This window comes from Apium graveolens, chromosome 7 (assembly GCF_009905375.1).
Source record: "Apium graveolens cultivar Ventura chromosome 7, ASM990537v1, whole genome shotgun sequence".
Lineage (NCBI taxonomy): Eukaryota > Viridiplantae > Streptophyta > Magnoliopsida > Apiales > Apiaceae > Apium > Apium graveolens.
The window spans coordinates 194,279,032-194,351,120 of record NC_133653.1 but is presented as its reverse complement, the minus strand read 5'-3'; the positions used below and the strand labels follow the sequence as shown (position 1 = coordinate 194,351,120).

At 33.3% G+C, this 72,089-nt stretch overlaps 3 protein-coding genes across 5 annotated transcripts; 2 read left to right on the top strand and 1 right to left on the bottom strand.

Moving 5' to 3' along the window:
• Window positions 1-19,150: 19,150 nt before the first annotated feature.
• Window positions 19,151-31,087, bottom strand: LOC141671263 (mannosylglycoprotein endo-beta-mannosidase-like). 3 transcript variants are annotated; one of them, XR_012555026.1, is made up of 13 exons: window positions 30,740-31,087; window positions 29,898-30,036; window positions 28,886-29,113; window positions 27,859-27,917; window positions 26,773-26,821; window positions 25,914-26,144; window positions 24,256-24,425; window positions 23,959-24,163; window positions 22,326-22,994; window positions 22,017-22,244; window positions 20,847-21,647; window positions 19,708-19,808; window positions 19,151-19,385 (listed from the first exon to the last, which is right to left on the bottom strand). XR_012555026.1 is itself a non-coding variant. In XM_074477437.1 (12 exons), exons 1-11 carry the CDS (start codon window positions 30,889-30,891, stop codon window positions 20,856-20,858), a joined length of 2,922 nt encoding a protein of 973 aa, XP_074333538.1. In that variant the 5' UTR covers window positions 30,892-31,081; the 3' UTR covers window positions 19,151-19,385; window positions 20,847-20,855. The 3 variants fall into 3 exon arrangements, 2 of the variants coding, with proteins under 2 accessions (XP_074333538.1, XP_074333539.1); XM_074477437.1 differs by lacking the exon at window positions 19,708-19,808 and having other exon boundaries at window positions 30,740-31,081; XM_074477438.1 differs by lacking the exons at window positions 19,708-19,808; window positions 29,898-30,036 and having other exon boundaries at window positions 30,740-30,904.
• Window positions 31,088-31,487: 400 nt separating this feature from the next.
• On the top strand, window positions 31,488-31,985 carry LOC141674299 (uncharacterized). The gene has a single exon (XM_074481025.1). The coding sequence runs from the start codon at window positions 31,488-31,490 to the stop codon at window positions 31,983-31,985; it is 498 nt and encodes a 165-aa protein (XP_074337126.1).
• A 676-nt stretch (window positions 31,986-32,661) lies between these two features.
• LOC141674298 (uncharacterized) lies at window positions 32,662-33,693 on the top strand. Its single transcript, XM_074481024.1, has one exon. The coding sequence runs from the start codon at window positions 32,662-32,664 to the stop codon at window positions 33,691-33,693; it is 1,032 nt and encodes a 343-aa protein (XP_074337125.1).
• The last annotated feature ends 38,396 nt before the right edge of the window (window positions 33,694-72,089 follow it).

The following is a 72,089-nucleotide window of genomic DNA, read 5'->3' as shown; positions in this document are numbered from 1 at the left end:
AATTTTGTTGACCTGAGTATTAAAAACATATATATCACGATACCTTTATGTCTCAATTATGATCCCCATTCTCCATTATATGTTGTTTTTACATATTTGATAAAGAGCTATAGCCTTTTCAAGCTACTGATCTTCTTAATTTTTTCAAGAAAAATAGTTAAATTTCAGAAAAATTTGACAATGTTAGTCTTATTTTTGAGCTCAAAATTACCGTGTTTTTCCTCATTTATTTTAATTTAACTAATTGGGAAATACTATACCTAATTCAAACATTAACCTTCATCAAATTTATTTAAAACAAAAACGTAGGAGGCACGTAAAAATTCATAAAACAAATGTGGGAGGCACGTAAAATTCTCCTTCTCAATTATACAAAGCAATTACAGTGATTTAAAATTGCAAAAATTTGCTCTTTATAAGTAGTTAATTAATTTAAAGATTGTGGGATTGAACTGATATATAGTTATTTGTATGAATGAAAACTTAATATAAAATGATTTCAAATGCAATGCAAAATATATTTTTTTGTAAAACAAACATTAACTGCAAATTACTTATTTCAAAATGACTAAATTTTGATAAACATTTTTTTCGTAGTTTTTAGTTCATATATTTATTATTAATTGATGGACAACATAATTTTATTTAAACCTTATATAGTCATATCGGGAAAAAAATCATAAATTTTTTAATTGCATTGTATAATCAAAGGATTTTATTTTAAATAATTTATTTTTTTATTTCCAAAGCACCAGTATACATTAAAGATTTTGAAAAAGAGTTAGATAAACATTCATTCACGTTATTAGTAAGTTAAGATACATTATTTGTAAATAATTTTAATTATTAATTTCTTAAGAATAATAATTAAAATTAAAAAAATTAAATCATTACAGAATTTGAAGTAGTGATTAGTGTATCACGATAATATATTTTGAGTATTTAAAATACCTTTTATTTAGAATCTCCATATTTTTACTTAAATTCCATCATTTGATATACATTTTGCGTCTTTTTTTAAATAAATTCATATTCTCGGGTACAAAAGTTGTACGTATAATATTTTTTCTCAAAACTAAATTTATTCATTTGTATAAATTAATTTAGATTGTTAAAAATTTAAGGTTTTCAACAAATCATTTTAAAAATAACTTTTACCTATATATATATAAATGAGTAGGCAAACTGTTATATGATATATTTTAAATTTGATACAATTTGATAACCTATCGATTATAGTGTTTTTTCTAAATTTTTGACTAATTTTCCTTTAGTTTTTAAACATATAAGTTAATTATTTTTATGGCTTCATTCAATTTTTTTAACTAATTCACAAATTGCAAAGTTATATAAAAACTGTTCAATCCGTACAAAATAAATTATATAGCATGAAAGCTTTTAAAGTAAGACCCAAGATTTTAGAGGCTAATATTGATTCTGCACTGCTTGAAAATATAGAAAAATAGTTGTTTAGAACAATCTTACTTCTACTCGGCCTACTGATTCAGATGGTTCTGTTAACCCCATTTTCAATGAAAAATTAAAAGTCGTAAGTTACTACTCTGCATTGTGTTTTTTTGTTCCAATTTTTGAAAGGTAAGAATGAAATGAATCTCTAAAGAAAAGTCTGCCTTGAATCCAAATGGCCCACTCTTTATTTCAGCTGCTCTTCGTCAAGTGAAGGGTTTCTCATCAGAATGGTGGCAATTGACGAAAACCTCGACATGGTTTTATAACTACTGGCTCAGCCAGCAACATGAGGACGATGATTTTTTTGTATATGATGAAGATGACTTGGAAGACATTGTCGACTTGCTGCCTGATGCCATTGGTCTTGGCATTGAGAAATAAATTTTTAACATGAAAACACAGTTTGAGCACTTTATACAATTATCTGAAGCAGAAGCAGGAAATAAGAAGTTATCTTCGTCTGCTTTGAAGGAAACTCCTGGAAACGGTATGTTCCTAAGTGACTTAATATGCCTTGACATAAATTTTGCTAGTCACGAGACTATCTGGGTCCAGTAATGATTGAGTATGATTCTGTTATACCTATGATTTCTAATCTGAAGAGTGCATTGCATATATGTACTGTACAATTTATTTAGCATAGAGGTATTTGTAAGTGGTAAGTCTTGAATGTATCAATTTGACAAATAAATGGTGTCTTCTAATACTAAAGTTCCACATTAATTGGTTAAGTTTCATTTGCACAAACCAGGACATGAAGTTGATTTAAAATAGATGCTTAAGTCTCAGCCTGTCAAATTCTTTCAAGGAACAAAGTCTCAGGTCCATATTACAATCAACAAAGTATTGGGAGAATCCAGCCAGGTGTGTGAGCCCAAAAATCTTGTAATTGTCGCATCCAACATCTGCGTTGAATGTTGGCTTCTTAAGATTGGCTCCCTCGATTCATATTTGATATGATAATTTGATATCATAAGATGTATGTACTCTTTCAATTATTTTATATTCAAAAATGAGATTGGGTGTTACAAAAAGTTATGACAGTATAAAATTTAACCAATTTTTTTAAGTTAATTATAATCATATAAATATATACATTAGATTCAAAAAATAAATTATTACATTTATAATCGGGTCGACAGTATAAAGGAACTTTTTCGTATATAAATATATTTTTCGTTATTTTTTATAAATATGTTTACATTGAGTTAAAAACATATATACATAAATTTACTTTTATTATGTTGTCTTAGTGTCTTAAATATATTTTTCTAACATATGTGAAAAAGTATATTCGCGTTAAAAGAGTAATGTTGTGTTAGTGTTCAACTGAAAAGTTACGTAAATATTTCTCTTTATATTATTTAATATATTTTAAAAAAATTAAATTTATTTATTATTTAGAACACGTAGCGCGGGCAAAAATCTCTAGTTAATTAAATAGCTATATACATGTACGAGTCATGCGTATCCTCTATTTTGGACATGTTCTATTTTGAAATATTTTAGAATTTGTATGCATACTTGTTAAATAGATATATAGTATGGCGTGATATGTGAAAAGTTAGTTTTGTTTGTGTAGTTACCTCAATTATAAGTATGAGTTTTTCCGATTTGTATGTTTCAATATTATGTGCGAAACTTAATTTTTTTCTAAATTCACGTGTGGACCGTGTTCATATTACATAAATGAAATATATGTTATGTTTTGAGATTATCTTTTTTCTAATTTTGGATTTAATAACATATATAATATTCGTAAAATATGTATTTTGAAGTGTTTTGAATTTTGGACTTCTACAATTGGTGCCAGCAAGTACGAACATTTATAATTATTTGAAAAGATCATATTAATTGATTAAGAAAATATTAGTTCATTTGCTTTAGTTGTCTTAATTTCTTATTTTGGGTTTGCAATATTCGCTATAGTGATTGATAATCTTTTTCACCACACATGTTGAGAATGTGAATGAATTTTACTTTTTTTAAAAAAATAACTAATGTATTTTATTAAAAGCGAGATAAGTGAGTTACATGATTGTTGATCTTGACGGAAGTATATGTTGTGAAACCGATGATCTCATGAACGGGAAGTATGTATCGTAATATTAATGATTTTCAAGTTTGTTCAAATATTTTTCTCATAGAAATAAAAGTTCTATATTTGTTATATCTAAATACGTTTGTAATTTTTTAACGGTACATCACATTTAACCTTAAAAAATTCAGTTTGATCTTCGTTTAAATTTAGTTTTCGCCATTTTATGATAATGATGCTTCATTATAATAGTTACCTGTATTATCATAATAAAATAAATATATATATATATATGTATATATATAATTGTATAATTATTAGTTTTATAATGAAATAGTAATAAATATACGTAATAATGAGTCATACTAATTAATAGATGCATATTAATTTTGATGTAATTAATAATTATTAACATACAATTATAAAGGGTAATTTAGTAATTGTAATATGAATAAAATGTCTCATCTAACCCCCCGTTGCTCTATTATATATAATAATAGATTTAGCTTCTTTTGAAAAATGTCAAAACTAACACTTTTTAAACACTTACAAATATTATGTATTTTAATAAAATAATTTTCTTATTTTCTTGTGCAAATATGCATTTTACAAAAATTTATAAAACAAATTTTTGGTTGAAATAACATATTGGGTATTCGATACCTAGTATGATAAAACGTATTTATAAATTCAGTTTCAAAATATGTATTTCAGCTTTAAAAAGATTAAAAAACAATATTAGTTGATAACCAGTACGAAATATGAGCCTGAAATTAAAAACATTAAATTAGAATCGTGAATAATTGAACCTCATAACTCGTGCGAAATACGGATCAAAATTATAATATTAATATGAAATATTAAATTGATATACTTATAAAAGAATGAATCACCTGAGAGTGTGTAATAAACAAATGCTATTAAATTATGTAGTTAAAAGGATCCAATCTATCATAGTAATGAAATTCCACCGTATTACTAATAGGATTATTTTGTGAAACGAATTATATAATTATTTTATGAACCAAACATCTTTGTTATTCTAAATAGTTTAATATTACTTGATAATTATCTTTTTAATATAGTTTATATAATATTATTTAATTATTGATAAAATTGTTTTAAATTAGAAGTTCATTTAACTTAATTTAATATTACATGATAAAATCTAAACACAACTCATAAATATATTGTTGTTAAAAAATATTTTTTTAGCTTTAATGTAAGGAAATTTGCCAAATATGACCCAAATTATGAGGTACTTTATCAATATTTCTCTTTTAATTCAATAATTATAGATATGTCTTATAAATAATTTTGAGAATTTACCAAAAATACCAATTTTTATTAAAGTATTTGCAAAAATACAGACGAGGTTGCATATATGGTACATATAAGGTTGAAACGGTTGTATATGTGATTGCATATGAGGTTGATCTGTATTTTTGCAAATATTTTTTTCAAATTGGGTATTTATGCAAAAATTTCAATAATTTTTAACTAATATACAACTCATGTATATATAATTAATTTATAAGTATAAACATTTATACTACCACGCCCCTAATACAATACAAAAAAGGGCTAATCTTTAATGTGTTATGCATAATTATCTGTCCATCCATTCTCATTTAAATTTAAAAAACAAATATGCCTAATGATTATTATTCTGGTGAACTTTCGTATCGTTTTAAATTTCGATTTGCTAATTAAAAGCATACAGAGAATGGGTGAATAACTAACTAATCCTAATATGATGAAAAATTTGTTTAACATAGTAGTAGTATTTCAAGAAGTTGGTGCTTGATCCGGATGTAATTATGATGAAGATGAATGGGTACATATATGAAAAAAAAATTGTACGTGCACACCCTCCATTGAAAACCTGCTTGTAAGTTGTAACATGCAACAGTCCATGCTATGCATTTTTACGATTCTTCATCCCAGTAACAAGCACGTGGCATTCTTTCTCTGAACATAATTTTAGGACTCTAAATGTAATGAAAGTTAGAATGCATACTTTATTATTGATATTATAAAGAGTACAAAATTGACAATAATTTGTAAGGTCATATACATCATTTACAAATGTGAGCTAGTTAAATTAATCATAGTTAGTTTAAAATCATTAATTTACTTGAAAATAGGATATATTCTTAAACATAATTGTTTGTGGAATATATTTATAAATCGTATATTAAAATGGGAGATATTAGTAAAAAAAATCTAAAAATTAGCTATCCCGACATATTTATAATTATTGAATTAGAAGGGATATATTGATAAAGTACCTCATTAATTTGGGACATATTATACAAATTTCTTTTTTCTATTAGACACTAGGGATTTTTGCATAAATACGTAAATTGCAGAAAATATTTGCAAAAATACGGTTGATGCAACCACATATACCACATATGCAACAGTTTCAACCTCATATGAAACAACATATGTAACCCCGTCCGTATTTTTGCAAATATTTTTGTAAAAAGTCATATTTTTGGTAAATTCCCTAAACTATAACATATGCAATGCACGGTTATTTCAAGTAATTATTATTTTATTATTTTTACTTTAATTAATATACACAATGAAGAAAACTCATAATTATAATTTGTTATAACCAAATCTAAGTAATTGTTTTTAGTTAGTTTTTAATTTTATTTTAGTCAGTGTTAAATATTATTTTATTTTAGTCTGAATATGTAGCATAAGTTAATTTACTTTTTCCCAACGACCAACGAATTATCATTGGATTTTAAATTTGTTTTGGTCAGGTTAAATAATATAATTGTTTAAGCGTGTCGGTAGTATTTATTATTTTAGTTTAGCCTAATACAACTAATCCAATTAATTATATTTAATTTTTTATCCCGTATCAATTATATAATTTTGTTTAAATCCGAATGGACAATGTATATAATTTTAATATTTTATTTTTATATCGGAGCAAATATACATCAACGAATTATTTTTTAATTTTAATTTTAATTTTATTTTTAGCCCGATTTAATAATATGACTTTTTTTTTGCTCGGGTGAATAGTGATTTATTTTTGTTTTAGACCGGTTTAATGATAAACTTTTTATGCCCGGGTGAATAGTATATAATGCTTTGGCCTAACGCCATTACACATCTAAATATGTCTGTATTTATATCTTTATATTATGAATATTTATTTAATAATCATAGTATTTAAAAATTTAGAGATTAACTAAAATATATATGACTCCACAACTATCAATACCACTTCTAATGTTTCGTCTTTAGTCAAATACAGCTAATCCAACTAATTAAAAATAATTTTTTTGCCCGTATTAATTATATAATTTTGTTTAAACCCAAATAGATAGTGTATATTATTTTAATGTTTTCTTTTATGCCGAGGCCAATATACATCAATAAATTATATTTTAATTTCAATTTTATTTTTAGACCGGTTCAATAGCATGACCTTTTTTTGTTCGGTTGAATCCTGATTTAATTTTGCTTGGATGAATAATATATAATATTTTATTTTGACCCGGGGTCATTATACAACTTTAAATCTATCTGTATTTATATCTTTATATTGTAAATATTGATATAATAATCATAATGTAGTACGACTGGTTAATTAACATAATATAATTATAAATTTAGAGAATAACTAAAATACAGATGACCCACAACTACCAATAATAATTCTAATATTTCGTCTCTAATATAAATACAGTTATAAAGTCAATCTTATTTTAAACCGGGCTCATCTATATATTAACTAGTTTACAAAACCGTGTTTCGCAGCTGCCTTTTAAAAAAATGTTCAATTTTTTCTTTCTTTCTTTTCTTATCTGATCTTTGTCATTATAAAATTATGAATAATAAATAAATATAATAAATCAAAAAATTTAAAAGGTCGTTCTCTCGTTAAACATGTTTACTTTGATGAGTCGCTCTCTCATTATTCATAAATATAATATTATAAAGTTATATTATTTATTGGTCAATAATCAATGTAGTATTTTTTCTATTTAATAATAAAAAATTGAGAAAATTACAACAATATATATGAGAGGCGTCAACGCTCGTGTTCTCCTATACTATAATATATATAATATACTTTTATAACAATTTTAAAAAGTATTGAGAAAACATATTTATATATACTTGTTTTTATATTTCAAAAGCTAAAAATTAAAAAAAATATATATCAGGAAAAAAATATGATAAGTTGATTTTAAGAAAATAGGAGAAATGATATTAAAAGAGAAATTTAGAAAAATATGAAGATGGTAAGTTGATTAAAATAAAAAGTAAAAGTTTTTGGAGAATATTATGATGACAAAGTTGATTTAAAAAATTTTAATGGAAGATTTTGTACAAACTTTAAGAAAATATTATAATGATGATAATATTTATAGATATCCGTATTAACAATAATTTAGAGATTAAAAAATAGAATATAGTAAGTTGATTTTAGGAGAAAGATGAGAACTAGTAGTAAAAATAAAATTTATGAGAATATCAAGATGATAAGTTGATTTAAATGGAAATTAGAAGTTTTAGGAGAATATAATGATAAGTTGATTTCAAAAATTTTAATGAAATATTTTACAGAAATTTTAGAAAAATATTATGAAGATGATAATATATTTAGGAAAATACAAGGTAATTGTAATTTTTTGATATTTATTAACTCAAAAAATTGAGAAAATTAGAAAAATAAAATGAGACGATTTGAGGGGAGTCATCTAAACGCTCTCGTCTTCTCCTTTATATTCAGGAAAAATGTAATATGATAAGCTGATTTTAAGAAAAATAGGAGAAATGATATTAAAAAAGAAATTAAGAAAAATATAAAGATGATAAGTTGATTAAAATATAAAGTAGAAATTTTAGGAGAATATTATGATGACAAAGTATGGAAAATGTTGTCCAAACATTTAGAGAATATTATGATGATGATAAATATTTATAGATATCAGTATTTGTAGTATTTCAGAAAATAAAATATAGTAAGTTGATTTTAGGAGAAAGTGGAGAAATTGTAGTAAAAACGAAATTTATGAGAATATCGAGATTGTAAGTTAATTTAAATAGAAAATAGAAGTTTTAGTAAAATATTAAATGATAAGTTGATTTCAAAAATCTTAATGAAATATTTTATCAAAATTTTAGGAGAATATTACGAACGATGATAATATATTTAGGAAAATGTAAGGTAGTTATAGTTTTTCATATTTATTAACTCAAAAAATTGAAAAAAAATAAAAAAAATAAAATAAAATAATCTGAGAAGCGTCACCTAAAGTCTCCCGTCTTCTACTTTATATAAATATACTGATGATGATGGATTTTATTTTCTTTCAACTATAGTCGAGAAGAAGCTGTGCAGTGCAGGAGTTGAGGCTTCGGGTAAGAATTGTAACATAAAATCAATTTCTACAATTAGAGCATGGTTTCAATTTCTACAATTTCTACATAGAATCAAGTTTGTTTTAAAATTAATTTATTTTAACTAAAATACATGACCCACAACTATCAATACTACTACTAATATTTTGTATTTGATAGGGTAATTGTCAATTTTTTTTTAAAATGATAACATGAATATCACTTTTGAAGTTTATGACCAAAAATACCCATCTAGCATGCATTTGTGAAATGGGTAAGCCTATAAATATTTGAGAAATGAGTATTACGTAAAAAAAAAGAAAAAAAATACAACACAAGACACGCATTTCTCCATAAAGCCAAAGGGTGATACGCATTTTTGAAATGCGTATCTCTATTATATAATTTTTAAATTGTTTTTAAACATTTTTTACACAAATAACCCGTTTGTTAAATGCGTATTAGTGATATCCAACTTAGAAATGCATATTACACAAATATTTTAGCCAACATTTTTAAAAGTGCTGTTTTTGTCACAAATTCTAAAAAATAGATATTTTTGTCATCTTTTCTATTTAATATAAATACGGTTATAAAGCTAATTTTATTTTAAATCGGACTCAACTATACATTAATTTTGTTTTATTTCAACTATGGTTAAGAAGAAGCTGTGCAGGAGTTGAGGCATCGTGTAAGAATTGTAACAAAATCAATTTCTAATTGTAGCACAAAGAGAGCATGGTTTTAATAGAACCAAACTAGGGATGGCAAGGGTCGGGTATTAAAACCTGAAAATTTTATTCATATCTGAACCCGACCCGAACCCGAAAAATACTCGAAAATGAATACTCGAACCCGATCCATCAGATTTCGGATCAGATTCGGGTATACCCGAAACCCAATTTTTTTTTTTGAATTGGATATTCATACCCGAAACCCGAAACCCGAACCCGAATCTGAAATCTGAAAATTTGTATAATTATTGATATTACAACTGTTTGGGATCGAACACGCGACTTAAAGAGAAAGACTTTTAACGTGTCATCTTCAAACACTCCACCTCATCATTAATTGTGTTATTAATATGTATAGCTAATATTTAAAAAAAATCAACTTAATTGATACCCAATTTTTTAAATTTATTACTAAAAGATGTTTTGTTAACCTTATAAATCTTATCACCCCTTTAAATGATTGAATAATTATATTTCATTAAACTTTATAATTAATTAATTTTTAACATAAATATAAAAATATATATTCCAAAAAATATATAATAATACGTATAATGTATGTTATAGAATATATATATATATATAATATTATAATGTGTAATATATAAAATTCTAATATTATATATTTAATATATATATATAATAATTCGGGTTTTTCGGATTTCGGGTTCGGATCGGGTTATGATAGAGTTTCAGATTTTGGATCGGGTTTCGGATCGGTATACCTAATATCCAAATCTAAAAAATTTCGGGTTTAAAAATTAAATCCATATCCAAATCCAAATCCAAAAAACCGGATTCGGTAAATCCAAAATTTCGGTCGGATCGGATATCCGTCAGATCAGATTATGATTATTTTGCCAATCTCCAAACCAAACTATCTATGCTATAGCTAGAAAGAGACGGAACTTCTCCGGCGTCATGTCTCGGGTGATAAGTTTGTTTAAAAATAAAATTTATCTTAAATTAGTAATTTTAAGAGAATTTTAGTAAAATTATTGTGTACCAAAAAAGGTATCAATCATGAAACTTTCAATATTTACTCTATTATATAATACTAGCCTATAACCCGTGCGATGCACGGACTGATTATAATATTTGTAATTTTATTATTTTATATCAAAATAATTTAAGCAAAATAATAATTAATGTATGTATTATTTAGATTAATAAAGTTAAAATATTTACATATTATTTTATATTTATTATATGATTGAAGGATCCAAAATTTAAATAGTTAAAATCTTAATAAGTCTTTCTCCTACGGCCTCCGCTTTACTGTACGGATGCAGTGCCTATATGAAAGTGATAGTCTTGAATAGTAGTGATGTATTTGAATGATTTGGTATTATTTTTTTTAATATTGATTTTTTTATTTTTTTCTTGATTTATTAATTATTTTGTTATATTATAATTTGAATTACTAAAATTAATCTTGAAAGTGTTTGGTTCCTATAAAGAGGTAAAATAAAAGTCGAGTGTGATTACAAATTAAGTTGGATAATAATTCATAAGAATATATAGTTATATTAGATACATGCTTTATTTTTTTAATTAAATTATAATTGTTTAAACTTTGTTTTGAAAGGTGTTAACTGATTTTTAGCAAGGTGTGAACCAACTAACCAAATTATCCCCTAGTTTGCTTATAATTTAAAAAGTTAAAATCTTAATAAGTCTTTCTACTACGGCCTCCGCTTTACTATGCGGATGCAGTGCCTATATGAAAGTGATAAATTTTTCTTGATTTATTAATTATTTCATTATATTATAATTTGAATTACTAAAATTAATTTTGAAAGTTTTTAGTTCCCTATGAAAGAGGTAAGTAGAAGTTGAGTGTGATTAGAAATTAAGTTGAATAATAATTCATAAGAGCATGTAGTTATATTAGATACATGGTTTATTTTTTAAATTAAATTATAATTGTTTAAACTTTATTTTGGAAGGTGTGAACAGACTTTTTAGGAAGGTGTGAACCAACCAACTAAATTATTCTATGTTTTGCTTATAATAGTATAATATAGATAGATAGATAAATTGAGATTAATGAAGTTAATATATTTACATATTATTTTATATGTATTATATGATTGAAGGATTCAAAATTTAAATAGTTAAAATCTTATTAAGTCTTTCTACTTCAGCCTCCGCTTTACTGTGCGGATGCAGTGCCTATATGAAAGTGGTAGTCTTGAATAGCAGTTGTGTATTTGAATGATTTGGTATTGTTTTTCTTAATATATTGAATTTGTTTTCTTGATTTATTAATTATTTTGTTATATTATAATTTGAATTACTAAAATTAATTTTGAAAGTGTTTGGTTCTTATAAAAGAGGTAAAATAGAAGTCGAGTGTGATTAAAAATTAAGTTGGATAATAATTCATAAGAATATATAGTTATATTAGATACATGGTTTATTTTTTTAATTAAATTATAATTGTTTAAACTTTGTTTTGGAAGTGTTAACTGACTTTTTAGGAAGATGTGAATCAACTAACCAAATTATCCCCTAGTTTGCTTATAAATTAAATAGTTAAAATCTTAATAAGTTCATCTACTACGGCCTCCGCTTTACTGTGCGGATACAGTGCCTATATAAAAGTGATAATTTTTTCTTGATTTATTAATTATTTTATTATATTATAATTTGAATTACTAAAATTAATTTTGAACGTTTTTGGTTCCCTATAAAAGAGGTAATATAGAAGTGAGTGTGATTAGAAATTAAGTTGAATAATAATTCATAAAAATATGTAGTTATAATAGATACATGATTTATTTTTTATTAAATTATAATTGTTTAAACTTTATTTTGGAAGGTGTGAAAGACTTTTTAGGAAGCGTGAACCAACCAAATTATATTATATTTTACTTATAATAGTATAATATAAATAGATAGATAATAAAGTATAAATAGATGTGTGTAAGCCGGTTCTATGAGCACACACCGGAAAAAAAAAGCTCCCAAAAGTTTAGCACACAGCTCCCAAAAGTTTAATGACTCCACTATTGTATAATGGGTTTGTGTAGTGTGTACTTTTGGGCATATGTTAAAGAAGTGTAATTGATGAGTTGTAAAAATTTTATTGGTGGAGATTTTTGTACACGCAGAAGAGTCCATTATTATTAATGAGTTCTTTATCAATTTTTTTTGTACACCTCATCAGTTACTAACTCTTAACACACACTAAAAAAATCCTTAAAATCCCTATATAATTTTTACAAAAGTTTAACCATTGCAATTTTAATTAGCATTTAATTGTCAGCCCTAAAGTGTGTTCAAAAGTTTTGGTGTTAAAACTATCCGCCAAAAATTATATCGATAAATGGTTAACAAACGATTGTCACTAAGCAAGACCTTATTCTGTAACTGCAGCCTCCTTAAGACCTTCACGGAGGGCTAGAGCAAAATATTAGAATTATACGAATGAATCAAACATGTTTTTTTCTTGTTCTTTCTTGGAGTCAAACTGTTCTCCAAACATGAATTTTAATCCATCAGAATGTGTATTTAGCACCAATATTTAAATAAATTTTTGTATCTTATGCTTATAATAAAATACTTGTTGAAATTAAGTACTTGCGTAAAAGTTTTGTCCAAAATTGCGCAATAGTCAGAAAAAGTGTTGCGTCTCTATTTATTGGCAGCATTATACTCCAATACTCACCGGAAGAGGATCTTTAATTGATCAACACACAAAATATCCACATTCTTGTTCGATTGATGTAAAAATTGAAAGATAATATTGGAGTGTGTAAAAACGATCGAGGTTAACTTCATGAGGTATGAGGATGCAGTGAACCACAGTTTGCCCAAAAATGCATCATGTTATCTACTTCTACTTAATCTACTTAATATATAAAGCCTGTAAGATTTTACCACGTACTTTTACCTTAAAATCCTTTATTACCCTTCTGTATTTTCAAAATTTGCGACTGTCTTATCCGGCTATTCACGTTTGTTTGTTGTTGTTTGTACAATTCCCATTCAATGCCCCTGACCAAAATACAAAGATATACATACACACTTACTCACATCCATTCCAATAATTATACGTTCTCCCGGTTTTACTTATTACGTGTCCATATTTCAATTCAAATTGCAATGTTAGAATACTGTTCCTCCCGGTGACTACTTCCGTTAGTAATTTTCTTGACACATTTTTTTTAAAGAATATTTTAATAGCCTAATAGGATTTGATCGAGGAGCAGGTATGTATTCAAATTTTAAATTTGAATATCTTTACTTTAAACCCCCTTTCAAAACAATTTATTTTGTCAGAACCCAATTTCAAAACTTAACAGAGTTGAGGTATGATTTCTTGATCTAACTTAAAGATAAGACTTATGTTTATGTTTTTTTGTTCCGTACACCGTCATATTTGAGATTTTTGGGTTGATTATATATCTTGAATTTTTTACACTATATTATTATTTGAAATTGTATGAGTACTTTGTATGCAATGTGTTTGATTAAAGTTCTGAAAGAGTTTACAATTATTTTTTTCATTAGTAGTTGATGTTTAAACTCTAATACCTTGATTCTTCTTAATTACAGGTTGTATGTGGATTGTTTCTGGGCAAAATGAGGTATGATAATACATTAATATTGTTGTTTGTAATTGCTTTGTATTTTTGTTCGTGTTTGAAGATGAAAGTAAGTATTTTGCATTACAATATTTGATAAAAGTTCTAACAGAGTTTTCAAATTATTTTGCAGATTTTTATCATTTCTTAATTGTATTTAGAGTACTAGATATTAAAATTTTACCTTAGTGTTGCAATTTTTTTATTTTTCATGCATTACAAAAATCTATACTTTGAACATAAAGTAGTTGAACCTTACAACTTTATTTGTTGTTTATGTAAGGTTATTAGTAACAATTTACATCCTCTCGGTCTCGAAAAATAATGTTATGATATGAATTTTATTTTTAATTTTCAAAATTATTGTCTTCGATAATTCTCCTTTTTTTCTTCTTACGTGTTGGATGTAAAATAATTTAAGCTATTTTCTTTAGTGTGCAATGTGTTTTCAACTTCAGTTTTACACGATCACTCTTTCGTTACTGTTATAAATCTCCAAATATATGCTTTTCAACTTTACAGAATTCTTACCATACGAATAACAACCTTCCTTTTTTACGAGTACTCATTCGCTCATGTAATTCTCTGTCTGACCTATTTTGTCCGATTTAAAATATATTAATTGGAGTTATGTACTTCAATTCATTATATATCAGTTCTCATCCAAGAAATCTAAATTATGTTTGTGTTTTTCCTTAACTTTCCTTAATAACAGCGTGCTGCACTTTTTTTATTATATATCTATTTATGTTTCAATATTTGATAAATAACTTATAACCTGTGTGCACGGAGAAAAAGAGTAAATATTCATAACCTAAAAGAAATATTCGGAGATACAGTTTTTTAGACTTGATGTCGGCAACGTAATTTGAAATTTTAATTTAAAAGTACAGCACACCATTTACTTCCTAATTTAGAAGTTGAAGTTAAATTCTACGTCTCTCTTCTCTCTTTCATATATTTAAAATTGGTAAATTTATTTTTTCAGGACAAATTGAGTTGCAACTTTTGGATTAAATGTTTGCATATTTAGGTGAGCTTTTTTTATTGTGAGATAGTTTTTCTTTTATAGTTAATGTTATGTTCTTCACAATATAAATTTTTAAAAGTGTGTCTGGTGTTCGTCTGTTCATGATGTATCAATAGAATAAAAATTGAGGTGTTTATATATAAGTATTTTATAAAAGTTGTGAGATAGTGCTAAACTGTTTGTTCATGTGTGTGCAGAGAAAAGGAGTAGACATTGACAACTCAAAAGTAATATTACTTTCAAATTGAGGTACATTACATTAGAATTTTAATTCAATTTATGACATTTTGGAATTCAAACTTATGGGATCCAAGTATCTCCATCTTCGTCTTTCTAATGTATACAGTTTCTATGAATGTATTTTAGTTCTTTCACTTTTGTCTTTCATGTAACTTTTAACTTATATATTCAACAACATCAAATCTTATTATACAGATTCTATGTGAATTTTTCAGGCAATATCATCTATTATGATGCAACTGAAGTTGTTGTTTGTATTTTTTAAGAATATTTTTTTTTTGCATTTTAACTGTTCAATAAAAGTTCCATGAGGGTTGTTAATTATTATTTTTGTTTTTAGTTCATTCTAAATTGCATTCGAAGTTGTATATGCTATTCCTAACCCTTTATACTACTAAATGATGTGATGTATTTGTATAGTTATTTACATTTGATTATTTTTTACGGGTATCTAATACATCATTTTTTTCTTTTTCCAGGTTGTGTAAAATTTTTCAGAAGAAAATAAGATATGATTATACAATTTAAGTTGTTTGTACTTACCTATTTTTGTTTGAAAATGATAATAAATTTTTGCATTTCAATCGTTTGATTAAAGTTCCATTAGAGTTTTACATAATTTGTAGGTTTTAATCCTTTGTGAATTGCATTTATAGTGGTTAAGACTATTTCTAACCTTTTTGATATAGATTTTTATGATACGTTTGTTTAAACAGGAGCTTGCAAGACAGAAATGTAATATTCTGAATTTAAATATTGAAAGGTATATACACACTTAACTTTCATACATTATAATAAACTATACTTGAACTACAAAGTAGTCGAAATTTATAATCGGTTCTTACATATTGCAGGGAGATATCAACAATATACACCTTCTTACATATGAAATTTAACGCAATGGTAAGAAATATTTTTTGATTTTTAAATCCACTACATATACATGTATGAAATAAGTTAAGCACACATTTTTTAGGTGGCATAAGATTTTAATTCTATAATATGTTTTGTGCATAGTTACTCTATTCACCTTCGTAGACAATTTTATCATAATGACTCATTGTGACTAGTGATATTATGTTATGTCTTTTTATACAAGAGAGATTAATTAAATAATATTATGAAGAATAACACTAATGGTGCATATTGTTGTACCATATTTAATATTGTGGACAATAATTGTTATCATCACAACACTAGAAGCTGTAGAAGTAACATCAAGAATTTAAAAAAATGAATAATGAAAATTATTTATAGAATAATAGTTCCAAGGTAGTTGAAGCAGCATCAAGCTTCATGTGAGATTGACAAATTTAAATTCTTGGTCGATTTTATAGGCTAATAAAAGGAAACTACTTGATGCAACTTAGTTTTGTGTGGACGATCTTTACACTCGAATATATACATTTTAAGGTCAAATATTTATTTATATTATATCACTTATGAGGCCTTGCAGAGTTGCAAAATTTGGGATTTTTTTTTGACCAGTATTATAGTTTGGTTAGTATTATAGGGGGTGGGATAGTGTGACTAAAAATTATAATATTTTGTGTTCAAATATGTATGATTTTTATAATTTTCATCAATAACAACATTTCTCTGTCTTTATGTTTTTTAATTCTTGCCTCTGAAGTTGCATATGGTAATTAAAGATTAAAGCAAGGTGTAGGAATATGGTATTTTCGCTTGAAATCATACCATGAATAAAGTATATAATTCACACGGGGTATTAAACTGGCTCATCACACAATTTTGTACGTCAGTTCATAATCTGTTTCGTGCAGTGATTTCCAATGATTTCCAAGGATACCTTCGGACAAATCCAATGAAGGCTTTGATAAATGAAGTCTTCCACGAGGATATTTCTCTTCAATTTTTAATGTCTTTTAACATTTTGCAAATTCATGTGGGTTTAATGGTCACGCAGAATTTTTTCGAGACGTTTAAGACAACGAGTGATTGCATAAATTGTTGTAAGTTAACTTCTTGCAATTTGAGTTTAAATTTGACAATTGCTTTAGATTTTTTTAATCTAATTATGACTAACGGCATAATCTTCTTTTACAGAATTAAATAGCGATCTCTTCAGTGATGAATGTACCATTGATGGGTAATATAACTTATTTTCAAGTTAAAAGTTCATAATTTTATGGTTATTGCAAGTTTTTACTTGGTCATCATTCAATGTTGAACTGGATTTTCTTTTGGTCGTCTTCAACTTCAGTGACTTTTCATGTTTTTCATGTTTAATATAAGCATGAGAAAAGGTGATCGGTTGACTCCACTTTGAATTATGAACAACTGAACTGTAGAATGTACTATGTATCACGGACAAAATTGTACAAGTCTTGACCCTTACTAGTGATATGCTTATATGCAGCAATTACGGTGATTGGTGAAGTTGCAGGACTTTAGTTATGTGTTTTATTCAAGTAGTGTGGCATGATAATATTATGTTTAATTTGTCTAGGTAATTTGAAGATCATGATTTGTACTCGAATTCAATTGTTATACAACTATGCTTATGAAATAAAGTTATTAGAAAGCTCGAAAAGTATCTACTTGGTCCATAATATTTGGTATATATTTCATGTAGTCTATGTCCATGTTGGGAAGAATTTTTGGCTATTGTAATTTCTGTTAATCAGGCTAATGAGTTAGTTAAGAGTCATATAACATTACAAAACTCTTCATACTTCAGATTTCCAGAGACAACTCTAAAGAGTCAAGTTTAAAATGACTGCATTTTTGAAGATACATGTCAAGTTGATTGTTCTACGACCCTTTATGATATCGCTATTAATAAATTTCACAAGATAAATGTATTAAAATCACATTAGTTGCATAATATATTATATGATTTATTCTAGCATTCCTGCCACCTTATATTATAGTTTTTTTGTTAAGTTACTGATATACATCCTTCACAATATTAGGAAATATAGATATGGATACTTTCGCTATGGTAGAAATCAAAGTTAATGAAGATCGACATGATTGATCTTCCAACTAAAGGACACGTCCTAATACAATTTTCAAATACTGCAGGGGTACGGAGTATACTGCATGGTTAAGAATTAAGATATTGTCTCAAATGATAATAAAATTAGAAGGATATTCATAAAACAGAATAAACTGCATTATTATGTATGCTTACAATATCATACATAATAATGCTGTTTTTTAACATTAGCAATTTGATTAAATAGTAATCAAATTAAATGCTAAAATTAAATAAAAATTGCAAAATAATTTTGATTCTATAGTTTATTTTAAAAAGCTAATTCCCAACACTGCTTGAAAATTGCTATTACCATAACTACATAAATGTAATTTTAATATCATAAAATAAATTAATTTCCAAAAAAAATGTTGCCTCATTATTTATTATAATCAAATTTAATATCTAACTACATTATATCAAAACACATAAAACAAAACATAACTTATAAGTCGTCACTAATTAAAAAGAAAAGTCATTACTTTCATATTTCTGTTTTAAAAAAACAAATAAATAAAATTTGACCTTTTTATTTAGAACAAAAATAAGTTCTCTATATCACATTTTTATCAACTGTTTTTAATTTTTTTTCAGAAAATTATGCCTCAACCATGGAAGCTGGGCATAACATTCTAGTTGCTATATATACTACATGCATTACCTCGGATGTTTTCATAGCTTTATCATGGATGGATGAAAAACTGAAATATCAAACGTCAGATGTGTATATTTACAGAGTGCACGTGGCCTAATCTCAGATTTATGAAAAACTGAACTATCAAACATTAGGTGCCGTTTTTAAAAACAAACTTGATAAGACAACAGTCTGACCTAATAAACAAAGAAAACTGACCACAGAATCAGCTTATGCTCTTCACCCCACAATAAAGCTTGCTCTCCTCGACTGCTTGGAAAAAAAAATATTTTGAATAATCAAAATTAAATCACCAAAAAACTATGAAGGTCAACATAAACAGCTACAAAATCGGGATACATAAAACAGAGTATCATATACCAACACAAGATTTTTGCAACTAGTTCTAACCTAGAAAATATTACTTGTAATTTGTTTCTAAGCTGTGTGATTGGACATATATAAGTATATTAGAGCAGAATGTAAAGGACCCTATATTTTAACATGTACAATTTGTCAAAAAACTGTAGAGAGGTTCTGTTTTAAAGCACTTATAACGTATATTCATCCAAAAAAAACTCAGGTATATTACTTTAACTGAACATTCAGAATTGGGCAACCGAACTGACTGTGTTTTTGATTTATGAAGCCTTTGTCATGACTCCGCTTCGTTTTCAATTGCTTATGTTTGCACTGAAAAAAAGAAATTAATAACAGGACCCAATTAAAAATGAAAGAAATAGGGAGAAAGGACGAATCAATGCTCGAAATCTTCAGCACCGAGAAAGAAGCTTATGATAGGTTTCCAACAAAAAATGGAAAATATATTGAGAAATGAGGAATTAAACCTCGAACTCTTTTATATCCAGTTTTTGACATTTCTGGAAAATACACACACACTCACGACCGCCACATTAATATATTGATAAGATTATCAACTCTTACCTACTTATCTCTAGTCCTACATGGTATGACAGGTAATTCAATTTGATCAGACGAAGGCTGATAATCTAAGATGGTATTTGAGGTAGGGCCACCTGATCTAGAGTAGGTTGGTTGATAATTTTCCAATCCAGGGTAATTAGGCTGATAAAGAGTTGCATGTAAGAGTTGCATGTGATAGCAGTCACATCCTTGGTCTAAACAATCACTAGTGCTTAAGTGTGTGACGGCAAGAACTTAATGGCATGGTTCCTAAATCCTAACCGAAAGCTAGACACAATCATTTAAAAGACCAAACAGAACTCGAATGCTCATCAGCATTACATCCTGTGGCAGCTAGAACACAATTGTATCTAATTTTCATGTTAGCCCTTTATAATTTTTGAACAGTATATGCAAATTATATAATTGTTCCTTTACATACCCTAATATAGTTTAGGCAAATACTTCAGGAAAAAATGAATTGTTGTGATTTACATAAAATGAATTCTTTGAGCCTTCTTGCACTACTAAAATGGAGGGGGAAGTAGTGATAATGTGGTTGTATTTAGGTATTTAGTCCAAAAGTCAAAGAAAGCCGAACACAGTAAAAAATTTGTTACATGTAGCAGACGATATTTCTTTTTATAGTTAAAAACTTGTCTAATTTCTACGCGTAACCTACTTTCACTGGAGCAAGTTACCAATAAAGCAAAGTTCAAAAAGCATAATATTGAAGATCTGCTTTAGATGCTTATCAAACTACTTCATTCATATGCAATTTTAAATGAGGTGAACATACTCGTTTACCTGACTTTATTATTGAACAGTATGAGTAGCATGGTAATTCCAACCTCGAAGTTCAACTCTTGGGGTGACACCTGAAGGGACCTCAAAGGAGAGAGTAATGGGCATTAGTTCACCAGGAATCAGAGAGAAATAATTGTCAGAATAATGGACTGGAAGAATTCTCGTGTCTTCCCCTTCTTTTGGATCCTTCTTTGAAGCATGAACAGAGAACTGGAGAAAGAAAGCAACACCAGTCTCAGATCCACTGATTTCCTCGGTGATCAAATCATCAGATTCCCCTGAGAATTTCTGGGACATCCTCTGAAGGAAATTGACTTGCTGCTCGTTGTGACTCTGTACAGTTTCGTTCGAGGACATACAAAAATCCTTATCACCAATACTGTCAACAAAATTATTCTTGTATAGCAGATTTCTGGTTTCTTGTTTCTTTGAAGTGTTTTCCACATGCATTCGTATATCATAACTAGACCCATTTATCATTGTCCGTGAAGTTATCTTCAGGGGTACCGTTTTCTTCCTGTATGGTTCCAGTAATTTATAATCACCACCAGGCAGGTGCAACCAATAAAAGTTCCTTGATAATATGCTGTAATCAGAAACATTATAGAGTTTCAGAAGCAGGAAGTAGACCGGCTTCGGATCCCTAGACTTTGGGTACTCCATCTCAATAACAGATATAGTTCTTTTACATGGAACAGAGAGCAATTCAGCTACTTTGTAGTATGGACAATCTCCATCCAAGTCCCAAATAGATACTTCTATAGCCACATTTGACAGTATATTGGGTGTAGTGTTGACCACCTGTTTTGAAAACGAGTGGAAATGCAATATAGTTTAATTCAAAGAGCTATGAAAATGCTATTGAGTGTATACACCAAAAATAGATAATATGACTGTCTATGTTCCATGCTGATATGATATATATATCAAATACTGCAAATCATCAAAATATAGTGGGTCAGTTTTCCGAGAACTAGTACATGGCTTATACCCATGTATAATATATTATTTTTAATTTTTTTAGATAAATGTTATTGATCCACCAAATATGTCAAAATTTGGACAGCGTCAAGTACTATTCCTCCCTTTACACTAGAAGATGAAGGGAAAACAATTTAATTACAAATCAACCCACACCCTGTCAAAATTGTAGGCCATTGTTTACTATACCTCTATAAAATACGTATGCAGATTCAGCTGGACATGAATTGGTTCAGCTGCAGAGCGACAACCATAAAATCCTGCTGTTTGATCATGAAGATGATCATAAAACTGGCCTCTTAGACCTGTCCAGGGATTTTGTGTTTTCCAAATCAGAACACCTGTGTATTTACTCCACATTCGAGAAGTCCACCCTTCCAACAGAGCTCGGTACTGAATATAATTAACTAGTTGCGCCTGAAATGAGTTCAGTTCAAGCCAACTGAGAAAAAAAAGGAAGAAAGCATACACTATTAGCAAAAGTTCGTTATGGAGTACCTTGAGACAAAAGTCATTAAGATCCTTCGTGGTACCATAATGTAATATTTGATCATGAACCAAGTTTGGTTTTGAGTAAGGGATGTATTTATGGTAATCCCATACAGAATTTGGAACCTCTTCAACATAACCATTTGACAGTTCATTGAATAAAGGAATTTTCCATCCCTCCGGAGGCATTGTTGCCCTGATAGTAGCTGCAACAGGCATCCCAACAGAACCAACCTCAGGGTTGAAGCCATACATGTAGAACTCGTCCTTAAAAAAGTTTTCAGGCTTCTGAATTTCGTATGGGCCATCTGTGAAATCTCCCTTACTGTTTGCAAAGCCATCCCACATAGACCCTTGTATATAGACGCGTGTACCATCAAGGTATTGACTAGGATCTGTTAAAACTAGGGGAAGTTCTTCTGTTGAGTTGTCAATTTCATCGAGTTTCTGAAAATCTGGATTGAGTTTTAGATCGTTTTGTAAAGCTGTGTTGATATCATCTGGTGGAACTTGTTCATTTCCTCCTACCCATAATGCAAGACTAGGATGATTCCTGAGAAGCCTAACAGTGTCTCTCGCACAGAAGAGGAAAAGGTCATGATCTAAAGGACCATCAGGGTTTGAAATAGGGACACCTCGTCCATCAACATCTCCTGTTATCCAAAACTCTTGCCAAACCTACAAATACATCAGTTATTGATGACTGTATTCGCCTAATTAGATACTAGCTGAAAAATCTAAAATTTGAAGATAAATCAAGATAATTCAAGACTCGCAGAGTAAGAAGAAAGAGCAAAATAGAGAACAGCAATTTAATATAAGTTACTTCTAACTTAAAGAATATTTGCGAGATAATTTATATATTTACTTTCTATTTCTTATATTGACTAGGGTCTGTAATAAGGATGTACACCAATCCAATATGCATGGATAAAGAACTAAGAGTCAAATATTCTGATATGCACACTTTACCAACATAATTTATATTGTATGCATGAAAATTCCAAAGCATGCATGACATCTTAACTCAGCCTCTATGAAATGTACATCTACTGATGCCTCGATACATTTGTAACGGAGTTAACCTAAATGCATCAGTTACAAGTACATTTTTCCTATTATTTAGTTCTGACAATCATTAAATGTAATCACTGTCAAAATGTAATCTTCAACAAGCCAATTGTTATTAAAAGCACCACTAGAAAGGAAAAGAAAAGGTGACGAAATTATTTGTGAAATATACTAACAAAGTCTAGAACAAACAAACAGTATACATAATGGACAAAGGAGGCACGATTCCTGAAATGAGACTACGGATGTGTGTCAAGTTCCTGATATTTCTCTTTATATATCAATCTTTGAAAGGGTGAGATGAGTGAAATACACATCCCTCATCCAAAATCCTCAAAGGCTAGTGATAAACTTAAGGAGCCATGTTAAAAGAATCTTAAATTATACAAGTGCAGAACACGCCAAGATATTCGCTCTTAAACTTTAGGCCAAACATAAGTACCACATATGCTAGCATAGAGCGAGAAACTGAATTTTTATATAGCAACTGTATAGCTGGAATAAACTATAGACACAAAACACATATGCTCCCCTGGCAGCACAGGGCCTAATGGGAATATAGGAATCTTACCAGCAACCCATAAAGATCACAGTAATGGTAAAACTCAGGTCTTTCAGCTATCCCCCCACCCCAACACCTTATCATGTTGAAATTCATATCTGCATGAAATTTGATATCTGTTTTATAACGTTTATCTGATAGTCGTAATAGTCCATCAGACAATATCCAGTTGCCTCCACGGATAAAAATTGGCTGCTCATTCACCTTAAACAACCTGCAACATAAAAACTCAAAAAAGTGTAACTTGTACGAATTACATTAATATAACGCTGAGCCTCACATAATCAATTTATGAGTGAAATATACCTTCCTCCAGTTGTACTATCAATGTCACTCTGAATTTTGCGAAATCCAAATAGATGGCTCCACGAATCTGATTCCCCGAAACCCTTCACCTCAACAGAAATTTCAACATTGTACAAGGATTGCTTTCCCATACCATTTGGCCACCATAGATTGGGCTTGTAAAAGAAACCCTGAAAAAGAAACATCAACATTCTGAAAAGAGTGCTGGACAAAAGTATATTTATTTACAATGGATATTCAAATTGTGTTTGGGAACATGAAAGTCATTTCAAATGACATGAAGTGAGTTGTCAATTTGAAATCTTATAAATAAATGCCTTGATATTGAATCAAATCCAAATTCTTTTGGTCATCCAAATTTATCACTTGTACCAAATCAAGAATTTTCGAATAAATTCCAACTTCTCCAACAAGCCATTAAAATTATTCCAATCTACCAACTGTAGTTACTACTATAATTAATTGTCATGTCTTCATTACAGATAAATCTTTCCATTTCTATGTCCTACTCCTCGACACTAAAAGTAAGACTGAATTGAATTCCAGCATGTGGGTGCACACACTAAAAAAAACTCAATGGTAATATAACAAAAAGAGGGGGAGTAGGATGGAACAGAAAAATAACATTCATGTATAAATATATTTATACTGCTCAGTGTCTATTATGAAACCATGCCCATGATTCTAAATATAAAGCAAGTCATTAAAAATAAAAGCACATATTGTTCTATTTGTTGGCAACTGTAAAGGGTCCATATCAGATACTATTTCAGTAAGTAGTAATCATACATCATGATCAAAGATAATTACAAGGAGATATGATATTTTCCATTTGCAAATGTCTATATATTGCAACTCGTAATTATCGTATAAAATATAGATGATAGTTTCCAGCTTCTACCTGGAATTATATAAGCATATCTTCACATACTGTAAATTACAGAACTCGTGAAGTATTAATCATCATATAAAATACTAGACTATATTTCCCAGCTTCTGCCTGGACGTATATAAGCATATCTTTATTTATTGTATATTACAGGACTCGTGAAGTATTAATTCTAAAAAAAAACTAAATAATAGTTTCCAGGTTCTGCCTGGAGAGATAGAAGCCTTCTTGTAAAATATTTGATATAGCCCCTATTAAATGCTGTAATTAATTATCACATAAATCAATGTGCACTAGGGTGTAAGAATTGCAAAATGGGGTGCTCATCCTCCATTTTTCAACTTTATGACTAAGTCCCACTCTCTGAGGTTTGGATTGCAATATATACATAATTGTAGTTATGCATTTCTCACGCTGGTAGCTAGAGTAAGAAAATTCATCCTCAGAGAGTTTAGCACTAAGTTAAAAGTTTCTGAATTAAGATACAGACAGAAGAACTACTATTGGCAGTGCATTCTTCACAATAATTTATAGTGTACTCACATTTGCTTTATAAGCTAGATATATTTTGACATAAAAAGTAGAACCATTAAATGAAATACATCTGATTTAGCAACAAAAATGAAATGCAACAAAGAAGACAAAAACTTAGAATAGTATTTTAATAGGTTATTTCTTCTTAAAGGAACCTTTTAATTCATGCATAGCAATATATGTTAAAGACAAACAATTTTTAGTGTTTGATAACAATAAAATTATACCGTCTAACCTTGGGAAATGTATACTGGACATGAGCTCCAGGAAGGATTGACAGGTGTTCCTTCCGAAGATGCTCTACCAAGCAAATGTTTCCTTCAAGTTCTGTTGTCACTTGGATGATTAAGTCACACTCAGCAACCGAGGAACTTTTGTTTACCAATTCAGTGGTTGCATGCAAATAAGCTCTTGTACAACCATCAAAGAATGATGAGACCAAGTGAGGATCCACTATTTTTACAGGCTGCAAATGATTATACTTATCAGGAATAGGGAGCGAGAGTCTATAAAACAATATACTTTGCAATAAGATTCAGTTGCACTTAAAACCGATTCAGTTCAAGATATGCATATTTATGTATATATGGGGGAGGGGGAGGGAGGGAGGAGGAGAGAGAGAGAGAGAGAGAGAGAGAGAGAGAGAGGGAGGGGGAGGGAGGGGGGGAGGGAGGGAGGGAGGGGGAGAGAGAGAGATGTATTAAACATAAAATCAACATCGGATACTAAAGTTCACGAATTCAAGCTTCAAAAAGCAGCCTAAAAGCATGCAAGATATATTGAAATTATAATATACTTCATCTGCAGTTTTAGAGAGAGAGAGGGGGGGGGGAGAGAGAGAGAGAGAGAGAGAGAGAGAGAGAGAGAGGGAGGGAGGGGTAGGGAGGGGGGAGGGAGAGATGTATTAAACATAAAATCAACATCAGATACTAAAGTTCACGAATTCAAGCTTCAACAAGCAGCCTAAAAGCATGCAAGATATATTGAAATTATAATATACTTCATCTGCAGTTTTAGAAGCACTAACATGGTAGATTGTTAGTGATAATGTTGTAAACAGAGCATATATGGTAAAACTATCAAATCAAACTCACCCCAGTAACAGAAAAAGATACCTCATCCCAGATGCCAGTGTTCCTGTCCCTGAAATAACAAACTGCAAATTGATAAACCCCCGACTCATAAAGTCTATAGGCTGCAAACCCAGAGCACAAACAACATAGAGGTTCTGTCTATTGTTAAGATAACAGACTTGCAAAACAAGCGCAACTATCGATTTTATCTTAATGATTCTTTAAATGATTATTCATAGGTATACATATTTGATACTTTAGTTGAGATCAAGGAGTCTCTAGAAATATAATAGTCATGCACTAATATTCATTTCTCAGTTATACACTGACACAAAATTTACTATGAACAAACTTTTGTCTGGTGATTTTACACACACTAGGAACATGAAGTCTTGACGGGATTATAAAGAGAGTAGTAATTAAATCTTGAGGGAAAGTTGAATTTAACATGCATATCGGAGCCTTTATGATATGCTCCTCATCTCCTACAAATATTAGAGAGATTATCCCTGAAGAGTCTCAGGTGAAATGATTGCTGCAGTATACAAAGACAATATTCTACCCCAAGGACTCCAGAGAGATTGGAATCCACATATGAATACAAGGGAGTATCATCAAAGATAAACGTGGATTACCTGGTCACACATGGATGTTTAAGATTATGTATACATTTTGTGTTTCAAAACTCTACAAACCATGCTTCACTATTTGGTTTTTCAGATAGTTTTAAGTCTAAAATCAAGACCTTCTGCAATTTTTTTTTTTGGGGGGGGGGTTACAAATGATTTAAAAGAAGCCTATGAATGTCATTGATCATAAATTTTGAATTATGTTAACTAGATAACTACACAAAATATATATTTATGTTCAACAGTTTCTTATTATAAATCATATATGTTGACGTATGAATTTAAGTTATCCACGGCCAGCAATAATTCCAAAGTTTAGGGATATCAAAATGATCATACTCAACACAATCAACTATATGATGGTGTTCCGGAGGATTCCTAAAAGAAAAGGTAGAAACCGAAAAAAAAACATAAAAATAGTCAACATGCAGTGAATAGTATAGATTGCAGTTAGTCACGCATGCGACCCCTCTGTCACCTTATAGGAGCCATCCAGTCCCAGCCCTCAACATATTGTGTGGCAACATCTTTTCCAATCTGCAAGAAGATGACATGATATGTATACAAACATCCGAGAGTAATATTAAGATTAATATTGATGCATTAGATTAAGTTATTTCAGGATTCAGGAACATCACAACTTAAATGTGTCTACTTCTATTTAGCAAAAAAAAAAAAAAAAAAAAATGTGTCTACTTCCAAACATATCATCTCAAATATAAAGTGTTTAGAGCATATGCAAAGAAAGTATTACCCTCCAAGACCGCTTGATTACTCAATGCATAGACATTTTGATTCAAGTATAGAAACATGAAAGAGAAAGAGCTACTAAACTGTTAATCTAAAACTTTAAGGTATCAAAGGGAAACCCCAATAGGATCTTATGCTATTCAACATTCCCACTCAATCTTACAATATGTTTCATACTGAATGACCACAACATACATAACCCAACATATACTAATTCTCAGTACTAATATCAACAATGTTTAAATTAAAGAAATGGGGGCTGGGAAGACTCGAACCTGAGACCCTCCCTAAACCAAACTCTGATACCATGTTAAATAACCAGTCCATCTAAGACCTTAAGGGTTCTAGGTATCAGAAGAAGGCCCCAACAGGATCTTATGCTATTTAACATAAACAAAAGGAAGAGTCCACCCTCTAATATATTCAATTGGCTTAGGTTTAAGTTGTAACTTAATTAAAAATGGTTGTATTGAAGTTCTAGAGCTAGACTGCTTGTTTTTCGTACTTGTGTGCCTTTTCAAAGTCAATCAACTACCACTCTAGATGTTTAATGATCCTAAAGGCAGTGGAACACGGACCTTGACCTTGATACACACTTGTTCCTTAATAAATTCCCATATCATATTATAAGAAATTTCAAGCTGCATCGAAGGTTAATGTTAACTCAAGAAATTTAAACTGACTTTTCTATAGAGGAGCAGATAACTGTTATGTGGAGAGGATGAAGGATCCATGTACATGGAAGAACTGTATACCTCGTGATCGCCACCTTGGCCCCCCTCTGGAGGAATCTTTCCGGGATGATCAGGAGGATAAACAATAACAGCAAGTAAATTCTGACCATCGGCATGCAGAATATCAGTTACATCTAGTGTATGTCTACGGAACATCCCCTTTGGCAAGACCCTTCTGTGCCCATTAATATACACTTCGGCAGAATAGTTTATAGCCCGGAAATTGAGATCTACATGCTGACTACTCATCTGAGAAAAAAGCTTACAACAATCAGGGTATGCAATAAGCTCCCTCGGAGTAATTTTTTGATCCATTGTGGTTTGAGGTAAAATTTCAGAGACTTTTAACATTACAGTTTTCTGCTAGCCTTGCATCATGCACAAAATTTTGAATATATATAGGTTTGTCAAGTGTGAACATATAATTGTTTCTTTAACACATATAAAGTCATTTAATACATCGTAATCACAAATATCAAATGAAAAATGTAACTAAGATGCAGAAAGAAAAAGATTATTATGTACAGTCTACAAACTAAATCACAACAGGCAACAGCAGCAAGTAGAAAATTAAATTCTTATCAACCATTTACAGAATAAAACTAAATGAATAGGAAAACATTTCCTGCAACTGTGCAAGCACTCCAAAGTGGAGGTAATTGGTATTCTAGGATGCCTAATAAAAAATGTATATGCTTTAATGCCAGAGGTAATTATATAGTTCCTGTAGTTAACGGATTTTTTATCTTCTTTAAATTTGTTGGTAAATTGATAAGCTTTTTGATAGTGTAAGCTTCTGTAATTTTAACAACTCTATAAACTGGAACTTCGAGATTTCAAACAATGAATAGGCTGAAGTAAGATTATTAGTCTTTTTTGCCCAACAGAGAAAATAACACCGGAGTGCATTTTTTTTCAACACCTGTAGTGCATTTTTTTTTTTGAAAACAAGCAATATCAGAAAGTAAACCACACATGACCAAATTTAATATATAATGCCCAGGAAATGAATTTTGACTAGTAAGATGCATACCGGTTTACAATAAAAAGTCGTGAAAAACCAGAAAGTGTAGTACTCTGTCCCTGAATCAGCAATATCTATAATTGACTCATTATTCAACCCATAGAAAGGATCGGGTATAAGTTTGTTCTTTAAAAGCGTTGCCAAAACACTGCAAACCAATCCACTTGAACGGATGAGTAAACCAAATACGTAAAAGAAGAACAGATCAATATACCTCTAACTTTGTCTAATAACAAGACAAGCAAATACAAATGCACCCTCATCACTACTATTAAAACCATAACACGTCAAGGAAGGAGACAACATTCGCAAAAGACAACCAGTACATATAATTATAAACGATGTCTATAGTAATCTCTGTTAATCAGTTCATAACTTAACTCAGCTGAAAAAATGAACGGCATTAACTCCTTGCTTAACTTATCATCTCATTCTTTCATTAAGTTTTATGTTTAGAATATCGTAATAAATAAATAATAAAATGTGTTCCTCTTTGGATAAATACAAATACATTTCCTGATCATTCCCGTGAAAAGGAGGACATATCTCTTGGTCATCTTAAACTATCCCGATAAAAGTCCCAGTTACAAAAGCTTAAAAAATCAAACTCTAACCTATTCAGCTTTTCGAGATTCTAATTACACTACTTAATAACAAAATGCTGATCAATAACAGAAAAGTTTTAACAGACTAAAGCTAACTTAAAAAGGACTAGTATCAATTAGCTTTCTAGTAGACTCAAATACTATCCAAAATTACATGATCCACACATTACTAAACATAATTAAGAAGCAAAAAAGGGAAATTAAGTGAATAAAATAGTCGAAAACGATATCGAAAGAAGTGATTACGTTCCGGGAACATAGGCTTCCATCCATGGAGGTGAAATTGGTGAGAATGATGGAGGATGAGTGGTGGTCAGAGCAACTCCGGTGAGGTCAACCTCCGTTGACCGTGCAGCTAACCAGCCTTTATTTAAAATTGTCTTCCCTATTTCAACCATTTGTTTTGCTGTTACATAAACATTAGAAATGTGAATATGTGTGTGTAGGTGTGAGACAAACTGAGAAGTGTTGTGATCAGATCATCTGAGACTGGGAAAGATGGTGACAGGGATTGCACTAAACAGAGCGGGGCCCATCCAAATTTAACCTACAAAATAATTATGATTTTGAAAATCATAGACGAAGTATAAATTATTAAGCCCCAAATCGAGTCGAGAATTTTTGAGTTTGAGTTGGAGTTTCTTTTTAACAAGTTGAAATTCGATAAATTTATCGATCAGATTTTGTTATTCGAATTCGGGTTTGTTAACAACTGAACCGGGATCAAGTTATTCACAAGTTTTTCGAATTAAATCGAACTTAAGTCGAGTTCGAGTTGTTCAATAGATTTTTTCTTATTTTGCTCTAGTTTTCGCAATATCAATGTACAAACTGTGGAAAATGAGCTCGAGGTTGCCTCATTAGATATTATGGTATCTGAGGTTCGGGATTATTTTAAATTCAAACTTGAACATGGAAAAGTCTGTCTTTTTTACAGGAGTTTGTCTGTCCTATTGACAGTGTTTTCTTTCTGTGTGTTTTATTGGTACAAATTATGGAGCGGAAAAATCAATCATTGGAGGAAATGTATTCGAGAATAACATTGGAGGATGAAGATGAAGGAGGGGTGGATATTGGTGGGGAAGAGGGGGTAGTAGAGGCACAAAAGTTTATATTGATTGGGAGGTTCCTTACAGAGAAAATTGTCAATTTTAATGCGATGCAGAACATGATGGCTTCGTTATGGAGGCCAAAAGAAGGAATGGAAGTGCATGATCTGGGAGGTTTTCGTTATTCTTTTGTTTTCTACCATGTGTTGGATTTACAAAGGGTCCTGGAGGGGGGGCCGTGGTCCTTTGAGCAGAGTACGTTGGTTTGTCATCAGTTGTCTGGGAATGAAGATCCTCATACAGTACAATTGAAGGAGACAAATATGTGGATTCAAGTGTATAATATTCCAAGCGGCTTCATATTTGAGAATGTGCTAAAGAGTATAGGCAATTCGATTGGTCGTTATGTTAAGTCTGACTCTGCTAATTTTCATGGTTCATGAAAGGAGTATGTGAGAATCAGGGTGGCTATGAATGTTGATAAACCTCTCAAGAGGAGGATGAAATTGAAAAGAGATGGAAATAGCTGGAATTGGATTAATTTCAAATACGAGAGGTTGGGTTCGTTCTGTTTTGTTTGTGGCATTTTAGGCCATTCGGAAAGGGAGTGTAATGTTGTATATGCAAATCCGGAGAAGGTAGTAGAACGTGCTTATGGTGCTTGGCTCCGGGCTCCAAACCGTAATAATAAAAGTGGTCCTGGTGCGCGGTGGCTGCGTAATACGAATGAGGGTGATACAAGGTGGTCAACGAATAATAGTACATTTTCTGGGTCATCAAATGCCGCACACGGTGGTAAGTCAGAGGAAGAGAAATTCATGGAGGTTGATGGTGTTCTTCGTGAAGTTCCGGATTTTCAGGAGACAGTTAGAGTTGTTACGCGGGATAAGGGGGATTTGAATGAACTACATAAGGGGCATGATCAAGGGGGGGATATAGATGGAGGGAATTTAAATTGAAAGAGAAGATTGTGATTGACCTGAAAAGAAGGCGAATGGAAGTAGGAACAGAGGGAGAAAATCTTGGACAGGATAATATAAATATTGTTGGGCCAGATAATGTGACTGGGCCAAAAAACTTGCATATGGCGGGATCTGGGCCCCAGACCCGCCCAACATTATGAGTCTTTTAGCATGGAACTGTCGTGGGCTGGCCAAGCCACGAGCAGTTAGGTTTCTTAAAGAAATCGTGTATCAATATAGGCCTTGTATTATTTTCCTTGAAACTTTAGGTAAAATAAAAAAGATCGAAGAGGTCTGCAAAATAATTGGTTTTGCTAGGTACCATGCTGTGGACGTTCAAGGTCATGGTGGTGGTCTTGCATTATTCTGGAAAACTGATGGAGGAGTTCAAGTAATGGATAGTTGCAGTAATTACATTGATTTTGAAGTTAATCATGCTCAGGTTGGGAGATGGCGTTATACAGGGGTTTATGGCTATCCGGAGAGAAGCAGGAGAAGGGAGGCGTGGAATATGATTCGAAGTCTGGCTGAGAGATCGTCAATTCCCTGGTGCCTTATTGGGGACTTTAATGATATGGTGGCTGCAAATGAAAAGAGGGGAGGGCATGTTCATCCAAGGAGTTTGATGCAGGGTTTTTCGGAAACGATTTTTGAATGTGGTTTAATGGATTTGGGTTTTGAAGGTGAGGAATTTACTTGGGAGAAGTTTAGAGGAACAGAAGATTGGGTGCAAGAGAGGTTAGATAGAGGACTAGCAAATCAAGGTTGGAAAGAATTGTTTCCAGATGCTGTGGTTAAGGTGGGGGAAGTATCAATGTCGGACCATATCCCTATTTTTCTAAGTTTAAATAGGAAGGTGTATATGAAAAAGCAGATGCAGTTCAAGTTTGAGAATATGTGGATTAGGGAGAAAGAGTGTTATGGTCTAATTAATGAGTGCTGGATGAATGGTGGGAGTGGAAGTATTCTGGATAAAATGGTTCGGTGTTGCATTAAGCTTGAGGAGTGGGGGGGTGGTTTAGTGAAGGAGATGCGAGATAATTTGGTGAAGTATAGGAATCAGATGAGAATTTTACGGGCTAGACGAGATGCTTATGGTGTTAGCCAGTATAATGCAGCTCGTTGGGAGTATTTGGGTCTCTTAGAAAGACAAGAAGTTTATTGGAAACAAAGGGCTAAGCAATTTTGACTTGCAGAAGGTGATCAGAATTCGAGGTTTTTTCATCGGTATGCGTCGAATAGAAGGAAAAATAATTGTATTAAAGGTCTAAAGGATAAGTATGGGGTCTGGAAGGAGGAGGAGGTAGATATTCAAGAAATAATTATGGATTACTTTTCTACGTTATTTCAGTCTTCGACAACAAATGGAGGTCTGGTAGCTGGGGAATCTGTATTGACCATTTCTGAAGCACAAAATCAGGTGTTGTTAGAGCCAGTTAGTGCAGAGGAGGTTAAGGCTACGGTGTTTGCTATGTATCCGGATAAATCGCCTGGCCCGAATGGGCTTAATCCGACATTTTTTCAGACTTATTGGTCTATTGTGGGAACTGATGTAGTTCAGTTTTGTCGATCATTTCTTTTATCTGGAGAGTTACCTCAAGGAGTAAATAATACGCTTGTTTGTTTGATTCCGAAAGTGAAGAACCCACAACAGATGACGGAGTTAAGGCCTATCTCACTGTGTAACGTGATTATGAGAATCTTATCAAAGGTTTTGACTAATCGTTTGAAGCCTTGTCTGAATTCAATTATTTCGGATAAACAAAGTGCATTTGTAGAGGGCCGTTTGTTAACAGATAATGCCTTAATAGCGTATGAGATAAATCACTTTATTCGAAGGAAGACGCAGGGGAAGGTTGGTGTTGCAGGTTTAAAAATTGATGTGTCTAAGGCCTATGATAGGCTCGAGTGGAGTTTTATTGAAAATATGCTGAAGAAATTTGGTTTTCAGGACAGATGGATTAGTAGAATTATGATGTGTGTCCGGAGTGTATCCTATAGTTTTCTTCATAATGGCGAGGTTTTTGGTGAGATTTTTCCGCAGCGGGGACTCCGACAAGGGGATCCTATATCCCCTTATTTATATATTTTATGTGCTGAAGGTCTGAGTGCGATAATTCGAAGACATGAGGATGTTGGTTTGATTCATGGGTGTGCTATTGCTAGGGGGCACCGGCTATTTCGCACTTATTGTTCGCGGATGATTGTTACTTATTTTTTCGTGCTTCAGAGACGGAAGCAACTACTATGAAGAGGATTTTGAAAAGGTATGAATCAATTTCTGGGCAAGCTATCAATTTTAATAAGTCGAGTATCACTTTTAGTCCTAATACATCGGAGGCAGTTAGAGCAAGAGTGTGTACGAGGCTTGAAGTTAACGAAGTCAGAAATCCTGGAAGGTATTTGGGTATGCCAATGGTGGTGGGGAAGAATAAAAACGAGGTATTTGGTTTCTTAATTGATAGGGTGGGGCAGAAGTTGCAAGGGTGGAGTAATGGGTCTTTGTCTAAGGGGGGGAAACTTGTTCTTCTTAAAACTGCTGCTCAGGCTATACCAAATTTTTGGATGAGCTTGTTTTTTATTCCATTGAGTGTGTGTGATGCTATTGAAAAGAAAATAAATGGGTTCTGGTGGGGGAAGGGGACGAATGGTAGAGGGATAAGGTGGATGGCCTGGGATAAATTGAGTGTCTCGAAATTTGGTGGAGGTTTGGGAGTGAAGAGTTTGGGGAAGTTTAATACAGCTATGTTAGCAAAACAAGGCTGACGGATTTTAAACGAGGTGAACCCGTTAGTGTCTAAGATTATCAAAGCTAAATATTTTCCCAAGACTGATTTTTTAAATGCAAAGTTAGGGGCAAATCCCAGCTATATGTGGCGGAGTATTTTATCAGCGCAAGATGCGATTAGATCTGGGTGTCGTAGACGTATTAGTGATGGTTTGAGTACAAAGGTTTGGGAAGTACCTTGGCTCCCTTTGGTAGATAATGGATATTTAACTATGACTATTGCACCAGAGTTACAGAATATTGAGGTTCATAGTTTGTTTGATGTAGATAAAGGTGGATGGGATGATGATATTTTAAATGATATCTTTAACAGTCGAGATCGCGAGTTAATTCAGCAAATTCCGATTCCACTTAAACGGGAGAGGGATTCTTGGTTTTGGTTATTGGAGGATAGGGGTATGTTCACGGTTAAGAGTGTGTATAAGCAGCTTCAGGGAAGGTATGATACGTCGTTTAGTGATTTCTGGAAGAAGTTGTGGTCCTTAAAAATCCCAGGAAAGGTTGCTAATCTGTTATGGCGTGTATGCAATGGTTGTTTACCAACTCTTGTTGCTTTGGCGTTAAAACATGTTAGTGTTGATATTAGGTGCCCGTGGTGTCAAAGTGAGTGTGAAACTGATGCACATGTTTTATTTGACTGTGGTTTTGCAAAAACAGTGTGGGCAATGACTGGATTACAGAGACAAGTGGAAAGATTGCAGAACGAGACTTGTTTTGAGGTACTGGTTCGGGTGTTTCATACAGTTACGAAAGATCAGAGTGCTATGGTTGGAATGATTTGTTGGAGCCTTTGGAACCGGAGGAATAATTGGGTCTGGGACCGAGCAAACGGTTCTGCGTTTGGAGTAAAGGCTGCAGCGTTAAATTTACTTACTGATTGGAGGAAAGCACGGGTGATAGAGAGAAGGAATGTTCATCAAATTGCTGTGGATGCTCAGACGTGGAGTAAACCACCTGCAGGGTGGAAGAAGATAAATATAGATGCTGCTACTTCTTCTGATGGTTTTGTGGGTATAGGAGGGGTTATTAGAGATAAGGAAGGTCATTTTCTTCGGGCGAGATGTGGCCGAGTTTCTGGACGGTGGAAGGCTAGGGAGGCTGAGGCTATTGGCTTGAAGGAAGCTTTGTCCTGGGCTAAGGAAGTAGGGTTGGATTGGTGTGTTTTTGAATCAGATTCGAAGCAACTTGTTGATGCTTGTAATGGCCAGCAGGGAGCGAGTTATTTTCACACCATTGTGTCTGATTGTGTCGAGTTATGTAAGCACTTTGATCATGTGCTAATCTCTTTTGTATGTAGGTCTGCGAATAGTGTGGCACACTTGTTAGCCATACATTCTTTGTCTGACCTGAGAGAATGGATTGTTCATCCACCTCAGTTTATTCATCATGTACTAGATTCTGATTCTTTTTAAATTTTATAAGTGTTTTTTCTCAAAAAAAAAAAATTCAAACTTGAAATTATGGGCCGTTTATTGTTTTTGCTGTACAAAGTTACAGCGGTTTTTTCAAAACCGTCAAAACGTGTTTAATAAATTTTAAAAATTGTTATCCGGAAAAATTTTGGTAAATTCTAAAAACTATTATCCGGCCAAAATCTGATGTTAACAAAAATATATTCTTTCATGTTTTTGGAAAAATGTTAGATATATTTGATAATGTCATGGCTAATATGTTTTATGTTTAGCTTTCAGATCTTATGTGAACAGGATAAATCAGTACTTAACTGTTGATCAGTACTTATACTAGAAGTCAGGACTTAAGGATATCAGTACTTATATTATCAGGAGATAATCATCAGAAGATAGATATCAGAACTTAAGTGCTGAAGGACAACCAGATAAGGACAGTAGCTGATTAAAGGAAAGAAGATTGAGATAAACATAAGAAGAGATATGCATGAAGAAGGAATTCCGTGAAGAATGGAATACTTGGAAGAAAAGATATCTGATTGATATATTTTAGGAAGCAGAATTATATTCCATATCAATTAGCGATTATCTTGTAACTGTGTAGTATATAAACACAGACATAGGGTTTACACTATAAGTGTTATCATTATTAGAAAAGATTATTAATTGTAATCCTAGCAGCTCTCGTGATATTTGTTCATCACTGAGAGGTAACAGTTCCATACTGTAACAGAGTTTATTATTTCAATAAAGTTTGTTTTCTGTTACTTAAGTTCTTAAAGTTTGATTTGAGTGTACTATTCACTGTATTCACCCACTCTACAGTGTGTGTGTGACCTAACAATTGGTATCAGAGCCTATCTGTTAACTTACATACAGTTAAAGATCCAAACACAATCATGTCGGACACAGAAACTCCAACTAAGCCTACCACAACTGAGGAACCACCAAAGACACAAATCAGAGTCGGTATGAGACCATCAGAGTCCCCATACTGAGACCATCTGAATATCCCATATGGAAGGTAAGGATGACCATGTTCCTGGAAGCAACAGATCCAGAATACCTGGATAGAATCAAGGAAGGTCCTCACAAACCAACCAAACTCGCTGTTACAGTTGTAGGTGAAGCAGCAATGACCGTACCAAAGGAGAAGAGTGATTATACTGCTGAGGACATAGCATCAATTGCTAAGGATGCTAAGGTACGACACTTACTGCATAGTGCCATTGATAATGTAATGTCAAACAGGGTAATCAACTGCAAGACTGCTAAGGAGATATGGGATGCTCTGGAAATAAGGTGTCAGGGAACTGACACAATTAAGAAGAACATGAAGACAATACTCACTCAAGAGTATGAACACTTTGACTCAAAGACTAATGAGTCATTGAATGATTTATATGGTAGATTTGTCAAACTTTTGAATGATTTGTCATTGGTTGATAAAGAGTATGATCTTGAAGATTCAAACCTTAAGTTCCTGTTAGCTCTTCCTGAATGCTGGGATTTGAAGGCAACGACAATAAGAGACAACTACAATCTTGATGAAACAACTCTTGACGAAATCTATGGAATGCTCAAGACTCATGAGCTAGAGATGGAACAAAGAAGCAAGAGGAAAGGAGAAAAGTCAAGGACAGTTGCTCTTAAGGCTGAAGAAGAATTCCTCAAAGCAGCTTCCTCAAAGAAAGACAAGGGTAAAGCTCTTTTCATAAAGTCTGATACTGAGTCATCAAGTTCTGAGAGTGATGATGACTCAGATTCTGAAAGCTTGCCTGAGACCGATGCTGATGAGGAGATGATGAAGCTGTGTGCTCTTATGGTGAAAGGAATCACCAAGATTGCATACAGGAAGTTCAGGAAGGGAAAGAAGTTTTCCAGAAAAAGCATAAGTTCTGATAAGAAGAATTTCAGAAGATCTGAAGGCAGAGGAGGAAAGTCTGACAGAGGAGATTACACCAATGTTAAATGCTATAATTGTGGTGAGAAAGGCCACATATCTCCTGACTGCAAGAAGGTAAAGGGTGACAGAGGCAAGGCTCTTGTCACAAAGCAGAAAAGCTGGACAGACACTTCAGACTCTGAAAGTGAGGAGAACTATGCATTGATGGCAAATGCTGATAAAGAAAGTGCTGAGAGCAGTTCTGAAGCTGCTGAAACAAAGGTACCTCAGACTACTTATGCTTTTCATACTGATGATATTAATGAGTTGAGAAGATATCTTAAAACCATGTTTGTCAGCTATAGAGACCAAACTTTAACATGTGAAAGATTAACTTCTGAAAATCTTGCATTTAAGAAAAGGAATGATTTTTTAGAAAAAGAGTTAGTCATGTTCCATCAAACTCAGAAGGATAGAGATGATGCTTTTTATGTAAGGGATGAAGTGCTAAAAATGAATGAATCTCTAAAAACTGAGTTAGAAAAGGAAAGAGAGATAATCAGGACTTGGACTAACTCCGGCAGAACAACTCAAAATTTGCTAAGTAGTGAAAATTGGAAAGAGGGCTTAGGTTATGGAGAGAATAAGAATAATAAAGGAACTGAAGAAATTAAGCCTGTTGATAAGCAAAAGCCAAAGTTAAAACCTGTTAAGTTTATAACTGTAAATTCTGATAATGAGAAATCAGAAGTTAAAGAGGAATTAACTTCTGACAAACTAAAACAGGAAAAGACAGCTGAAGTAAACATAATCTTAATGACAAAGAAGCAGCTTAAGCATAAGCTGAAAGATGTCAAGAATGCAAACAAGGTAAAATCACCTAGGAAAAATAGGAATGGAAAGGAAGGTGTGAATAAAAGCAATGATTATAAACCTGTTCCTGATGCTCCTAGGAAAACATGTCATAACTGTGGAAGTTCTAACCATCTGGCTTCTTTTTGCAGGAAAAATAAGAATATTAACTCCATACCTTCAAAATCAGGAGTTAAGAGTCAGTCTGTTAGATACAAACCACAAAATCCTTGTTTTCATTGTGGTAGTTTATGGCATTCCATTTATACTTGTAAGGAATATCATAGTTTGTACTATGATTATTATCAAATAAAACCTTCTTTGAAGAAAGTTTCCATTGTTCCTTCTAGTGTAAATTCTGATTCAAAGTCTTATAATGTAAATTCTGATAAGAAAAATGTTAACATAAACTCTGATGCTAAATCCGCTGCAAATGTTAACAAACTTAATAAGGCCAAAGGATCCAAGCAAGTCTGGGTCCTTAAAACTAATAATTAGTGGTCTTTGTGATTGCAGGGCAACAGGAAAAATATTCTAGTTCTGGACAGTGGATGTTCAGGACATATGACTGGAAATAAGGCCCTGCTATCAGACTTTGTGGAGAAAGCTGGCCCAAGTGTTTCTTATGGAGATGGCAACATTGGAAAAACATTGGGATATGACAATATCAATCTTGGAAATGTCATAATTAAACAAGTAGCTCTGGTCTCAGGACTTAAACACAACCTACTGAGTATAAGTCAAATCTGTGACAGAGGTTATCATGTTGATTTCTTTGAAGAACACTGTGAAGTTGTGAGTAAATCTAAAGGCAAAGTTGTTCTGAGAGGATACAGATGTGGTAACATTTATGAAGCTAAGCTTTCAACAAGTACTGATGGCTCTGCAATTTGTCTGTTAAGTAGAGCATCAATTGAAGAAAGCTGGAATTGGCATAAGAAACTCTCTCATTTAAATTTCAACAATATAAATGAACTGGTCAAGAAAGATCTTGTGAGAGGATTGCCAAACACAGTATTTGCTCCTGATGGTCTTTGTGATTCATGTCAGAAAGCCAAACAAAGAAAATCTTCATTCAAGAGCAAGACTGATTCATCAATTCTTGAGCCTTATCATCTTATACATGTTGATTTATTTGGTCCAGTAAATGTCATGTCTATTGCAAAGAAGAAGTATGCGTTGGGCATAGTGGATGAGTTCACCAGATACACATGGGTGTATTTCTTGCACACAAAAAGTGAAACTGCATCTATCTTGATTGATCATGTCAAACAGCTGGATAAAATGGTCAAAGATTCTGTAAAAATTTTAAGGAGTGATAATGGCACTGAGTTCAAGAATTTGATAATGGAAGAGTTCTGCAAAAGCCATGGAATAAAGCAGAAATTTTCTGCTCCTGGAACTCCACAGCAAAATGGAGTTGTTGAAAGGAAGAATAGAACTCTCATTGAAGCTGCACGTACAATGCTTGAAGAAGCAAAGCTTCCAACCTATTTCTGGGCTGAAGCTGTGCAGACTGCTTATTTTACTCAAAATGCAACACTCATTAACAAGCATGGAAAAACACCATATGAGATGGTGAAGAAAAAGAAGCCAAATCTGAAATATTTTTATGTATTTGGATGCAAGTGTTTTGTTCTCAAGACTCATCCTGAACAGCTATCAAAGTTTGATCTAAAAGCTGATGAAGGAATCTTTGTTGGATATCCACTTTCCACAAAAGCCTTCAGAGTCTATAATTTGAGAACAAAAATGGTCATGGAATCTATCAATGTCTCTTTTGATGACAAGAAGATCACTGGTCTTAAAGATTTCGTTGACCATGATCAGCTGAGATTTGAAAATGAAGACTCATATTCTGATACTGAAAATCCTGACAATCTAAGTCCTGATACTGCAAACTCTGATGGATTAAACTCTGATGTTATTGAAACTGTGGTGACTACGTTAAAGAAAGATGCACCTATGCAGGGGGAGCATACTCAAGATCCTACCACATCTCAAGAAACATCCGAACATGCATGTGGCTCTTCAAGTTCTGATTCGTCAAGTTCTGATAAGCCAAGTTCTGATAGTGCTGAAAATCTAAATACTGAAGAATCCAACTCAGAGAGCATAGTTTCAGGGGGAGCATCAGAAAATGAAAATGAAGATAGCATGGATCATGGGGGAGCATCCAGTTCTAGAGAAAACCTTCCATCTGCAAGGAAGTGGACAAAATCACATACACCTGATTTGATAATTGGAAATCTTGATGCAGGTGTCAGAACTAGAACAGGTACTTCAAATGAGTGTCTTTATAATTCTTTTCTCTCTCAGACTGAGCCAAAGAAAGTGGAAGAAGCTCTTCAAGATGCTGATTGGGTGCAAGCAATGCAGGAAGAGTTGAATGAATTTGAAAGAAACAAAGTCTGGACCCTAGTACCAAGACCAAAGAATAGATCTGTTGTTGGTACAACGTGGGTATTCAGAAACAAAACTGACAGTGATGGCATAATTACAAGGAATAAGGCAAGGCTGGTTGCAAAAGGATATTCTCAACAGGAGGAAATTGATTATGATGAAACATTTGCACCAGTTGCTAGGTTAGAAGACATAAGGATATTTTTGGCTTATGCTGCTCACAAAAAGTTTACTGTCTTTCAAATGGATGTGAAAAGTGCTTTTCTCAATGGAGAATTGGAGGAAGAGGTATATGTTGAACAACCTCCAGGTTTTTTAGATACCAAACATCCAGACTATGTCTACAGACTTGACAAAGCAGTTTATGGACTTAAGCAAGCTCCTAGAGCATGGTATGAGACTTTAGCTCAGTTTTTTCTGGAAAGTGGATTCAACAGAGGGACAATAGACAAAACACTGTTCTACCTCAACCATGGAAAGGACTTACTTCTGGTCCAGATTTATGTTGATGATATCATTTTTGGATCTACAAATGACAAACTTTGCAAGAAGTTTGCCAAACTAATGCAGTCAAGATATCAGATGAGTATGATGGGGGAACTTAGCTATTTTCTGGGCCTTCAAGTCAAGCAGAATGAGGAAGGCACTTTTATTTGTCAAACCAAGTACACCAGAATCTTGTTAAAGAAATTTGGAATGCAAGATTGTTCAAGTGAATCCACTCCAATGGCCACTGCAACAAAACTGGATAAGGATACCGGTAAATCAGTAGATATTACTGACTACAGAGGTATGATTGGTTCTCTACTCTATCTAACTGCTAGTAGACCTGATATCATGTATGCTACCTGTCTTTGTGCAAGATTTCAAGCAGATCCAAGAGAACCTCACTTAACAGCTGTAAAAAGAATCTTTAAGTATCTTAAGGGACAGCTGCTCTGGGATTATGGTATCCTAGAGAATCAGATTTTAAACTAATAGGTTACTCAGATGCAGATTTTGCAGGTTGCAAAATTGACAGGAAAAGCACAAGTGGAAGCTGCCAATTTCTTGGAGGCAGATTGGTTTCTTGGTACAACAAGAAACAAAAGTCAATTTCTACATCAACTGCAGAAGCAGAGTATATTGCTGCAGGAAGCTGTTGTGCACAGATTATTTGGATGAAGAATCAGTTACTGGATTATGGGTTAACATATTTCAAAATCCCTATTTACTGTGATAATCAAAGTGCTATTGCTATGACAGGTAATCCAGTTCAACACTCAATGACAAAGCACATCAGCATCAGGTACCACTTCATCAGGGAACATGTGGATGAAGGTACAGTGGAATTGCATTTTGTTCCCACAGATCAACAGTTGGCAGATATCTTCACAAAACCATTATGTGAAGCTACTTTTACAAGATTGGTAAATGAACTTGGAATGGTTTCAGGTTCTTTCTCTAAATCTGCTTAGACTTGTTCTGTGTTATCAGACTTTATGCTCAGTATTTACAGAATTAATCTCATTGTGTATTCTGTGCTTAATTGATAAATGTCTTTAAGTACTGACTGTTGTCTGATATATGTTTCTAAACTCTGATAAGTGATATGTCTGTTCTAGTACCTATTCTATCCTATGAGGATAACTGTGCTAGATACTGACCTAGTAGTCTTCAATAAACAAATGATTCCATGGAAGAAGTAATTATTTCAGTGGAAATCTTATGACACTAGCAAATTCTGATAACTGAGCTTAGTTAAGTTCACTTTGTATATCTTATTACTAAGTCACAAATTAGAATAATGCTACTCATCTGTTAAGTTCTGATACTAGTAAAACTGCTGAATGTACTAAGTGCTGATAGACCTCTCTTATCAAAAGAAAAAGCAAAAAGATCAAAGATTAAAATCAGGTACTCCTTTGAGATCTAGAGTAAAAATGTGGAAGGGACGACCCAAGTGCATTGCTGGTATTAAGTAAATATGCATCAGAAAAGCAAAATATTTTCTTGGTGACTTTTCACACTCTATGATTACTGGAGAAATACTCTGAAAATAGCATAAATTCTGATAAACAGTCGTGACTCACTTACACTGAGAAGCCACTGTAAAATAGAATTTCAAAAGATGCATAAAATTAGCACAACACAGTTGAGGTGGACTCAAGCATAAACTCATTCTTCAGTAGATTTCAGGAAAATGACAGATCTTTAGCAAAATTTTAGTTATGCCTTATTTCTAAGATGTACTGAAGTGAATCAGACTTTACTCTTTGTCTGTTTTTAGCTTAATGCACACACTAATCACTCCATCTGAATGATGAAAATTTCTGTGGTGGTCTATGTTATTTTAGATAAACAGTCATTGTGTCATTATTGCACAAATTCTGAGGACAAGTTCTCAGTTACACGTTCTGATGATTAAGTTCTGACGTCCATAACTCAGAACTTGTATGAGTATTTACTAAGATGGGCATTCCTTTTTCGAGTTAAGAAATTATGTTCTGATGACTGTTAAGTTCTGGTATAGGTCTAAGTTCTGGTATCCATCAACCTCAGTACCTACCTCTCATTCTACTCAACCTACCCTCAGAACTTATCTCAAATCCTATCTCTCCACTTCACAGACTGCTCAACCTTCTTCTTCAGCACCTACTGTGAAGTCTCCATCCTCTAAGGCAAAGAGAACAAAAACTGTTCCTCAAACACCTCAAAAGAGGAGGAGATTTACTTTGAGAGATGAATCAGATTCTGAGGAACAGATTCCTTCTTCAGAACCTGTGGTGATTGAAGCTGAGAAAGCAACTTCTCAGAAGGATTCTGAAATTGGGGGTTCTAGGCTTCTCAAGAGGCTTAGATGTATGATAATTCCTGAAACTCCCAAGGAATCCAAATCAACAAGGAAGTACAAGAAACAGAGGGCACAAAGGCCAGTTTCAGATGATGAGGAGGAAGCAGCTAAGGAAGGGGATCAGGAATCTCTGATCTCACAAGGCAAGGAATTTGCTCCAGTCACTTCTTCTCCATCCACTCCATCTCAGGAAGCTATATCTGACAAGGCTAACTCCCCATCTGTGTCTCTTGTTGATCCAGGCACAAGTGCTGAAATTGATATTCAGAACTTGGTTGTGCCTGCAATTCTTTTCTTAGAAGCTCCAACAGCAAATAATCCTTCCACAACACCTGTTACTGATGCTGTTCAAACTCCAGAGTTATCAACAACACCTTCTCTGCATCAAGATGTTGATGATCAGATTTTAGGTGAGCATCAGGATATGGCTGTTGATCAGAACTTAGTCTCAGATCAGCAATTAGAGGATGCTGAAGCCTCCATTGCTACTCACACTGTTGTCTTATCAGAAGATACTGATTCTTTAAGTTCTGATCCTGCAAATGCTGGAGATACTGGTGAAGCTGCTACAACTGCAGATGCTGATGAAGCAGGTCCTTCAGGACATACTCCTCCACTGACTCTTCCTAAGTCTGAACTGGTAAAGGAGTTTGTTATCAGGGATGCACCAGTGCCTTGGAGTGAAACTCCTGCAGGTCAGGAGTGGACTAAGGAATGGAACTCAGTTTCATGTGTTCCAAATGCTTTACATCTTGCTAAGCACCTGACTAAAGCTGATGAAATGTTAAATTCTGATGATTTTAAAACCCAGCTTAGAGTCACTGCATTGAGTACTAAACATCTACAAGGTCTTCATTCCAATACTCATGCCGAGCTACACAAGATTCAGGAGAACTTTATCAAACAGGAACAAGTTTGGAAAATTGATAAGAAAAAGTTCTTCCAACCTACCATTGACAGGGTTGCTTATATTGAGAAAACTCAAGAGAAACAACAAGCTCAGATTGATCAAATTCTGACAAATCAAGCTTCTCAGCAATCGCAACTTACTGACATCCAGACCTCAGTGGAACTACTTCTCTCTATTTTATTACCTGCTGATGCCAAAAAGGGGGAGAAGGTAATTAAGTCCAAATGCACAACCAACAAGACACTGCAAGGAAAGGATGATGGAAAAGATGACCAAGGAACCTCTGGAATGGGTAGTGGTCATAGTCAAGGTAGAAGGTTTACATCAAGACAAGCTAGTCACAAAACAAGTTCTGATACTGGGAAAAGAATAAGTTCTGCTGCTGGTAAAAGGATAAGTTCTGATAAACTTCTAGATCTTGATGAGGAAATGTCAAGACAGTTATTTCTTCAAGAAAATCCAGGGATGGACTTGGAAAGTTTAAAGGAAGAAGAAGCCAGACTTAAATCAGAGAAAGTCACATCTAAATCTGAAGCTTCTGGTAAAAAGTTACTTCCAAAACCTAAAGGCATTGTGATCAAAGAAAGGACACATACTGAAGCAACTTTGGCTAGATCACAACCACAGATAGATCCAAGATCCAAGGGTAAAGAAAATGTTGGTGAACCTATCAAGCCTTATGTACCTCCTGAGGAAGAAGAAATTACTGATGGAAAAGATGATATTGCTCTGACTACAAGAAAAGTTCTTAAAACAACCTCTGACATGGCTCAAGTTGTTCAGAGTCAAGAAATTGTAAGTTCTGATATTCAGAAGAAGCAAGTAACCTCTGACAGTGCTCAAGTTAACTTGATATCAGAAAATAGATCAAAGACACTCCTACCAGGATTCACTAAAGCAAAACAGACTCAATCTTTGAAGACTACTGCAAGTGGTTTTGAAGCAAGAGTAGTTACTGGAAAGGAAGCTAGAGATAAAACTGGATTGGGAAGTGCTGATGAAAGAAGAGTACACAACACTACCAATGATCCAACTTCCTTGAGTGAACCAGGTATTGGAGCAACTCCTGAGAGATTGAATCAACTGGAATCTGTACAGATGGTTTACCATACCTACTTGAAAGAATACATCATGTTGTATTGCATGACAGATGGTAGGGTTTATCATATAAGACAAAATACCATTCCTTTGAAGTATTTTGAAGAATTGGAGCATGTACTTTTCTTACTTCAAGTGGATGACAGAATAACAGAGACTGCTGCAAACTACTTAAAAGAACAGATTCAGAGACAGAAAAGGCTTTATTCTGTTAAGTCTGACAGCAGATATGTTCCAAAGTACAGAGATCACAATGGTGATATTGTTGATATGAAGCCTAATACTGCACAGATCAGAACGTATCTTGGTATTAAGGGACTTGAATTCAATCTTGAGTCAGAAAAAGCTTATGTCATAAGACTAGATCAGGAGTTAAGAAAAGCAAAGATTAATGATCTCAGAGCTGCAATCTTTCAAATTGGTGAAGATACTGCAGAGCTTAAAGGTGTTAAAAGGAGAATGATTGATGAACTAAGATATGCTGAGAAATGTTTGTTGAAGAACTATCTCAGAACAACTTCTGACATCAGAGAGATCAGAAAATGAAGAAGCCAAGTCGAAGATCTACAACTGCTTAAATTCTGATATTTATACAGATTGAAGTTGTTATCAGAAGTTGAAATTGGTAAAAACTTTAAGGACTGTAAGTTGTAGTTATCTAGTCTATTTCTCATGCATTTGTACTTAATGTTTTTGACATTATCAAATATCTGTTAAACTTGTATATTTTGTTAATTTACAAGTTGGGGGAGATTGTTAGATATATTTGATAATGTCATGGCTAATATGTTTTATGTTTAGCTTTCAGATCTTATGTGAACAGGATAAATCAGTACTTAACTGTTGATCAGTACTTATACTGGAATTCAGGACTTAAGGATATCAGTACTTATATTATCAGGAGATAATCATCAGAAGATAGATATCAGAACTTAAGTGCTGAAGGACAACCAGATAAGGACAGTAGCTGATTAAAGGAAAGAAGATTGAGATAAACATAAGAAGAGATATGCATGAAGAAGGAATTCCGTGAAGAATGGAATACTTGGAAGAAAAGATATCTGATTGATATATTTTAGGAAGCAGAATTATATTCCATATCAATTAGCGATTATCTTGTAACTGTGTAGTATATAAACACAGACATAGGGTTTACACTATAAGTGTTATCATTATTAGAAAAGATTATTCATTGTAACCCTAGCAGCTCTCGTGATATTTGTTCATCACTGAGAGGTAACAGTTCCATACTGTAACAGAGTTTATTGTTTCAATAAAGTTTGTTTTCTGTTACTTAAGTTCTTAAAGTTCAATTTGAGTGTACTATTCACTGTATTCACCCCCTCTACAGTGTGTGTGTGACCTAACAATAAACTATTTTCAATTTTTGCAAGAACTATCTATCAGTTTTACTATCAAACATTTTCAAAAATATTATCTTTATATATTATATCTCAAAATATACATAAATTAAAAAAATACCAAACAATCATCTAATTTTTCTGACAGCACTTTTTACACCAGCATTTTTTTCACAGCATAACAGTTTTCAACCGCATTTCTAAACAGAGCCTATATTTTGTTCGTAATTTTTTATCAGTTATTAGGATAACTATGCAGTGTAACAAGGTAAATTAAGGTGTTTGTTAATTTAAATGTATTTTATAAAAGCAGTTGTCCAAAATTCTTGAGTAATTATGAACAACATATTGCATCACTTCAAACATGTTTGTTAATTTACATGTTTTTCGTTAAGAGGTACAAAGTCCAACTAGTCCTAGGTTAAATATATTTTGTACCCTCTTACTTTGTTTCAAAATCAAATTTGTAGTATAATTTTCGTAAAATAAGTTTGTACCTCTATACTTCAATTTGGGCATTTATTATACATTTTTTTCAGAATTTTGTTAAATTGGGCAGGGGCAAAATCGAAAATTCAGTAATATACTTTATCAAAATAAATTTTATCTATTTCAAATACTATTAAAAATTGAATTTTTGTTTACACCAACTATAAAATAATAAATTTTGAATTTTCAAATAATGTTATTAATTTCAATTTTGATTTTCATTTTTATAATATTAATTTCAAAATTTTACAACTCTATCACAATTAAATTTAAGTATATAATCAAAATTAATTATTAAAATTGTTTGTAATATAATTATAAAATATTTACATTAATACTATAAAATGAAAATCAAAATTGAAATTACTAGTATTTATTTGAAAATTTGAAATTTATAATTTTGTATCAATATTTAATTTTTAATATTTATTTAAAAGATGTAATATTTAATTTACTTAATTTTTTGCTGAACTTCCGATTTTACCCCTGTTCAATTCAATAAAATTATGAAAAGGCGTGTATAATGAATGCCAAAATATAAATTAAGGGGGGCAATATATTTTTCCCAAATTTCTGGTACACGTTTATTTTTTCGTCAAAGTTAAGGGGTGTAAAGTGTAATTACCTCATTTTTTCCCGCAACAAGTATCTTCTAGTTAAGATACGCGAAGACAACTAAATTGTTTACTTCAAAGGAGCTCGAGGAAGTAACTTATCACTATAATGCAGCTGAAAGTATAGTGGCAATGAAAAAATTCAAGATAGAAGATGAAAGTAAAATCAAATTTTTTATTAATGAGGTTTTAATTTTTTACATAAATTAACCTTAAAAAAATGTAGTAAAATTACAAATGGATGCTATTATAGCATATAGAGATCCCTTTTTGCTAGTTTATGTAGGGGTGAGCGCGATGTGGGTGTTGCGGTTTTTTCCTCAAACCGCAAACCAAACCGCGCATGCGGTTTGATCAAATTTCCAAATCGCACTCGCACCACGTACCCTCAAAAACCGCATAAACCACACCGCGAAAATGCGGTGTGGTGCGGTTTGGTTTGCGACTAATATAAAAATTTAAATAAAATATAAACTTAAATATAAATAAAATACAAAACTTAAATTTAATCAAATTTCCGACTAATATAAAACAAAGTCGCCAATATTTTTCAATAATACAGATTAGAAATTATACATCGGAAAGTTTAAATTTTTTAGGAATTCAATTACAAAATAAAAATAACTTATAAATTATAAGTTATAATTATTCTAATCAAAAATCTAAGTTATGATTAAAAATAACTAGTGGACAATAGTGGTTAATTACGTTTTATATTTTTGGTAGTTAATGCAGCAGAGTAGTCAATTTTCCAAGCCATCGATCTCCCTGTACGAGAGGAAGTAGTCAAAGGGAGAAAAATAACTTAATTCTATCGTAACTCTTAAATTCTATTAAATGAGATCACTATTTATAACATATTAAATATTGCGGTGCGGTGCAGTTTGAACCGCATTTCAGAAATCTAAAGCTACAACCCGCACCGCACTACGCCTCAAACTGCAATTACACCACGAAAATTAAAAACCGCATTTTACGGTGCGAATTGGTGCGGTGCGGGTGGTTTTCTGCTCACCCCTAAGTTTATGAATTCATCCCTGACAGAACACTTATACAATACATTCACGAGAAAACAAATATTTTTCCTTACATGCGATGTCCGCGTGTGATCACTGAAGTTGCAAAAGCTCCCTATTATCTACACTATTTTACTATTTACAGTTTAAAGACTTTAAAATAAATATATATTGATCAAACTCACCTGACCGCAAAAGTACAAGGTACATTCACTTGGATCATGAATACTTCCGGTCAAATCAGTTTATAAAAGCGATGTTTATAGTTTGTGGTAATATTTGTTGAGAATTTGACGGGACATAAACCAATCTTGGCACCCAAATTAGATGAAGCACTAGGTTTAACAACAAATTTTTTATTGGCAACGGAAGAAAATCACATATTAGATATCCTTGATGCACTCATCCGTTGATGGATCTCAAGCTCTCCTTTTGCCTGGGAGCAACCTAGCCTTTCACTCAAATTTTCACTCCCTTCCCTCAATCCTAGAAGTGATTGTACAGTAACCATGTCTTCTGCACTTGGAATTGAGTCAGTTGTTTATGTAGAGACTATCAACGAATAGGGAGTATCCGTTGAAGTAGAAACTGATGGTATCAACGGATAACTGTTGTTAAGCTTATCCGTCGAAGAACAATCACTTGTCAACGGATGAGGAATATTCGTTGAAGAAGGAAAAGAAGTAGAAATTGAAAGTGACATAATTGTTGAATCTGTGTGGATTGATTTTAATTTAGGTGACACAGATTCTTCAACTAAGTCTGAAAGAATTGGTTGATGAACCAACAAATCATCTAAAAGATGATGATCACCAGTATTTGAGTGGGGCTCCTCCCTGAGTTGTAAAGAGGGAGAATCAGGAATTGATGTGAATATCATGTACACATCCAGAGATGGTGATGGAGAATTTGGTGATTGATGTGTGTCAATTTTGAGAGAATGGGGCTGTGACTCCACATTTGTTGGAGTCACATTAAGCTGAATTTGAGAAGGCATAGATACAGGTGGGTGTATCTGTGCAGTGTGTGCATCCTGTGTGGAAACTAAGGTTTTGACTATCTTTCTTCTTGTAAAGGCTTTTACAGGTGAGTGTGTAGCTTCAGTGTCCCTCCCTCTTTTGTTATGTGTCCCTGGTTGGGGACTATTTTCAATAGCTGCACCCTTTTGGGAGGATGCAACTAGGGATGAGTTTGAATCATTTTCAACCACCACAGTCTTTTGAGAAACTGTGGCTTGACTAGCTGGGGTACCACTCACCTCTCCTACTTTATCCTGGGGGATTTCTTGATGTTCACCCCTCCCCTCACCACTCACACCATGTTCACTCCCCTCAGGGTTTATGGTAGTTGTTACAACTGTTGTCTTTTGAGAAACAACAGAGGTGGCTTTCTTTGATTTTGGTTTTGAAACTTTAGGTTTGGTGGCCTTGGTAGGAATCTGTTGGGACAAAGATGAAGGGTTTTAACACATAAACGCAGCGAAAACGTATATTTAATCTTAAAAAACCGAAACCCTCCGCAGGATCCATGCGAAAAAAATAATATTTAATTCGTAGTTCAGTATGTTAACCTTAAGAATCTTTACGTTAATGGAAAGATGGAGGTCTTTAATAGCGATCCAAGAACGATGAACGAAGATCCTTAGCAGCTGCTCCTCAAGTGTGAAGCACTCCACCGGTATCCACCAAGAAAATGATGTAATGAAGGAGGAGGAGATGGAGAGAATTAGGGTTTTGTAAATCTTTTTGGTTGAGGCAAAAATAGAGTTTATAATAATATATTTATAGGCAAAATTTTCAGCTGAAAATTTTCCCATAAAATATTATTATTATTAACCCTTTATTATTCTCACTAATAATTAAAACACCTTTTAATTATTAATCATTTTTCTAAACTCTTTAGAAATAATTCTCTCACTTGATTTAATTTCCAAAAATTAAATTCTTAATTAATAATATTAAAAACCTTTTCTTAATTAATTTATAATCAATTAAATCTCATTTAATCAATTATTAAATTTGCCAATTAATTATTTATTTCATAAATAAATAATTATCAGCCATTATTAATTAATTCCTCCACCAATAAATCATTCTCTTTTATGGTGTGACCCTGTAGGTTCAATATTAAGCCGGTAGTAGAAATAAATAATAATAAAACTATTTTATCATTATTTATATAAATTTTCTAATTCATTAAATATGATTAATTAATTAATCATATTTATTCTACATCGTGAGGGATACTTCTCAGCATATCGCGACTATCCGGATAATACGAATTCACTGCTTAGAATACCAAGAACCTATTCAGTGAGTAGTTACCGTACAATTAATTCCTTCTGCCCTACAATGTCATGATTAAATACAAGGCAATGAACTTGTGTCAAGCCTATCTTATTTAATCATTTGCTTTCCCATTCACTATGCTTAGTTCTATTTAATGTAAATTAGAAACTCCTTTCTAATTTCATTCACTCTGGCCAGAGATTCCTGAACTAACATAAGTGGATCAGCATTGAACATTCTCTTCCTACACTGGAAGGGGTAGATCCTTTATTGATCATACACTATCTTCGTGTACAAGTTCCTATACCCAGTAGAGGCCTTATAATTGTCCCTTGAGACTAAGAACTAAACCAAAGCATAGTTCAGTGTACACAAGATGACTGTGATGACCTCAAGTCTAAGGATACTTGTACAACTATCACTATGTGAACAACTGCTGACACGTGAGTGAACTCCATCAGTTGTTCAGCTGTGTGAGTCATGTTCAGTGAACTTATTCTATAATAAGCACCTACATACTAGCTATAGTGTCACCACACAAATGTCTATGAGAACAGACATCCTTCATAATGAAGCAAGCATAATATGTACCGATCTTTGCGGATTATTAATTACCAGTTAGTAATCCTACGACCAGGAACTATTTAAGTTTAGAGTTATCATCTTTTAGGTCTCATTATTATGATCTCATCACAATCCATAAAAAGTTTTACTCTAAACTGTGGTATATCTTATTTAAACATTTAAATAGATAGAGCCCGTAATAAAAACAAAACAAGCCTTTTATTAATATCAATGAAATCAAAACAGATTACATAAAAATTATTCCTAAATCCTCATACATGATTGGACTAAGGACATATCTCTTTCAATCTCCCACTCGTACTAAAGCCAATCACTCTGGTATCTAATACCCATCTTGTCTTTATGATGATCAAAGTGACTCTGAGAAAGTGGCTTTGTGAGTGGGTCTGCTATGTTGTTATGTGTGTCAACTCTCTCGACGTTGACATCTCCTCTTTCAACAATCTGAATTGCACCACCATTCAGAGTAAACACTACCTTGACATGAATTTGCTATCACTTTCTGATTGAAAACTAGAGTCAGTATAACCCTCTATTTTCAACTCAGATTCACCACCAAAAACAAGAAAAATGTCCCGAGTCCTTTGCAAGTACTTAAGGATGTTTTTCACTGCTTTCCAGTGGTCTTCACCTGGATTGGACTGATATCTGTTCGTCACACTAATTAAATAAGCAACATCAGGCCTTGTACACAACATCGCGTACATGATAGATCCAATTGCTGAAGCATAAGGAATCTTACTCATACGCTCTCTTTCCTCAGGTGTCTTAGGAGACATTTTTTTGGAAAGGGACACTCCATGGCTCATCGGTATGAGACCTCTTTTGGAGTTTTCCATGCTAAACCTTTTAAGCACTTTCTGGATGTATGTACCCTGGGTAAGACCTATCATTCTTCTAGATCTATCTCTATAGATCTTCATACCGAGAATGTAGGATACTTCTCCCAAGTCCTTCATGGTGAAGTTCTTTGATAGCCATACTTTGACTGATTGTAGCATCGGTATATCATTTCCTATAAGAAGTATGTCATCCACATACAATACAAGAAATGTTACCGCGCTCCCACTAACCTTCTTGTAGACACATGGTTCATCTATGTTTTTGATAAAACCAAACTCTTTGATTGTCTCATCAAAACGGATGTTCCGTCTACGAGAAGCTTGCCTTAAACCATATATGGTTCGCAGCAGCTTACACACTAGGTGTTCATTTCCCTTGGAAAGAAAACCCTCTGGTTGTGTTATATACACTTCCTCATCAAGTTCCCCATTGAGGAAGGCCGTTTTTACGTCCATTTGCCAGATCTCATAGTCGTAGTAAGCAGCAATCGCAAGCAAAATCCGAATTGATTTTAACAGGGCTACAGGCGAAAAAGTTTCATCAAAGTCAATCCCTTGCCTTTGTTTGAATCCTTTTGCCACGAGCCTGGCCTTATAGGTCTCCGCCTGGCCATCTGCTCCAATATGTCTTTTGTATACCCACTTGCACCCAATAGGCTTAACACCTTCAGGCGCCTCAACCAGAGTCCATACTTGGTTGGTATACATAGATTCCATTTCGGATTTCATGGCACTATACCATTTCTATGAGTCAACACTACTCATAGCCTCATTATAGGTCACAGGGTTGTCATCATCAATGATTGACAACTCATTGTCATTCTCAATGACAAGGCCATAATACCTCTCAGGTTGGCGAGACACTCTCCCTGTCCTACGAATGGGTTGTTTCACAGAAGGTTGTTCAGTCTGAACAGGTGTTTCCACTTGATCCGTAGTAGTTTGTGCTTCTTGAACTTCATCAAGTTCAATTTTTCTCCCACTGTTTCCTTCAAGGATAAACTCCTTTTCCAAGAAGGTAGCATGTCTGGAGACAAACACCTGATGATCGGTGTAAAAGTAATACCCCAAAGTCTCTTTAGGATATCCCACAAAATTACATTTTACGGATCGAGATTCCAACTTATCTGGGTCAACTTTCTTGACATAAGCTGGACATCCCCAAATCTTAACGTGTTTAAGACTCGGTTTCCTTTCTTTCCATATCTCATATGGTGTTTGAGGAACAGATTTGGAAGGCACCTTATTCAGTAAATATGCTGAGGTTTCCAATGCATAACCCCATAGGAATACCGGAAGATTCACATAGCTTATCATGGACCGAACCATGTCTAACAAAGTTCGATTTCTCCTTTCAGATACCCCATTTAACTGTGGAGTATATGGAGGAGTCCACTGGGAGACTATACCATTTTCTTTGAGATAATCTAGAAACTCTCCATTCAAGTATTCACCACCTCGATCTGATCGAAGAGTTATAATACTGTGTTTGGTTTGTTTCTCCACTTCATGTTTATATTCTTTGAACTTTTCAAAGGCTTCAGACTTGTGTTTCATCAAATACACATATCTGAATCTAGATCTATCATCTATGAAAGTAATGAAGTACGAAAATCCACCCATGCTTGCGTAGACATTGGTCCACATACATCTGTGTGTACCAATCCTAGCAAATCTGCAGCCCTCTCTCCATGTCCACTAAATGGAGATTTGGTCATTTTACACAATAGACAAGACTCGCATGTAGGATATGATTCAAAATCAAAGGGGTCAAGTAACCCTTCCTTATGCAATGTCCGCGGTCTATTTTCACTAATATGACGTAGCCTACAGTGCCATAAATAGGTCAGATTTTCATCATCTCGTTTTCTTTTATTAGTTTGTTCAATTTAAGTAAATCATGCTCTACGTCACATACATACGGACCATTATTTAAAATGCCACGTCCAAAAAGAACATTATCTCTAAGGATGGAACATTCATTATTCTTAATAATAAATGAAAAACCATCCACATCCAACATAGGAATAGAAACAATATTCCTCACAATATAGGGAACGTAATAACAATTATTCAAAATAATAGTCTTGCTCGTAGGCATATGTAAACTAAATGATCCTACAGATATGGCCGCAACCCTTGCTCCATTGCCCATACGTAGAATCACCTCATCTTTTTCAAGAGTCCTACTTCCCTTTAGTCCTTGCAACGAATTGCAAATATGGGAACCACAGGTGGTATCTAATACCCAAGTAGAAATTTGACCTAGTGACATATTAACTTCGATCATGAACATGCCTGAATCAGAAGCGGTAGTCTTACTACCCTTCTTCTTCTTCAATTCTGCAAGGTAAACCTTGCAGTTCCTCTTCCAGTGCCCTAACTTGTTACAGTGAAAACAAACAGCTAAATTAGGACCAGTCAACTTGTGAGCATCTAGTATGCTCCGGAGTGATAGTGCAGAAGGCATGACGAATATAGTAAATCTGTAAATGATAAACACATAATAACACTTAGCAAATATTCAATTTCATTTCAAAACACTATATGAATCGGGTCTTTATTCATAAGTGTCTCCCACTAGTTTATCTAATTTTTTCAACCCCCTAAGTGAAAATTAAGCATTCATAATGCTAGTGGGAATAGGGATCCTACATTCCATCACACAACCTCGGCTGTGGCACGAAATGTCATGTGATGTTCAATAGGCAGACAACTCTTGTCAATTACATCTTATGTTATTCCCCAATATAAGTTTAGCCTCTTGAATAATTGAGTCACGGCTGTGGCACGACAAACTCGATATTCTAATTCAAGTCTAACCCAACATTTCATACAATTGAATCAGTCTCCAACAGCCCACGGCTGTAGCACGTACCGACCTTTAGATTCTAATTCAATGTACACATCTCTATGTAATAGAAAAGTATTTCTTATTTCGAAATCAAAGCCCTCGGCTGTAGCACGAAACGACAATGATTTAAAAATAAAAACCACTTTCTACCATGTTGGAAGGCTATGACCGACACAAGCCCGTTGTGTCATTGGCCAATTACTACTTGATATTATTTAATTTTAGAGGGATTATATTACGTTACAATCATAATCATATTATAAAGAGATTCTTCCTTTTAAATTAAATATTTCAAATCAATAATCGATAATCAGGTGATTCCCAGATCGGGTGGAGCATTGTCAAGATGCGTCACTTAATAACCCTTTCTTACAGATAGAAATCTGTTGTTGACAGAATCATCCTTTCTCTCAATATTGAAAATTCATATACAATTACGTGTTTCATAAACACAAGAATCTCATGATCGTATTCACAATATTTATTGTTAAGGCAAGAAACGATTCCTATTCTAGATTTTCTAGAGCACGCCTTATATTGATTTAAGTTCACCTAAATCTATCATCGCATGGTAAACATAGGCATAAATCTCATATATAAAATTAAATAAACAAGTAAATGTAAAGTGCAATAAAGTAAATGTGTTTGGTTATGGCCCCATCCTATGTGATCTTTATCAAGCTCATGATAAAGATCAAGGTCAATCTAATATGGTGATGGAAATAAATACAACTACTTATTACATAAGTCTTATTCTTTGTTTAGACTTCTTGTATGCCTCGTCTTCTTCTTTGTATCACCTCCATTAAATAGCCTTCTTGAGTCTTCAGTGACATTACATGATTGAAAGTAAAACTAATCTAATGAACTTACAAGAATAACTCGAGTTATATTTGAGATTTATGATTACAAAGATTGACGACATGCAAGTCGTATTTAAAACCAAAACCAAAACTATTACACTAAGGTCGAAAGGTCATAACCATCCACCATGCTCATACAACACATAAAAGCATGTTAAAACACATAATCTGATCTTAACATATCATATTATCCATGATCTAATCATAAAAAGAAAATATGACAAAAATCAGAAAAATCAGAATCAAATCAGAAAAACAAGAATCACTGTTTACGGGAAGTAAATGACGTCAAACGCCTTACAGACGAGTCGTTGATAGCTTTTGCTATCAGTTTTGTTCAGACGCTCGTTTACCTATGGAATAGGGTATTCGTTTGCATAAATCGGACACCAGACCCAGATTTCAGCAAATCTGCAGCAACCAATTCAGAATCCGTATCTAATATGATTCTCATAATTAGAACAAACATAAATCATGTATATATCAGTATATAGACAGATTACATAATCATCTTATGATTATACAACTCACATGAATATCATATATTCAAAACCATACATATATAAGCATATTATATCAACATCAAATCATGGCGAATCACGTACATGCTCATATATCGAAAACAGTTAAACACATAAACGAATTAAAAACTTTTCGCAAGTAGCTTTGATGCCATTGAAGGGTTTTAACACATAAACGCAGCGAAAACGAAAATTTAATCTTAAAAAAACCGAAACCCTCCGCAGGATCCATGCGAAAAAATAATATTTAATTCGTAGTTCAGTATGTTTACCTTAAGAAACTTTACGTTAATGGAAAGATGGAGGTCTTTAATAGCGATCCAAGAACGATGAACGGAGATCTTTAGCAGCTGCTCCTCAAGTGTGAAGCACTCCACCAGTATCCACCAAGAAAACGATGTAATGAAGGAGGAGGAGATGGAGAGAATTAGGGTTTTGTAAATCTTTTTGGTTGAGGCAAAAATAGGGTTTATAATAGTATATTTATAGGCAAAATTTTCAGCTGAAAAGTTTCCCATAAAATATTATTATTATTAACCCTTTATTATTTTCACTAATAATTAAAACACCTTTTAATTATTAATCCTTTTTCTAAACTCTTTAGAATTAATTCTCTCACTTGATTTAATTTCCAAAAATTAAATTCTTAATTAATAATATTAAGAACCTTTTCTTAACTAATTTATAATCAATTAAATCTCATTTAATCAATTATTAAATTTGCCAATTAATTATTTATTTCATAAATAAATAATTATCAGCCATTATTAATTAATTCCTCCACCATTAAATCATTCTCTTTTATGGTGTGATCCTGTAGGTTCAATATTAAGCCAGTAGTAGAAATAAATAATAATAAAACTATTTTATCATTATTTATATAAATTCTCTAATTTATTAAATATGATTAATTAATTAATCATATTTATTCTACATCGTGAGGGATACTTCTCAGCATATCGCGACTATCCGGATAATACGAATTCACTGCTTAGAATACCAAGAACCTATTCAGTGAGTAGTTACCGTACAATTAATTCCTTCTACCCTGCAATGCCACGATTAAATACAAGGCATGGAACTTGTGTCAAGCCTATCTTATTTAATCACTTGCTTTCCCATTCACTATGCTTAGTTCTATTTAATGTAAATTAAAAACTCCTTTCTAATTCATTCACTCTGGCCAGAGATTCCTGAACTAACATAAGTGGATCAGCATTGAATATTCTCTTCCTACACTGGAAGGGGTAGATCCTTTATTGATCATACACTATCTTCGTGTACAAATTCCTATACCCAGTAGAGCCCTTATAATTGTCCCTTGAGACTAAGAACTAAACCAAAGCATAGTTCAGTGTACACAAGATGACTCTGATGACCTCAAGTCTAAGGATACTTGTACAACTATCACTATGTGAACAACTGCTGACACGTGAGTGAACTCCATCAGTTGTTCAGCTGTGTGAGTCATGTTCAGTGAACTTATTCTATAATAAGCACCTACATACTAGCTATAGTGTCACCACACAAATGTCTATGAGAACAGACATCCTTCATAATGAAGCAATCATAGTATGTACCGATCTTTGCGGATTATTAATTACCAGTTAGTAATCCTACGACCAAGAACTATTTAAGTTTAGAGTTATCATCTTTTAGGTCTCATTATTATGATCTCATCACAATTCATAAAAAGTTTTACTCTAAACTGTGGTATATCCTATTTAAACATTTAAATAGATAGAGCCCGCAATAAAAACAAAACAAGCCTTTTATTAATATCAATAAAATCAAAACAGATTACATAAAAGTTATTCCTAAATCCTCATACATGATTGGACTTAGGACATATCTCTTTCAAAAGACACAGATTCCATGGCCACACTTGAAGGCAAAGAAATAATGGGGTTGGAAGTAGTAGAAGTTGAAGAAGTATTTACCTCACTTACCTGAGGTGCATTCATTATTGGTAAATATACCAATGGCACCTGATTGTTGAGGTTAATTCTCAAAAGGTCTGCAAGGACCCTTTTCTCTTGTGCCCAGCACTTGAGTTTATTACTCTCATTAGTTATGACCAAACCTTCAGAAACATGGTTAGCCAATAACATAAAGAATCTAGCATAGTAGATGTTATGAGGTCTATTAGCTTTGTTACCTAACCTGGTACCCAATTCTAGCATAACATAGTTGCTAAAATTAAAATACCTATCAGAAACGAGCATATAGAGCATATTAACAAGAGATGAAGTTATTGCATCAAAATTACTAATTTTCCCAGAGAAAACCTTGATAAAAACATCACCAAGAAAACTCCATTCTTTCCTAAGGCCTTTTCTTCTAATACTCCCTAAACTAGCAGAATCAAAAGAATAGCCTATGGAATCTAACATGCTAGATACATCATTATCAATGTGTGGTGTCATGGCATTGTTCTCAGGTAGTATGAAATAGGACTGTATATCATCACAGTTAATACAGTAATCTTTACCTTTGAGAGAGAAAGTGATGGTCATATCAGTGGGGTTGAACTCTGCAGTTGTCCAAATCTCTTCAATTACCTCACAGTAAATAGTTGGGGCTTCTAGCATTGCATAGCTTAGTTTACAGTTTCTGATGAAGTCCATTATCTTGTGATAATCTGAGTGGGCTTCATTCTTTTCCACCAAAGCTACGAAATTGTTTTTCTCATAGACAAATCCAGACTGGGACATTATCTTTACTACTGGTGCCATTGTAGTGGGTAGAGGTTGCAGAGAAAAGTTGAGAGTTTTGGGAGAGAAAGGGAGTAAAAGCTTTTGAAAAATTGCAAGAAAGCGTAAAGTGAAAATAAGAATTCAAAGGACTTTTATACTTTCTCAAATTAAAACATAAGGAGAATGATTAAACAATATTTTTAAGTAAATTACAGCCGTTTGAGAATAAAGAAAACCGTATGAATTCTAAAAACTGCCTTTAATACAAATACATACAACTGTGTATATATATATGTATCAACGGTTAAGTAAAAGAATCAATGACTGTGACTTACTTAAAACAACTGATGTGACACTTCAACGGATGAGGTAAACAGTTATCCGTTGAAGATTAACACAGTTTAATCTGTTGAAGGATAAAATCACCAGAAATATATTTGTCTTTCAATGGATAATGAACATCCGTTGATAGAACAATTTTGGCTTTCAACGGATAGGGAATATCCATTGATAGAATAAACTTTACTTAAAGACAACTTTGTTCTTGCAACAAATTCATTTCAGGCTACAAAACAAATTATAATTAGGACATGAATTTATGAATAATTAAGCATACCTAGCTCACTTACTAATCTTGTGAATGTTGATTCATCAAGTGGCTTGATAAATATGTCTGCAATCTGCTTTTCACTTGGAACAAAATGAAGTTCCACTGTACCATTCATCACATGTTCCCTTATGAAGTGGTACTTGATGTCAATGTGCTTGGTTCTTGAGTGTTGTACTGGATTTTCAGTAATGGCAATGGCACTTGTGTTATCATAGAATATTGGAATTTTGTCAACATTTAGCCCATAGTCAAATAGTTGATTCCTCATCCACAGTATCTGTGCACAGCAACTACCTGCAGCAATGTACTCAGCTTCAGCTGTTGATGTAGAAACATAATTTTGCTTCTTGCTGAACCATGACACAAGCTTATTCCCTAGAAATTGACAGGTGCCAGTTGTACTTTTCCTGTCTATTTTGCAACCTGCATAATCTGCATCTGAGTAGCCAATTAGATCAAAACCAGACTCTCTAGGGTACCAAATTCCTAGATTTGGAGTCCCTTTGAGATATCTGAAAATTCTTTTAATAGCCACTAAGTGAGATTCTTTAGGTCAGCTTGAAATCTAGCACAGAGACATGTAAAAAATATTATATCAGGTCTACTAGCAGTTAAATATAGAAGTGAGCCAACCATGCCTCTATAACTTGTAATGTCCACAGACTTTTCAGCCTTGTTTAATTCAAGCTTGGTGGCAGTGGCCATGGGAGTTTTTGCAGATGAACAATCCATTAAGTCAAACTTCTTTAAAAGATCATAAATATATTTAGTTTGACTAATGAAAATTCCACCATTAACTTGTTTAACTTGTAAACCAAGAAAATAAGTTAGCTCTCCCATCATGCTCATTTCATATTTACATTGCATTAACTTAGCAAACTTTTTACAAAGCTTATCATCTGTAGAACCAAATATAATATCATCTACATAGATTTGAACAAGTATTGTAGAGCCATAAACATTCCTAAAGAAAAGAGTTTTGTCAACAGTACCTCTTGTGAAGTAATTATCTAGGAGAAATTTTGACAAAGTCTCATACCAGGCTCTAGGTGCTTGCTTTAGTCCATAGAGTGCTTTCAACAGATAATACACATAGTCTGGAAAATTTGGATCTTCAAATCCTGGAGGTTGGCTTACATAAACTTCTTCCTCCAATTCTCCATTCAGAAATGCACTCTTGACATCCATTTGATAGACTTTGAAATTGGCATGGGCTGCATAGGCTAGAAAGATTCTGATGGCTTCAAGTCTTGCAATTGGAGCAAATGTCTCATCAAAATCTATTCCCTCTTGTTGAGAATAGCCCTTGGCAACCAATCTAGTTTTATTCCTTATGACAATGCCATTTTCATCCATCTTATTTCTGAATACCCATTTTATGTCAATAGAGCTCTTGTTCTTTGGCTTGGGTACCAGCTTTCATACCTTGTTCCTCACAAATTGGTTTAGCTCCTCTTGCATTGCTAAAATCCAATCTGGATCCAATAGAGCTTCTTCCACTCTCTTAGGTTCCTCCTGTGATAGAAAACTATTGTATAGACATTCAACTTGAGTAGCCCTTCTAGTCTGCACCTTAGATGTTGCAGCACCAATGATCAATTCAAAAGGATGATTTTTGGTCCATTTCCTTTGAGGTGGTAGATTAGCTCTAGATGAGGTTGCCTCAGTATTGTCATGATGTGAGATAGAGTGTTGATTGGTTGAAACTCCCCCTGAGTTACTGATCCTTTGAAAGGAACTGGGAGTTCTATCAACTGATGAAGTAAATTGATTATCCGTTGATAGACTATGATTAACGGATGCTTCATTATATACTTCAACGGATGATGCACTTTTTCTTTCAACGGATGCTGAATTACTATCAACGGATGCTGCATGACTTTCAACTGATGCAGCATTTTGTGCATTATCCAAAGGCAGATTTTGAATCCTTTTCGAGGTGCCTTCTCCATCATTCTCATCTTCACTATCATCACAATATATCTCAATGTTGTCAAATTTGAGTCCTTTATGATGTCCCTCATCTGTTAGTCCATCAATCTTTTTATCATCAAACACAACATGCACAGATTCCATAACAATGTTGGTTCTTAGATTGTAGACCCTATATGATTTTCCAGCAGAATAACCAACAAATATCCCTTCATCAGCCTTTGCATCAAACTTCCCTTTGTGATCAGGTTGATTTCTTAGAATGTAGCATTTGCAACCAAAGACATGAAGAAAGTTTAAGGTTGGTTTTCTTCTCTTGAACAATTGATAGAGAGTAATGCCTTTTGCCTGATTGATTAGAGAAATATTCTGAGTGTAACATGCACAGTTAACAGCCTCAGCCCAAAAATATGTTGGGAGTTTTGACTCTTCAAGCATTGTTCTTGCAGCTTCAATTAGTGATCGGTTCTTCCTTTCCACCACACCATTCTGTTGTGGAGTCCTTGGAGCTAAGAACTCATGCATGATCCCATTTTCTTCATAGAACAACCTCATGGTAGAATTCCTGAACTCAGTTCCATTGTCACTCTTGATATTCTTTACTTTGAAATCTAGATGATTGTTGACTTGCTTGATGTGATTGATAATGATTTCACTAGCTTCATCCTTTAATCCAAGAAAGTAGGTCCATGAAAACGTTGAGAAATCATCTACAATCACTAGGCAATATCTTTTCCTTGAAATTGACAATACATTGACTGGTCCAAAAAGATCCATGTGTAGTAGTTGTAATGGTTCATCAATTGCTGATTCAAGCTTCTTACTGAATGATGCTCTCTTTTGCTTTCCTTTTTGACAAGCATCACACAGTCCATCCCTTGAGAATTCCACTAGAGGCATTCCTCTAACTAAGTCCTTTTGACTAGATCATTCATTGTCTTGAAATTCAAATGGGGCAGCTTCTTGTGCCATAGCCGACTTTCATCTGGACTTGCTATGCTGAAAAGACAAGTAATTGATTCTGCATCTGTAGAGTTGAATTCAGCCAAGTACACATTCCCTTTTCTAACTCCAATTAGAACCACTTTGTTGTCCTTCTTACTTGTGACAACACAGGCTTCAAAATTGAAGGAAACAGTATTCCCTCTGTCACATAGTTGACTGATGCTCAATAGATTGTGTTTGAGACCATCAACTAATGCAACTTCATCAATGATGACATTTTCTTTTGAAATCAAGCCATATCCCATAGTGAACCCTTTGCTGTCATCTCCAAAGGTTATGCTAGGGCCGGCTCTCTCCTTGAACTCTGTGAGCAGGGTGAAATTTCCTGTCATGTGCCTTGAATAGCCACTGTCCAATTACCATAGATTCCTTCTTTTTCCCTGCACACAACAAAACCAAATCAAGTTGATTTTGGTACCCAAGTTTCCTTGGGTCCAGCCTTGTTAGTCTTTTTCATAGACTTCATACTTCCTGCATCTTTTGACTTAGGTAACTTTGGGTCAACCTTGGTCTCAGATGTAGTTGGTTGAAGTGTAGGGTTAGTTACAGAATCATTTAGCACATTTGGTTGAATTTGATAAGGCATAGAATATGCAAACATATTATTTCACATAGGCATGTTGTATGGCATTTGAGGCATACTGAATGCAGCAAAATAAGGATTATTGACATATGGCATGTTTGCAAAATGTGCATGAGGATTCTGTTGAGACATAATAGGCATAACATGCAGAGGTGACATAGACATGTTAGGCATTGAAGGAGTTAAATGCATGGGAGCATTCTTAACAGACTTGCAGTTAACAGATAGATGATTAACACTTTTATAATGCACATAACTTTTTCTAGGAGCATACTTATCAGGTGTGTAATTGTTGTGTTTGTTAATCCCTACCTTCCCATTTCTATTAGATTTCCTTTTAGTTTCCTTTTTATCCTCAACCAACTTAAGCCTATTTTTCAACTGATCTAAAGTCATGTGTCCTATATTCACCTTACTGGCATCTTTGGATGTGCTAGCTTCTTCTTTGACAAAGTTCTTGGAAGTTGAACCACACTTCTTATTGAGATTTTTCAAATTGTTCTTTTTAGAATCACTTACCAGTTTTAATTGATGAGCTTTCAACGAATGCTCCTTTTCTTCCTTCAACGGATAACTTTCATCATCTGTTGATTCCACATCCGTTGACAATCCATCAATTAATTCTACTTCCTTTTTATTTTTCTTCCAGGCATTCTTACAGAGTGATTCAATTCCCTGAACCTTGACAACCTGAGCACTAACATCCCTAGATGTTTTCCAGGCCTTGATTACATCTTGCTCACGTTCTAATTGTTTAGAAAGAATTTCTACTTTCTTAACAGATTCTTCCAGTTCACTCTCAACATATAAGCATTTGATTTTAATCTTTTCAAACTCAATTACCTTACCCTCTAACACAGCATTCCTATCACTTAAAAACAAATTATTCTCTTTAATTCTTGTGTTCTCTTTAGCTAGTGATTTAAGGGAAACACGTAAATGATATAATTCATTGGACATATCATTTATAGCTTCATTGCATTCATTTTTAGAAAGTTGAGAAAGGTCAGTAGTAATTACCTGGTTGCTTGATGAACTAGTTTCATTTTCATCAGAATTAGCAATCAGGGCTAGGTTGACATATTCCATATCATCGTCTTCATTGACTCCATCCGCTGCCCAGTCATCCTGAGTCAGAAAAGCTCTTTTCTTTTGTTTGAGCAAATCGAAATACTTCTTTTTGTAATCCACTTGCTCAAATCTCTTCTTTTCAGAAGTTGGCGTGCTACACTCATTTGCAAAGTGCCCACTTATGCCACAGTTATAACATTTGAACTTAGATTTGTCCACCATGTTCTTGTTTGGCTTAGTGAATCTAGCATTTTTCTTGAATATTATCTTTGAAAACCTCCTGGATAGAAAAGCCAGATGTTCATCAACATCATCAGAGTCATCTTGACTGGAATTGTCTTCAACCTCAGCTACTTGCTCATTTCCCTTACTTGATTCTGATTTGTTTGTGCCAATTTTGAAACTTGGCATTGTCTTTTCTTCATTCCTGGCTTCAGTCTTCTCATTGTCAGCTACAAGTGCAACTGATCCACCTTTTCTCTTTCCCTTTTCCAACATCTCATCTTGCTCCATCTCAAGTTCATAGGTCTTCAAAATTCCATATAATCTTCCAAGTGTGAAGTCCTTATAATCTTGAGAATTCCTTAGTGAAACAGTCATAGGTTTCCATTCCTTTGGTAGAGACCTCAGAAATTTTAATTTGGAATCCTTGACTTGGTACACTCTGCCATACAGCTTCAATCCATTCATCAGTTTCTGAAATCTATTGAAGGTATCATTCAGTGATTCTCCTTCTTCAAAATGAAAGTATTCATACTGTTGAATGAGAAGCTGCATTTTGTTTTCTCTAACTTGTTCGGTATCTTCACAGATAAGTTGCATAGTATCCCAAATTTCCTTAGCAGTTTGGCTGTTAATAACATTATCAAACATATCTTGATCTAGGCCATTAAACAGAATGTTCATGGCTTTCTTGTCCTTGTGAACCTCTTCAATATCTTCATCAGTCCATTCTGCTTTTGGCTTGGGAATAGACTGTCCAACAACAACTGTGGCAGTAGCAGTTGTGGCCACCTTGTGAGGGATGTGAGGACCATTTTCAATGCAGTTGATGTAGCTTTCATCTTGAGAGAGAAGATGTAGATGCATCTTTACTTTTCAGTGATGATAATTATCTCTTTCCAGGATTGGAATCTTTACACCAATATCCTTCTTACTCATGATGTTAGTAGAATAGATCTTTAAACTCTTTGTAAGTTAAGAGCTTGCTCTGATACCAATTGTTATTCCCAAGAAACTAATAATGAGATTTACAGAAGGGGGGTTGAATGTAAATCTCAAAACTTTTTCAAGTTTTGAGCAGTTTCAAAGGCTAAGTGTTTTGATGAACAGTTGTGTGTGAATTGCTTTGAGCAGGTGCATGTTGGGAACCACAGACTTAGGGTGTTACTACGTTTTACGATAAAGATTACGAAAAGAGGATTACCTTGTTAATGGTTGATTCCACGCTCTTCTATTGTATTCCCAAATTCCCTTGAGCGAAGTGTGGCCTCCGTCTTCTCAAGTTATCCTCTCTTCTTGCTCCTTGGTGGCTACAATATGTTTTCACACAATCCCAAGCAAGAAGAGAATAAGAATATATATAGGCTACAATAGGGACCATGGATAATTAGGTTGGGCCTTCTAATTACATCTTGAGCCTAGCCCAATGTAATTAAATATTAATTCAATCCACTAAAGAATTAATATTTGCACTACCTTTCCTAATACCGTAATTTAATAAATTCGGTTCCAATATTATTTGCTTATTAAATTCCCCATGTTTAAAATATCATATATCCATTACTTAAATAAATTACTGATAATTTATTTAATTAATATCTTTTATCCTTGATCATCTACTCAACCTTTATTTAATTATGCCAGAATAAATTCCACCTGCAGGGTTTCACATAATTAAATCTTTTTGAGCTTTCAAGGGGACATCATTAACCCGAATATTATCAGGACATGGATTCCTTCAATAAATAATATCCACCATGTATATAATTCCACCACCCAAAATATAATGATATAATTCAAAAGAATTATTTCATATATAAATCAAAGCATGTAAATAATATACACGTGTCAATTACTATTTCCGGATTAAGAACCTAAGCATTAATAATAACATAGAATCTTAGTTCTCCTTCTTAATCAGTATTAAGGGAACAATTCTAAATTTGATCATGTTCAATATACACAAAGTATACTAGTATTATTTATTAGTCAATATAAACTAATCTAAATAATACTACAGCCATACCAGTGGATTGTCCAACACCACCTGTGCTGTGAACCTTATTATATTATATAACCGTATTTAACAATCTAATATTCTGTATCCCATTTGATACTAGATTGTTCACAATATATAATATTAGACAACATGTAAACATTCAAATGATTCTCAAATAAACTGGCCAGAAATAAATGTACATACTTCAAATAAATATTTTCAGTATACACTAACAATCTCCCACTTATACTCAAAATATTCTATGTATAAATCAGTGTTTATTTAATCCACTATTACATAAAAATCTATGTGTCCAACCATACAGCCTCCTTGGCAGCCTAAGAGGCCGCCACGTACTCGGCCTCCATGGTGGAGTCTGCAATGCATTTCTGCTTTACACTCCTCCATATAACGGCTTCACCTCCCAAAGTAAAAACATATCCCGAGGTTGATTTCCTCTTATCCCTATCTGATTGGAAATCTGAATCAGTATATCCCAAAGGAAATAGATCTGAGGCCTTGTAAATTAACATATACTCCTTAGTCCTTCTCAGGTAATTGAGTATAGTTTTTACTGCACTCCAATGTTCCTGACCTGGGTTCGACTGATATCTACTAACCATGCCTACAGCAAAGCAGATGTCAGGCCTCGTACATACATTAAGCTTCCACATGCTGAAGCATAAGGAACTGCTTTCATGCTCTCTATATCCTTAGGTGTCGAAGGACACTGCTTCTTAGATAGAGCAACTCCATGCTTAAAAGATAGAAAACCTTTCTTGGAGTTCTGCATGTTAAAACGAGCTAATACTTCATCAATGTAGGGCTTTTGAGATAAAGCCAACATCCTTTTCTTGCGATCCCTTATAACTTTGATCCCAATGATGTATGCCGCTTCACCTAAGTCCTTCATGTCAAATTGTTTGAACAACCATGCCTTTACTGATGACAACATCTCAATATTGTTTCCAATGAGTAAAATGTCATCTACATATAGTACTAGAAAAACCACTGCATTACCTTCACTTCTCTTATACACGCACGATTCGCTTGGACTTTGATCAAATCCATATGACTAGACTGCCTGATCAAAACGAATATTCCAGTCTCTAGAAGCTTGTTTAAGTTCATAAATAGACCTCTTAAGCTTACATACCAGATGCTCTTGGCCTTCCTTAATGAATTCTTTTGGTTGCTGCATATAGATGGTTTCTTCAAGACTTCCATTAAGAAAAGCTGTCTTGACATCCATTTGCCAAATCTCATAATCGAGATGAGCTGCTATAGATAAAAGAATACGGATTGACTTAAACATGACTACCGGTGAAAAGGTTTCCTCATAATCGATACCTTCTTTCTGAGTATACCCTTTCGCAACAAGTCTTGCTTTCCAGGCTTTCACCTTTTTATCTAATCCCCTCTTTTTCTTGTAGATCCACTTACATCCAATAGGTTTTATACCTTTGGGTGGTTCCACGAGCTCCCAGACCTGATTAGAATACATTGATTCTATCTCAGATTCCATCGCCTTTTGCCAAAGATCTGCATCTTTGTCTTGTACTGCCTCTTCGTATGTACGGGGATCATCATCATATTCACCAGAGACCAAGTCTGAAGACTCTCCCAAAAACATGAATCTATCAGGCTGTTGAACAACCCTCCCACTATGACGAGGCACTGGTGCGGTATTAGTGACAGGTTGTACATTATGTTGTGGTTGTTCTACTTGTACTACAGCTTCATGGGTATTATTTGTCCCTCCCACTAGTTCCTCTAAAACGACACTACTCATGGGTTTGTGATTCATTATATATTCCTCCTCTAAGAATCTTGCATTGGTGCTAACAATGACATCCCGATTCTTCGGACTATAAAATAAATATCCTTTCGTTCCCATGGGGTAGCCTACAAACAACCTTACTTCTATACGAGATTCTAACTTAGTCGCGTTCTTGTTCAGCACATGTGCTGGACAACCCCATATTCGAATATGTCTTAGACTCGGTTTACCCCCGGTCCACAATTCTATGGGGGTTTTAGGAACCGACTTTGAAGGTACTAAGTTCAGAAGATAAGCTGTTGTCTCTAAGGCATGTCCCCAAAATGACTTGGGTAAATCTGAATAACTCATCATCGATCTAACACTCTCTAAAAGAGTCTGGTTCCTTCTCTCTGCTACACCGTTCTTCTGGGGTGTGCCTGGTGCAGTTAACTGGGATTATATCCCATTTTCTGATAAATATTCCCTAAATTCTCCAAGCAAGTATTCGCCACCACGATCTGATCGTAGTGACTTGATACTATTATTAAGTCGCTTCTCCGTTTTAGCTTTGTACTCTTTGAACTTATCAAAGCACTCAGACTTACGGTGCAACAAATAAACGTACCCATATCTAGAATAATCATCAATGAAAGTGACGAAATATTTATAACAACCTCTTGCTTGGATATTCATGGGTCCACATAAATCAGAGTGAACCAATTCTAACAGTTGTTTGGCTCTATTCCCTTTTGCCTTGAAAGGCCTATTAGTCATTTTACCTTCCAAGCAGGATTCACAAACTGGAAATGGCTCCACTGCCAATGAGCTTAAAGGCCCGTCTACTACCAGTCTTTGAATCCTCCTCAAGTTAATATGACATAATCTCAAGTGCCAAGGATATGTTTGGTTCAAACTAGAAGGTTCCTTTCTTTTAGTAGAGTTAGAAGATGTGTTGTTCAATTCCCTAAATTACAGTTACAGTGCAGGTTGACTAGGATTAATTATATACAAATTGTCTTGCAATGTACCAGAACATATAATTCGTTTATTCATCATAATATAAACATTATGATCCAAACAAACATTATAACCATCCAAAGCAAGTTTAGAAACTGAAATTAAATTCCTTCTAAAAGAAGGTACATAAAGACAATTGTTCAAAACCAAAATCCTATCAGCACCAAAAGATAAATGAATAACTCCTACTGCAACTACTGCTACTTTCGTAGCATCTCCCATGAACACGTATATCTCACCATCTCTAAGCATTCTGGATAGTTGGAACCCCTGCATAGAATTACAAACATGATCAGTGGCTCCTGTATCTACACACCAAGTGCTCGTAGATATAGCCGCTATAAATGTTTCTGTAACTAGAGAAAGAGACATACCAGTATTGTTTGTCTTCTTAGGAAGAGGACAATCCTGTTTCCAGTGACCTGACTGTTTGCATCTGAAGCACTTTCCCTTAGGCTTTTTCACACCACCCTGAACTCCCACTGCCTTCACAGCTTTCTGTGTCTGAGCCTTTTTCTTCTTCTTAATACCTTTCGGCTTAGAGGAAGAACCTTTCTCAGCCACATTCACTTGAACACTCTGCCGAAATAATCCTTCAGCTGCCTGAAGTTCTGTCAGCAGTTCCGCGAGACTATACTTCCTCTTGTTCATGTTGTAATTCAAGCGGAACTACTCAAAACTCTTGGACAAGCTCATAAGGATAATGTCAATCTGGGTTTCCCCGTCAAGTTCAGCACCAAGGATCTCTATCTCATTCAGATGCGACATCATCTTGAGAACATGATCCCTTACAGGTGTGCCTTCAGCCATCTGAGTGTTCATTAAAGCCTTCATGGCTACTTTCCTAGCAGCCCTATTCTGATCTCCAAAAAGTTCCTTGAGATTAAAGAGCATATCCGAAGCAGTGGCCATAGACTGATGCTGATGCTGCAAAACACCCGACATTGCTGCCAGAATGTAACATCGCGACATCTCATCAGCCTTAATCCACCGTTTATAATACTCTTTCTCATCTTCAGGAGCATCAGCAGCAGGCTGTTCAGGCTTGGGTTCATAAGTGCAAAACTTGTATGTAAC

Coding starts and splice junctions, on each gene's coding strand:
- LOC141674298 (XM_074481024.1), top strand. CDS start 32,662: ATGAGTCTTTTAGCATGGAACTGTCGTGGGCTGGCCAAGCCACGAGCA.
- LOC141674299 (XM_074481025.1), top strand. CDS start 31,488: ATGGAGCGGAAAAATCAATCATTGGAGGAAATGTATTCGAGAATAACA.
- LOC141671263 (XM_074477437.1), bottom strand. CDS start 30,891: ATGGTTGAAATAGGGAAGACAATTTTAAATAAAGGCTGGTTAGCTGCA. Junction 30,037..30,739: donor GAAGCCTATGTTCCCGGAAC/GTAATCACTTCT, acceptor ATTGGTTTGCAG/TGTTTTGGCAACGCTTTTAA. Junction 29,114..29,897: donor CGACTTTTTATTGTAAACCG/GTATGCATCTTA, acceptor CTTTTTTCTCAG/ATGAGTAGTCAGCATGTAGA.